This window comes from Emys orbicularis, chromosome 2 (genome assembly GCF_028017835.1).
Source record: "Emys orbicularis isolate rEmyOrb1 chromosome 2, rEmyOrb1.hap1, whole genome shotgun sequence".
Classification (NCBI taxonomy): domain Eukaryota; kingdom Metazoa; phylum Chordata; order Testudines; family Emydidae; genus Emys; species Emys orbicularis.
In genome coordinates this window covers 298,977,324-299,047,026 of record NC_088684.1, presented here as the reverse complement: position 1 = coordinate 299,047,026, position 69,703 = coordinate 298,977,324, and the positions used below count along the sequence as shown (strand labels likewise).

Below are 69,703 nucleotides of genomic sequence, written 5' to 3'. Positions count from 1 at the left end.
GAGCAGGAACAAAGCCGCAGCCGCGAGCCGCGCTCCAGCTCCCGGCTCCGGAGCGTCCCTGGGGCCGGTACCCCGCGCACTGGCTCCCAGGGGCCCAGCCCGTCTGCCGAGCCGACCGCTTCCCTTCCCGCCCGGAGCGGGGACCGGACCCCGGCCCGGCCCCTGCGCCCTCCCGTGCGCCCAGGGCGCGCCGCGCTGGTCCTGCGCAGCCATTGGGGGCGCGTCGCGGCCGGAGGCAGCGGGCGGGCCATGCCGGCGCAGGTAGGGCTGGGCCGGGGGCGTGGGGCTGGAGGGAGCCGAGCCCGGGCTGCGGGGAGCGGGGGAGCCCGGCGCTCTGTGCGCGCTCGGCCCCCAGCCCTGCCCGTGGATGGTCCCTGCCGTGGCAGGCGGCCCCGGCACCTCTCGCCCGGCCTCGGCTTGTCAGTCTCCAGCCCCGGGCGGTCACGCCGAGGCCGGGCGAGAATCGGGCCCCGGGCCTGACCTGACTGTTTTGCTTGTGCTGCCCGGGAGCAGCTGCAGGTTTGTTATTGTAGGGTAGCCTGGAAGCGCTGGGGCTGTGGGAGCCGCAGCAGCTGTGACTATCGGCCCCACCCTTGTCTTTAGGGTGAGGGTCTCCCCTGCCAGCCCAGCCTGACGGGGTCTCCCTGGGAGTGGAGTGAGGAGCCGCCTGAGAAAGTCTCACAGCCAGGGGCCTTCTGGCAACCACAAGGCAAAACACAAAGGGCAGAGGCTGGTGCCAGGGGGTGGGACCCCACCGCACAACTCAGGGCAGCCCCAGAACTGCTGGGCTGCATCTGGGATCCTGCATGGCCAGACACACAGAGGGAGGGGAGCGGAGCCCGGAAAGGGAGCCAGACCCGCTAACAGATGAGCAGGATCTCCGGAGATACACACCTGCGCCCCTTGGGGGGTGTCTGCAGCAGCAGTAACACGTGTTTTGTCTGGAAGGAGCCCTGAGGTGCTCCTCGTGCATCAGTGTGAATCCAGGGGACCCACATCCTGTCCCCCCCCCCGGGTCGGCCCCAGCCCCTGGGAATTCCATCCATTGGGGCACGGAGCCAGGACTAGGGGCTCATTAGCCGGACAAGCCTTGTGTGAAAGAGGCTAATATAATGCGCCCTCCCCCCCCCAGCTCTGACGTCCCTGGGAGCTTGGCCTGACTCGGGCACCAAGCTGGGATAATGGTTCTTCTAGTACAAGCTGTAAGTCGTGAGAGGTTAGAGAACCGCCTGGGGAGCCTGTGTGTGTCTAACCCCTGCCTCTGCCTGGCTGGACTGGAGCCGACGGTGCTGAGTGGGCCACGGTTGCTTTTCAGGCCCCAGTGACGTTCGAGGACGTGGCGGTCTATTTCTCCCCGGCGGAGTGGGCGGCGTTAGCGGAATGGCAGAGGGAGCTGTACCGGGACGTGATGATGGAGAATTACGCGCTGGTGGCATCTTTGGGTGAGGATCCCTTTATTAGCAGGAGCAGCAGCGTCTTGGACACGCCAAGGCTGGCTTTAGGGGGATCTCACGTTCCCATGGGACTCTGGCACTGACGTATGTGTAGAATGCCTGGTGCGTGGCTGAACATCGGAGACGTCCCACCTGACGAGGGCGCTGCAGTGCTGTACTCCGTGGCGGGACGTGTTCTGGGCCCAGTGCGCTGGTGTGCCTGGGCAGTTGTTCCATCACTTTCAGCCCCCCGTTTGTTGGTGCCATCCCATCAGGGTATGCTGATAGCCAGGGGGTGCCTCCTAATGGAGGGCATGTCCCCCCACCCTCTGCCATTAGAGTGCATAGCCTGGCTGTCGGTGCTTAATGTGTAATGAAAGACCGGTTGGAGCTGAGCCCCAGCACAAATTAAGCACTGGCGGGCGGCCGGAGAGTGGCCGGGCGACTGGGGGGTGGCTGCTGGCCAAATGCCCAGCTCTGAAGGCAGCGCTGCCGCCAGCAGCAGCGCAGAAGGAAAGATGGTATGGTGTGCGATATTGCTACCCTTACTTCTGCGCTGCTGCTGGCAGCGGCGCTGCCTTCAGAGCTGGGCGTTCGGAGAGAGATGGCTGCTGCCCGGGAGCCCAAAGGTGCCAGGGCTATGAACTGCCAAGCCTGGAGGTGCTGGGCTGTCCCGTTGGACCCAGCTCCTGGACTCTCGGGATTAGCTTGTGAGAACTGTTCACAGTGATCCAGGTCCCTGTGACCTCTCCGCTGGGTTACTGCCAAGCTGCCTTCACGCAGTTCCCAGGGGCTTGAGCTGGTGAAGGATGCCTTAGCAGCAGCCGTGGGCACGTACCCTGTGCCCTGCACCATCTGCCTGTTCACTCCCAAGTGCAATCCAAGGGGCTGGGTGCTGTCTGTGGGCGCTAGATGGCCCGGGACCCAGCTGTCTGAAAGGCAGCCAGTATCCTATCACGGGAACTACCAGCTGGGGGCTGCGCGCAAGAGAAATTCCCGTTGCAGACAATGGCTGGCGCGGTGCGTGTTGGCAAGGCCCTTGGAACTGCAGGACACAGCATGTGTTCTCTTGCCCATGAACAGGCTCCGTGGGCCCCAAGCCCAAGGCATCGGCTAGAAAAGCAAAGCGAGAGAAGGCGCCGTATGTCTGGGACCATCAGTACTCGAGAGCGAAAGTCCTGATGCTTCCAGCACAGGGGAACGACACCCCAAACGAGGTGAGACCCGCTCCGGTAAGGAGCGCGAAGTGCTGGACACTCAGAGGCTCTGGGCAAGAGGGGACCAAGGGAAAGGCCCCAGGGCTGGCCAAGGGGTGGGGCACCAGCACAGTGCTAGCTAGGTTTTAGGCCTCTGGGTAGCAGAAAACCTTTTTTAACAGCAGCCGGCAGCCTAACAAGGAGCAATGGTCTCAAGTTGCAGTGGGGGAGGTCTAGGTTGGATATTAGGAAACACTATTTCACTAGGAGGGTGGTGAAGCACTGGAATGGGTTACCTAGGGAGGTGGTGGAGTCTCCTTCCTTGGAGGTTTTTAAGGCCCGGCTTGACAAAGCCCTGGCTGGGATGATTTAGTTGGGAACTGGCCCTGCTTTGAGCAGGGGGTTGGACTAGATGACCTCCTGAGGTCCCTTCCAACCCTGATATTCTATGATTCTATGATTCTAATGCACCTGTCAGTGCCTGGGGCTTCCTGGCTCTGAGGGGCTTCCCTGATTTCTGCTTTAGGAGCATCGTTAATTGCTGGTTCATAAGCACGTAAGCCGGCTCAGGGCCTTTCCCTTCCAGGCGGCCGGCTGCCGTGCCAGGGGGGTGAGGGCAGAGGGTCACTGGGGAGTGGCTCAGCAGGGCTGTTCTGTTGCAGGAGCCGGTGACCTTCGAGGAGGTGGCGGTCTATCTCACCACCGAGGAGTGGAAGGAGCTGAAGGACTGGCAGCGGGAGCTGTATCAGGACGTGATGAAGGAGAATTACGAGCTGGTCACCTCTGTGGGTAAAGAGCCCTTTATTGGGGCAGTGGCGCTGTCTGCTACCCAGGGCTGGCTTCGTAGCCTGCTCTCCTGGAACGTGGGCAGAACGTGCCCCGATTAGTCTTAATTTCGCAGTGAGACTTGGTGGCTTCCTAAGGCAGGTGTGTCATAAATACACCAGCCCCGACAGAAGCCAGCCAGCGTGTGCGTTCGACTCCCATCGGGGCGCTGGCTAGCTAAGCCATTTGACAGGCACGTAACAAACCTTGTCTTCCATCGAACAGGAGACACCGTGGAGAAACCGGAGATTGTCTCTAGGCTGGAGCGCGGGGAAGAGCCGTACGACCCCGGAGAGACACGTGTTCCTGGTCCCCACGGCGTGGGTGAGTGGGGCCAGCAAAGCTCCTAGAGTCGGGGTCCCTGTGCCAGCTCCTGGCACACGGCACTTTGTTGTGCTGGCCACAGTGGTGCCCAGTTCAGGAACGTTTCCAGCCCTGCGAGTGCGGTGCCTGGCGCTGAGGAGGGCACGGGCCTGAGCTCCAAGCAGCGGGTCAGTCAGTGCGTTTGTCATTGCCGGGGCAGAGCCCACGGGGTCCCTGCGCCCCCTCCCGCCAGGGCCAGCAGGGGGGACCGTTCCTGTGGGATGTGCAGACAGAATCGGGAGGAGTTTCCCTCTCCCCTCCGACAGCGTCACGGCAAGGCGGGCAGAGGCTGGAGCTAGTCTGGCTAGCAGCGACCCAACAGGACCTTCCCTTGGTAAAGAGCGGGTGTGGGTGAGACACGCCTGAGGGCAGGGACGTCACATGCAGGGAGGACCCGGGGGCAGGCTCTGAGCTGGCAGAGCTGTAAAGAGGGACTGGTCCCGGGGGAGTTTCCACCTGTGTTTGCCCCACAGAGAGTCCCCGGGGCCCGTAGCTGTGCCCCCAGGACCCCCGACTCCCCAGCACACGGAATAACGCCTGGACGCTCCTCTCCCGGCAGGTGGTGGGACCCGGGGGGCTGATGAGGAGGGGACGCGTCACGAGGAAGAGCCGGCAGGACTGGACCCAAGCGAGATGCTAACGGGGAGAGACGCAGCGAGAGTTTCCCTGGGCTCGGCCAGGACCAGAGCCAGCGCCAGTCGGAGTCAGCGCAAAGGGCGCCCGGGCCAGGGGAGGCCTGTGGGGAATGGACACGATGAACCCCTGCGGGGCGAGAGGCGGGTCAGGGACTCCCCAGCCAGCGCTGAGCTCCAGAGCAACGGGGCCCCAGAGAGACCCTGCCCAGCGCCTGAGAACCAGGGGGGCAGCGTGGGGACGGGAGTTGTGCCTGTAACCGCCATTGCAGAGGGGCCGTGTGGGGGGAGCATTGGGCAGGGCGGGAAGCCAACAGAGGAGCACGCTGCCCCTGGGGGCGGGGGGCCCTACAAGTGTGGGGAGTGTGGGCAGGGCTTTGGCAGCCAGGCCTCCCTGGCCAAGCACCGGCGGCAGCACGCCGGGGTGGGCGCCTTTCCCTGCAGCCAGTGTGGCAAAGCCTTCAGCAACAAGGGCAACCTCCTGCGGCACCTGAAGCTACACAGCGGGGAGAAGCCGCACGGCTGCGCGGAGTGCGGGCGGCGCTTCCGCACCAAGCAGACCTTCCTGTCGCACCAGCGCGTGCACACTGGGGAGAAGCCCTTCGCCTGCCGCCAGTGCGGGCGGAGCTTCACGCGCAAGGAGAACCTCGTGCGCCACCAGGAGACCCACGTGCACAAAGAGCCCCACACTTGTCCCGAGTGCGGCAAGAGCTTCCTGCACGAGGGCTCGCTGCTCCTGCACCGCCGCGCCCACTCCGGGGCCCGGCCCTTCCCCTGCGCCCACTGTGGCAAGAGCTTCAACTGGAAGACGAACCTGACCACCCACCTGCGCAGCCACGCTGGGGAGCAGCCCTCCGCCTGCCACCAGTGCGGCCAGCGGTTCGGCGACCGCGGAGACCTGCTGCGGCACCAGAGGGCCCACGCGGGCGGCGGGCTGCCGACAGGCTACGGCAACGGGGAGACCTTCAGCGAGTTCCTCCAGATCCACGAGATGCTGATCTCCCGCACGCACGCCCGCAAGCCCCTGGGTGCCCTCACCAAGTACAAATGAAAGCTGTCTGCAGGGCTGGGGCGGCTCTGGCAGCGCGGGAGCAGGGGAGGACGCCCAGCCCTGTCTCCCAGCACGTGGCAGGATAGATGACTCTGGCAATGCAGGTACGCCAGCGGGGCTACAGCCCGGCCGGGGAGCACGACCCTGGTGGGGGGAGCGCTCTGGAGCTCCTCGGTGCAAGCTCCTCCCCCAGGATTTTTCCTTTGGCTGTTTATTGGTTCCTGTCCAGCTAGTTCCAGCTGCTGCTGCCAGATGGAGGGTGACAGCTGCCCCCTGGGGTGCACTGGTCCCATTGTGTAGGCCGCTGACTCCTAGTGATGTTCCCAGAGTAGCAAGCAGCCAGTGCTGCTCTCTGAGCTCTCATGTCGCCGACCCTTGCAGGAGGGGCTGCTGGACATGCCCCGATAGCCAGTACCTAGCAGAGAAGAGCGGGCCTAGGAGAAATCTTCCGGCTGAGCCCCAGGTAGCACGCAGGCTCCGGTGCTCCAGCCAAGGGGTCCCGAGAGGCAGATCTCGCTGCAGCAAGGCCCACGTCAGGGAGAGAAGGCAGATGGCAGCTTGCTGTACTCCAGCCCACGACTGCTGACTCTAGGCTGGGGTTTCAGGGGAGTGCATGGTGACAGCAGGCTGGGTTAGCCTGGGGCTGGAGAGCCAGAGAGAACCACAGGGTCTGTCCAGCAGCCCCAGTCCGGAGTCGCAGTACATGGGCTGCCCAGAGCAGCCTGGCTCGCTGGTAAAGGGCCTGTAGCTGCACTGGCGAAAGCCTGGCTAGAGGCACCATTGACCAGTCTCGGTTCTCAGGTCTCGTTAACCAGCCAGGACCGACTCGCCGGTGGGTGCTTGTGAATCCCAGCTGCCCGCCAGCATGTCCTAGCCGCAGTGCCAGCCTTGCCCGTCCAGCCTCCGGTCACACCCTTCTGACGACCCTCGTGCCTTGTAAGAACCATAGAAATGCTGGGCTGGAAAGGACCTCGGGAGGTCACCCAGTCCAGAGCCCGGCTGAGGCAGGACCAAGAAAGCCCAGCCCAGCCCTGACAGGTGTTCATCCAGCGGGTTCTTGAAAACCTCCAGTGACGGGGCCTCCATGACCTCCCTTGGGGCCTGTCCCAGAGCTTCGCTGCCCGGAGAGTTTCTGCTACTATCGAACCGAAATCGCCCTCGTCCCCCACTTCAGTTTGAAGCTGGCTTTAGCTGCAGCTCTCAGCCTGGCCAGAGCCTGAGCCCGTGCTGGGTCCCCTCTGAAATCTGGGAACGCCTCGTTTCGCAGGGTCGAGCCGTGTCCCCCCGGGCTGCTTTGGCGGCGCCAATGATGCTGCAGTTTGAGTGGGCGAGGAGGGACAGGCGAGGCGTGTTAGCAGCACCAGCGGGGTCCTGCTTAAAGAACATTTTCTTTACTAAGACTGTAACTCACCAGCTCAGGTGAGAAATGTGCCACCTTCATGCAGGAAGGGAAGGGCTGGCTGACGAAGCAGTGTATGCACTGAAACTGGGCGCGGTACATAAATACACTCTCCCGCTGGCAGACCCAGTGTCCAATAAACCCGTCCAGTTCTCGCTGGCTGGGCTCCGGCGCAGCATGTTTGTGTAATTGCGGAGTCCCCCGGGGGCGTAGGAGAACCTGGTGCAGCATCGGCTTTTCTGGGTTCTTCACCTCCCATGCATGTGCCGGGGCCCAAGTGTCAATCAGATTTTCTCCCTCATTCGTGCTGTATTTCTGTAGGGCCGTGCCCCACCCAGCTCCACCCTTCCACTCCTGAGCCCTACCCAGGCCTCTGCATGCATCCCGTGCGTGACCCACTCCTTGGGGAGCTCTGCATTCCTCCGCTGTCCTGGGGTAATGGTACAGAATCACTGAAAGCGGCTTTCCGCCAGCGCTGAGCAGGGAACTCAGGGACTCGGCCTTCGAAGGAAGTGAAGCAAGGAATGCAGATGTGCGCTGCCTGCTCAGTAACCCAGGCTCCCCGGCTGCCCAAGCCTTTATTCCCCAGCCCCGTTACACCGGCAGGGCTGGGCGAGAGAGAGCCGGGGTCTGTCCCTGTGAGCCCTGCAGGGCCAGTGGTGCCTGGGTGTAGGGGCGGGTCTGTCCCCGGGGAGCCCTGGGGGACTGGGCCAGCTAAGGGAGGGGATCCCGGGCAGCCCTGCGGGGCCAACCTGGCTAAAGGAGGGGCCCCCCAGGAGCCCTGGGGGGTCAGGCTGGCTAAGGGAGGGGGCCCTGGGGAGCCCTGTGGGACTGGGTCAGCTAAGGGAGGGGGCCCTGGGGAGCCCCGTCGGCGTCGGGCCGAGCTGGCTAAGGGAGGGGAGCCCTGCGGGGCCAGCTCGGCTAAGGGAAGGGGAGCTGAGGTCTGTTCTGGGCAGCCCTGCGGGGCCGACCTGGCTAAGGGAGCGGGAGCCGGGGTCTGTTCCGGGGAGCCCTGCGGGGCCAGGCTGGCTAAGGGAGGGGGGCCCTGGGGAGCCCTGTGGGACTGGGTCAGCTAAGGGAAGAGGAGCCGAGGTCTGTTCCGGGCAGCCCTGCGGGGCCAGGCTGGCTAAGGGAGGGGGCCCCCAGGAGCCCTGCGGGGCCAGGCTGGCTAAGGGAGGGGGGCCCTGGGGAGCCCTGTGGGACTGGGTCAGCTAAGGGAAGAGGAGCCGAGGTCTGTTCCGGGCAGCCCTGCGGGGCCGACCTGGCTAAAGGAGGGGGCCCCCAGGAGCCCTGCGGGGCCAGGCTGGCTAAGGGAGGGGGCCCCCAGGAGCCCTGCGGGGGCAGGCTGGCTAAGGGAGGGGGGCCCTGGGGAGCCCTGTGGGACTGGGTCAGGTAAGGGAAGGGGAGCCGAGGTCTGTTCCGGGGAGCCCTGCAGGGCCGGCCTGGCTAAGGGAGGGGGAGCCCCGTGGGACCGGACCGGCTAAGGGAGGGACCCCGGGGTCTGCGCCCCCGCAGCAGGTTCGGTGCCCGAGGTCCCGGCGGTTACGGCTTGTGCCCGAAGCCCCCGGCCCGGGCCGAGTTTGGGGACCTTGGGCCGGGCCGGGGCAGAGCCGAGCCCCGCTGCAGCCTGGGGCCGGGTGGAGGGAACCGGCTCGTGGGTAGCGAGCCCCGGGCTGCTCCTCCCCGGCGCTGGGCCGGGCTGTGTGAGCGGCTCCTCCCCCGTCCCCGCCCGCCTCCTTCCGGCCCCGGCCCAGCCCGGCGGAGGAAGCGCAGCGGCGCCGGGAGGCTCCGCGGGAGCCGAGCAGCGCCGAGCCCCGGGCCGCGCAGGGGGCATGGCCGCTGGGAGCGCTGTGCAGGTAGGGGCGGGCGGCGCGGCGCGGCTCGGGGCGCCTGCAGGCGGGGGGCTGCCCTGGCACCTTCCCCTCCCCGCCCGGCTGCGGGGGCCAGGGCTGGGGCCAGGGGCCGTTAGATCATCTAGTCTGAGCTCGGTGCATCCCCTAGAAACATCCCGGCGCAGCCGGTGCCCCCGGGGGCCAGGGCCGGGCTCCTGCCCTGTGCATGGGGCTGCCCTCAGCATCCTTTTCCAGTGCCTGGGGCAGGGGCCGGTCCCTGGGAGCCGGGCAGCCCTGCTCTCTGCCGGGTGGGCTCAGCGGGACTCCCGGAAATCACCCCTCCCGCCCGCTGCCAGCCCCACGCAGGCTGGGCCAGGCCCGGGAGCTGCTGGAGGGGCAGGAAACGGTGCTGCAGACACGGCCCTGGCGCAGCGCGGTCACGGAGCTCTGCCAGCGTAGCCCCAGTGCCTGGGCTGCAGCCGCAGAAGGGGCTGGACCATCAGGGCAGGAACGTGCCCAGCCCCAGCGCTGGACGCAGTCTTCCGTCCCCCGGGGGCAGGATGCTGGGCACAGCTGGGGCGCGGGGGTGGCTTTTTCACACCCTGACCGAGGTAGCCATGTCAACCTGCCTTTTAAGGGTAGACCAGGCCTGTGGGTGCCCAGGTGCTGGAGTCCCCCCGCCTCCAGGGTCGGGAAGCTCTCTGACATCCAGCCCTGCTCCCAGAACTCCTTGGACCTGGGGGCTGATGGTGCATCGTGAAAAGCTCGGCACATTGTGCTAAACGAATCGTAACGAATAACGAAGTGATCCCACTGGCCGAGTTCGAAACGTCCTGAGTTCTGGGGGCTCTGCCTCTTCCCAGGGACCTGCGAATGTTTTAAAAACCGGTTTGTTGTGGCCTCTGCGTCTTTATGATGCCCAAAGGAGATTTGTACGTTATCGTTCTGCTTGTTTTTCTATTGGAACGAGGGGCTGGTCTCTCTGGGGGTCTCTGGCTGACCGGAGAGCGCCCAGACTGACTGCCCGAGTGGGGAGCGCTGAGCCTTGGGGTGAGCGTAGGGTAATAAACCAGACCGACCTGCTAGATCAGGCATTAGAGGTGCCCTGCGAGCGAAGCCCGGCTAAGAAGGGGGCAGTGGCTATTTAAAACGCGGTGGAGTCTGTTTGTTTGTGGTGTCGGCACCTGTTTAACTCCAATGCCCAAGGAAGTCTTGCGAGAAAAGCTCTCTGAGCTAAAGTTTGGCTCAGTGCCACCTGCCCTTCCAGGAGAGGCTGAGAAGCTCACGCCACGTTTCTCAGTCCGCCCAAAGATCAGGGAAGAGGAGACTTGATATTCCTGACATAGCTGTAAGGTAAAAAACAAGCAGACCCCTGCCCCCTTCCTGTTCTGTTCTAGTCTCTCTGCCCTTTATGCATCATGAGAAAGGGCAGAAGTCCAATTTTTTCCGCTTTGCAGATCACCTTTAAGTTTAGCCCGAGTGAGCCTGCTGCGAACTCTCTCCCCTGGGATCTCTCCCTCCCCTGCAGCTGCATGTTCTCATCTAGACACCGGCCGGGCGGGTCTGCGTGCCGGCCGGGCGGGTCTGCGTGCCGGCCGGGAGGGTCTGCGTGCCCGCTGTGTAGGTCTGAGTGCTGGCTGTGTGGGTCTGAGTGCCGGCCAGGCGGGTCTGAGTGCCGACTGGGTTGATCAGGGGCTACTCTCAGCCAGGCACAGACCAGGGCTGGATGCGGTAATTGGCAGTATTACGGTGACGCTCTAATGGCCCTAGATCAGGGTCCCATTGTGGTGGGCTCTGGATATACCCAGAGTCAGAGACAGGCCCTGCCCCCAGGTGCTTATAGGCAAATCTAAATAACCCAGACAAAGGTAGGGAGGAGGTAAGTGTTAACCTCCCATCTGGCCACTGGGGATACTAAGTGACACACCCAGGGTCACACAGGGAGTCTGTGGCAGAACCAGGAACTGCCCCAGGTCCCCTGAGCGCCAGCCCACCGCCGTGCCCACCAGGCCAGGCTTCCTGAGCAGTTGCCCCACTCTCATAGGACAAGCTCAGGACACCCCCAGGCTTGAAGCCACATGGGGCTGGTCCGCAGAAGATCAGAGACAGAACCTGTCTCGGGGAAGGTAAAGGGAGGTGACTCAACCGGCCGTGGGGCCCTAGGCTGGGGGGTGAGTGGGGCAGCTTGGAGGACGTGACCATGTATGGTGTCCACAGACTCCCCTCCCGCCTGCCCCCATTGAGGATGGTGGATAAAGATGCCACTGAATCAGTAGGTCCCGAATGGGGACCCTTCTTGTGTTTCAGGCCCTGGTGTCGTTCGAGGACGTGGCGGTCTATTTCTCCCCGGAGGAGTGGGCGGCGTTAGCCGAATGGCAGCGGGAGCTGTACCGGGACGTGATGATGGAGAATTACGAGCTCATTGCCTCGCTGGGTGAGGATCAGGCCCTGTTAGAGTCTGTGAAAGGCCCTGGCCGGTGGCAAGGTGGGATGAAATCCACCCCGAGGGAGACCCTCTAGCCCACAGGAGCCAGCCGCAGCCCACGCCTCTTGGGCAGCGAGTGAGCTCTGTGCATGGTCCAGGCACGGCCCAGCCCCACGCCAGCCCTTTTCAAGGGAACGTTGAAATCCCGCAGGGCACCCACATGTCCCTTCAGACGTACCTGGGAAATGGGCTGAACCGCTCTGTCCCGTCCACAGGGCCCAGGGGCTGCAGGTACCTCCCATCCCTCGGCAGCTGCCTCTCCCAGCGGGGATGAGGAATTCAAACCCGCTCCAGGTCCCATGGGCTGCACCTCGCAGGGCGGCTCCGGTTCACACACTGCTGTTACGTGCGGACACAGCACTGCGGGAGCTGGGCACATCCCAGTCAGTAGCCCCCCCGTGTGTCCCTGCCCCAAGGGGTTTGCAGTCGGAATGAAGAGCCCCCGTGACAGCATCTCCCACTCACATCCGACGCGTTTGCAAATCGCCTCTTCCTGCGGCGGACACAGGAAACCCAGACTGTGGGTCTCCCCCCATGCCCAGGTTCTGCAGGCCCCAAACCGGAAATGATCTGTAAAATGGAGCGAGGGGAAGAGCCACACACCACCGCTCCCCAGGGCGAGAGGGACAGAGGAATCCTGGACGCCCCCAGCACAGGTGAGCGGCACCGATTCCCCCTCCCTGCAAACTGCTCAGAGACAAAAGAGCAGAAACGTTGTGCAACGTTCAGTCCCTGTCCCGGGGGGCAGATGAGCAGAGGGGGACTCAGGCCTGCGCTGGCCGATCAGTATCCCCAAGAGACATTCATGCAGCAGTGGCCTGGGCCAGGCCCCTCTGCTAGGGCTAAAAGGGGGGCTGGGGGTAGAAGTGCCTGTGCCAGCTCTCTGCCGCTCACGGCGGCTGTCTGCCTGCTCTGTGCTGCTGGGCAGAGCAGGGCAGCGAGGGTGGCCCCCGATCACCCTGGGCTCCTTGCTCTGTAATGAGATCTGCGGCAAGGCCGTTCCTGCAGGGAGGTCGGGCACACGGTCAGGGAGCTCATTGATCTACCATTCGTTACCCCCGCCCTGTGTGCCAGTCCAGGTCGTATCCCTGAGGGGGAGCGTGCCGTGACCACACACACCACAGCCTGTGCCCAGAATCTCTGCCCTGCGTTTGCCGCACAGCGGGCACCGGCAGAGACTGCCCTGCCTCTAAAGCCCAGCCCCCCCCCAACTCACTCCACAGTGCGGCGCGGGGGCAGAGGTGTGGCTCTGGGCGCTGTGTGAGCCCAGGGCCGGTGGGAATCGGCAAAGGCGTGTGATGTTAACGCTCGTTGGCACCAGTGGAGCATCCGGCCTCCCCCAGCCCCTTCCCAGGGTGTAACTGCTTGGCTTGGTCTGTCCAACAGCTGGCTGGGGAAGGCGTGTCAAGGAGGAGCTGTCTGTGGAGGGCTACAACGACCAGTGGGTGCCACACACGTCGCTGGCCGGGGGAGCCGAGGGGTTTGTGCTGGAATATCCTGCCCTGTGGTGCGAGGTGAAGCAGAGGGACCTGGCGGGAGACGCCCCCCAGCAATCCCAGGAGTGGGAGGGGAGGGACGGTGCGTTCCTGGGCGGCACACTGGCCATGATTCACCCGGGGAGCGAGGGCCCCCTCATCTGCTGCGAGTGCGGGAAGAGCTTTGATGACGAGGCCTCACTGAGCGCCCACCAGCGCCTGCACCCGGGCGCCGGGCCCCACGAGTGCCGGGCCTGCGGGAAGAGCTTCCGCCACCGCCGCAACCTCTTGACCCACAAGAAGCGGCGGGGGAAGAGCCGGCACGCCTGCACCGAGTGCGGGAAAAGCTTCTGCCTCAAGGGCGACCTGCTGCGGCACCGGGCGGGGCACGCGGGCGAGGGCGGCCACGCCTGCAGCCTGTGCGGGGAGAGCTTCCGCCACAAGAGGAACCTGCTGGCCCACAGGAAGGAGCACGTCGGGGACACGCCCCACCGGTGCCCCGAGTGCGGGCAGAGCTGCGGCGACCCGGCCAGCCTGGCCCAGCACGAGGCGGCGCACCGCGAGGAGAGGCCCTTCGCCTGCGCCCGCTGCGACCGCAGCTTCAGCTGGAAGGAGAGCCTGATTATCCACCAGCGCAGCCACCCGCAGGAGCGCTCCCACAAGTGCGCCGACTGCGGCCGCAGCTTCAGCCGCAGCGGGAACCTCCTCATGCACCAGCGGGTGCACACCGGGGAGCGGCCCTACGCCTGCCCCGAGTGCGACCGCACCTTCTGCAACAAGGCCAACCTCATGGCCCACCGGAAGCTGCACCGGCGCTTCAAGCCCTACACCTGCGCCCAGTGCGGGAGGAGCTTCAGCTTCAAGACCAAGCTGCTCCTCCATCAGAGGGCCCACGGGGACGAGCAGTAGCCCCCAGCCGCTCTGTCTCCTGCAGGCTGCGGCCGGGCCTGGCAGGCTGCGCGGGCTCTGCCGTTGCTAAGGCCCGGGGGCGAAACTCGCCCCTGGGCAGAGGGCTGGGGCGAGGCCTAGGCGTTGTCTCAGCCTGGGGGTCCCGTGGGCCATGGAGCAAGACCCCAGCCTTTGAGGGGAAGCTCTGCTGTCTTGCAGAGCCCTGGGTGAGTCATTCTGGGGGGATTCTGCCGTTGCTAAGGATGGGGGTGAAATTCACCCCAGGGCTGAGGGCTGGCGCGCATGCAGGACTCAAGCGGTGCCGAGGCCTTGCCAGCCAGCCCTCTCCCGGGGTGAATTTCACTGCTCGCCAGTATATTGCAGTGCGTCCTCATTGTAAGGCACCAGACTCGCCCTGGGCCTGGCCGCTCTGAGAGCTACATCCCCCTCCTCAAATGGCAGTCCCACGGCGCGCCAGTGGGCGTCCTGAGCCCCCCCACAGTTACCCAACCCACCGTAGGCGGTGATGGGCTTAGAGAGTCGTAGCAGCGAAGGCCAGAAGAGATTGTTCTGACCATCCGGTCTGGCCTCCTGCTTCACCCAGGGCAGAGAATCTCACCTGGGGTTCCTGCAGCCCCCTCACAAGGACCATTGGGCAGTTTCTGAGAGAGGTCAGGGCACTAGCCAAAGCCTTGGGTTCATGTCCCTGCTCTGCTACAGATTTCTGGGTGACCTTGGGCATGTCCCTTAGCCTCTCAAGGCCTCGCTGCCCCAGCTGTGCAATGGGGATACCAGCCTGCCCTGCCCAGGGGGGGTGGGGTGGGGATAAATACAGTAATGGGGCGCCCAGATATCCTGGTGACGGTGGCCAGATAAATGGATGGATTGTCTGGTTTGCCCCGGCTTACCCCGGGCTGTAGAAGTTCACCCCCTATTCCCACGGTTGCGCGTGAGGTTCCGCTAGCTGCTGTTCCCGGTGTGGCTGGTTCTCCCCATAGAACCGGTCCTGGGGGCACGTCACAGCGCGCTGGCTGCACTGGGCGGGGCGCCCGCCCTGGTGGGTTCACCACAGCCCTGTACCCGGGTCCGCTCACGTTATAACTGTGCAGGGATTGGAAATGCTCTGCAGCTCCAGAACAGTTCAGGGCTGCCCCGTCGCAGCAGAGGGGTGTGGGGGGAGGGTTCCCCACCGGTTCTGGGGGTGGGGAAGACAGTGAACTCTGTGCAGAGTTCAGGGCAGATATAACCCCTCCAGGCCAGGCTGCAGTAGTGGAGCGAGGTGACCTATGTTCATAGTGGCCACCCTCCTTCAGGGAGAAACTGCACAGTGTTGTGTGTCCTGGCTCCACACACCCTGAACGTGCAGAGGTTTCCTGAGGCCCTGTGGAGCAGAAGTGGCCATCTGCCTTCCAGAATTCCCCCCGATGGGGGCCAGCGCTGCAAGTCGGGTTGAAATTGCTAGGACAGTTCCCGTTCTGCGTGGAACCCATTCCTGGCAGGCCACCTCCATGGTGCTGGGGACACAAATTCCTGTTTGTTTCAACGGACAGAACGTCTTGGGCACCTCGTGTAAATCTGGCTGCAAACAGACCATTACCTGGGGATTTGCAGGTCCTGCCATAGATAGAGTTATTGCTTGCTTGGGGCTCTCCACAGAACGCTATGTGCAAACCGTTCCCGCCGGCTTCCCCACTCTGGTCTCCTATCATGTCAAGCTAAGGAGGTACTCCCCACAACGCACAGTCAACCTGTGGAACTCCTTGCCAGGGGATGTTGTGAAGGCCAAAACTATAACGGTTCAGAAAAGAACTAGACCAGTTCCTGGAGGATCGGTCCATCAGTGGCTATCAGCCGAGATGGTCAGGGACACCACACCATGATCTGAGTGTCCCTAAATCTCCAACTGCCAGCAGCTGGGAGTGGACGCCAAGGGATGGATCACTCAATACACTGCCCTCTCCTGTTCATTCCCTCTGGGGCACCTGGCACTGGCCACTGTCAGAAGACAGGATCCTGGGCTAGATGGACCATTGGTCTGACCCGGCCTGGCCGTTTTGATGCCATCCCCTACCCCTTCTGCCCCACCGATGATGCCAGCTTTGACTGCCTACTTGTCTGCTTCTCAGCCGTTCTCTCCTTGACCTCCTACACGATTGCAACCCCCTCCCTGGACTGATCTCTGAGGCCATCCCTCCCCCGCCCCCCCGCATGTCTCTCCTCCAGGCCGGGTCATGCCTCCAGGACCTTGGCCAGCTAACAGCGGTGAGGGGGCGGGGGCAGTTGGGTGTAGTCCATGTGTATTTATTCAGTTCCCCACCCTTTGTATGTTTACGTGAGGCCCCGAGCTGTCAGCTCCTTGGAGCTGGGCCTGCGTCTCCCTGGCCATGCAGGTGATGCCTTGCAGGCTGTGGGCCCTGCAGTAACCCAGATACTGCATTATAACAACTCCAGGGGCTCTGGCCACGTGTCCTGGGCAGAGCTGAGCCGCCGGGCTGGTGTCAGGTGGGGCATCGCCGCGGTAGCTATTTCCTGTTACTGGGTAACCTCAGGGTAATGAATAAACATGTTGTGAGTCGGAGTCAGTGATATCGGCTCCTTGAGTTCAAGGCCGAACTCCCTCTGTGCAGTTGAATCATCAGTTCTGGGTTTCTAGAGCTCAAGTCAAACCATCAGTGAGGAACTTTTCCTGTGAGACTCACGCAGCACCTTCCTTCCACCTGCCCTTGGACACGCTCAGCCTCTTCTTCCCGGGGAGGTTTCATTCATTGGGAACTGGTCCCTCCGCTCCGCAGCTTAACTGCAACCCTCTCCGGTGCTAGAACTCCTTCCGGGAGCCCCCGAGTCCTGCCTGAGACTAGGGTGGCCACACTTCCCTCTGCTGAATACCGGACACCCGGGGAAATGACTCGTATTCAAGCAAGTTCAATGGCGATCGATCAGACTCTGCAGGACAAACATTCACATTAAGTATCAGAGGGGAGCCGTGTTAGTCGGGATCTGTAAAAAGCAACAAAGAATCCTGTGGCACCTTATAGACTAACAGATGTATTGGAGCATGAGCTTTCGTGGGTGAATACCCGCTTCGTCAGACGCATGTAATGGAAATTTCCAGAGGCAGGCAAGTTTCTTCATGAGGTTGATAGATTTCCATTCCATACGGCTAAATGCAGTGCCTTGCATGGTGTCAAGTATCAGAGGGGTAGCTGTGTTAGTCGGGATCTGTAAAAAGCAACAGAGGGTCCTGTGGCACCTTATAGACTAACAGACGTATTGGAGCATAAGCTTTCGTGGGTGAATACCCACTTCGTCAGACGCATGTAATGGAAATTTCCACCACATGCATCTGACGAAGTGGGTATTCACCCACGAAAGCTTATGCTCCAATACTTCTGTTATTCACATTAACATCAAGCTGACTGAGCCCGTTAAAAAGAAATACTGCGGAGTTGGAGTCTTTTTATTTACCTTCTTCTCTTTAAGGTTTCAGGGTTCACACAGGAGGGGTGCCACCCCCCGACACCCCCACCCACACACAGAGGGAGAGGTGCCACACACACACCCCACCCCGCCACCCACACACAGAGGGAGAGGTGACACACACACTCGCATACTTGATAGCTGCTTTCAACTACCCGAAAGGGGGTTCCAAAGAGGATGGATCTAGACTGTTCTCAGTGGTGGCAGATGACAGAACAAGGAGCAATGGTCTCAAGTTGCAGTGGAGGAGGTTCAGGTTGGATATTAGGAAACACTATTTCACTAGGAGGGTGGTGAAGCACTGGAATGGGTTACCTAGGGAGGTGATGAAATCTCCTTCCTTAGAGGTTTTTAAGGCCCAGCTTGACAAAGCCCTGGCTGGGATGATTTAGTTGGGGATTGGTCCTGCTCTGAGCAGGGGGTTGGACTAGATGCCTCCTGAGGTCCCTTCCAACCCTGATATTCTATGATACACCTCTCACGTGGGGCGGGAGGGGGAGATGTGTGACCGACCAATCCAACCATCCCTGCCTGGTGCTCTCTGCCCTCCATGCCTGCCCGCCTCTCCTGGTTCCTGGCGCCATATCTTCCCAAGGCAACGTGTGTGTGTGTGTGGGGGGGGGAAGGATGAACCCACACACACACTTGCCCCCCCCCCCCCGACTTCTGCCAGGGTTCACACCAGAATGTGGCCAGCAGCAGCCCTTCGGCCCTGTGCAAGAGGGAAGGGAAGGGAGCTGCTTCCAGCCGCAGGGGCCGGGGGGGAGAGGGGGGAAGGATGAGCTGGCCTGTGTCTTTGCAGAGCTCATCTCTTCTGCCCCCGCTCCCCTGTGGCTGGAAGCAGCTTGGCCCTTCCTGCCCACACAGTGTGGAAAGGCAGCTAACACCCCCAGGCTGCTGCTGGCCATGGACGTAACCCAGCGCCTCCTGTCCCCTGGCTACAGCATGGGCAGGAAGGGGTTAAGCCCTAGGGATGCATTGTGCACCAGGGCCCCTGGCTGCAGGGGTGTCAGCAAACCGGCCAGAGGGGTGGCTCAGCAGGGGAGGGTGCCTAGGGGACGGAGCAGCCCCGTGCTCCCCGGGGGCAGGACCCAGGGTGGGGGCCTAGGGGGTGAAGAGGGGGCTAAGCCCCTCCCCAGGGGGCTACTGTGGAGCCAGCAAGTTCAGGGTGTGAACAGGCTGGAAATCGCTGCCCCCCCTCCCCCGAGCTTCGCTGAGGGACGGAGAGGCCGCCCCATGCCAGCGCTGTGCAGGGCTTTGGCACATGCAGGGCTCGGCTCCTCCTGGGCAGTGCCCTGGGCTGGAGAGACTTGGGCTTTCCCAGGCGCTGGCCCAGCCAGAGGCAGTGGGGGAAGGAAGGAACCTGCCGGCCAGGCTGTTGGTGAGCTGAGCGCTCTGACCAGGGGCTGGTTCTCTGCACGCGCTGGGAGCAGGACGCGTCCTGCCGGGGGGATATGGAGGAGCAGCAGGGCTGGGGGGGGTGAAGGGGCGAAGCAGGGCGAGGGCAGCGAGAGGGAAGCACATAAAGGGCCGATGGGTCGGCAGCAGAGGCGACACATGGCCGGCCTCTGCCTGGCGCCTGCCAGCGCTCACCAGCCACTGCAGCTCGCAGCCAGCACTGGTCGGAAACGGGCCGGGGGGCGGGGCCCTGCTGGCCAAGAGCCGGCCCACAGCAGGGGCTGACGGACCGGCAGGGGGAGGGGCCGGCCCCTCTTGCTGCAGCTTCGTCCCACCTTGCACACCCACCAGCCTTGCACACCCACCCCCATCGTCAGCCACCGGACCCCCCACTCACTGCTGGTGGGCGGGCAGCTGGCGAGCAGGGACCCGGCCTGCACCAATGGGGGGAGACAGAAAATACGGGACAATTTTCCCGTTTATAAGAAAGTGAGGACCCCAGCAGGCGGCTGAAAGACGGGACTGTCCCTTTATAAACAGGACGTCTGGTCACCCTACTGACACGTGCTGCTGGGCCGACTCCTCTCTGGCTCCCTGAGGAGCCTGGACCGGTGCGGGGCTGACGGCGTCTTGCTGCTGGGAGCCCAGCTGCCCTGCCACCTCCTGGCATGGCTGGATTCCCTCCAGGGTCCTGCCGCGGAGCTGGCTTCTCCCCAGCCCTGGCGTTCCTGGCAGGACAGGCCCCCTTGGGCCAGAGGAATCTCGGGGCCGCTCAGATTCCCTGGGAAGCGGAGCCAGCGGCCGGCTGGAGGCGCCTTTCTAACGCTGCCCTTCCTGAGGACCCAGCAGGTTACAAAGAGGCAGAAGAGATGAGCTTAGGCCGCCTGGCTGCTGAGCTGGGTCCCCTGGGGACTCTCTCCCCAGAGCCACGTAGCGCCGATCGGTGGGTGTTCGAGCGATTTCGTCTCTGCACGCCGCAGGGCTCTGCGCAGAGACTTGGAGTAAGAGCCGGAAAACCGGATCTCCACCCCGGCCAGAACACAAGTGCTAATAGTCAGTGCCAACCCCCCTGGCATCAACGCAACGGTGAGACGGGCCCGACGGGCTCACGCAGGGAATTTCAGAGGCGAAGGCTGAACACGCCGCCCTTAGCATACGGCTCAGACGTCTGCCGTGTGTTTGTGGCTGTGCAGGTTAGGTGGATCCTAGCTTGCAGGACGGGGAAGGAGCAGGGGGCAGCCGGCTGAGCCCAGAGCAGATCAGCAGGAAGGCTGCAGACGGCCTGCGAGGCAGGGACAGGAAGCTTGTGTCTGATTCCTGAAGGGACCATTGTGAATGATCGTGGGATCTGCACAGCACAGACCAGCACAGACCCTCACCCAGCAACACCCGGGCATTGAGGGCAGCAACTCGGGGTTGAGCTAGTGGTTAGAAAGCGAGTCAGGCTTTGCCTACACTACATGGTGTTTAGTGACGCAGCCAGGCAGAGTAAATGCTGTTTGTCGGCAATACTTCCACCCCCTACGAGCGGGTTCGTGTTGTCAAATGGCAGTGGAGACAAAGCGTAAGTCTCTACTGAAAGGCTCCAAGGGATGGAGACTCCAGCACACCCCTGCCCAATGGCTAGCTGCCCTGGCTGTGAAACATTTGCCTCTCATTGCCTGTGTGAATTGCGTGATTCCAGCGGAGGGACGCAGAGAGGGCGTGATACGGGGAGAGCCGCTGGCCAGGGGGATGAGCTCGCTGCAGTGTGTTGGTGCTTGCCAGCCCAGCGCTGTCAGAGCCAACCGCCAAGTGGAAACGTTCACAGCCCCAGGAGGGCCCCGTGCTGTGGACCAGTGGTCTGATGATCCATTTCTCAACTGTCAGTTCTTCTTCCACCACCAATGGCTAGCAGCTAAGGAAACAGGCAGTTCTGCTGGGCGGCTGGCCAGGTGTGAATCAGTTGGCACATAACCCTCCAGAGACTAATGCTAAGCTAGTGATTTCCTGTTCTCTAGAGGGGCCGGTTGTAATCAGCTCCCACTCGCAGGTTACAGAGCTCAGGGAGGTCTCTGTAGTTAGACACGTTGGGAAATTATTCATCAGCTTTCAAATATCAGCCTCCCCAGTCAGAGTGAAACCCTAGGACGGGAGGAGAGAGCTGAGCCTTGAGCTGGCATCAGTGTCCCGGGTATCACAAACCACTGGCAGCTCTTCTTGCCATGAGCAGTGGCCCAGGCTTGCTCCCGCCCGGCAGAGTCCACGTGTCACACAATTTTCCGGGATGGTCGTCCCTGGTAAATAGTGGAGCTTTATAAAGTCGCTCTGGAAGCGACTGAAAAACACCGGGGCTTACCCTGCTGCCCCGTCACACTGTGCAGCACCCTGCAGCCTGACTAGCCCCGACACGCCAGCGACTAGTGGGAATCGGGCAACACAATGGTACGTGACCATAGTAGGACGAGCGCCTGAGACATACGCCTTTGCACCAGAGGCCTGGTCTGAGGCAGGCCCTGCTCGCAGAGTCTGGCAAGACCAGGGTGGACATTGCAGAAACACACGTTGCTAAGGAGTCACCGAGGACTGACGCAAACACATCCCGAAACAACAAACATAAAAAACCGTACAGTGCACGTAGCGGCCAGGGCAGTAACATGGCTTACACAAAAGGCCACACTCCTGGCCAGTGTATCCGGGATGTGGTCGTTGGGCGGTTCGCTCCAGGGCTGCCGTGCCAGCTGCCTAAGCAGGGCTGGGGCGGCACAGAGGGAACCCACACGCAGCCAAACATCTATCGACACCTAACCACGGGGACATGGGGCAACACCCCACTAAGCGCCCAGTGCTGGCTGGGCTTCATGTGCATCCACCGTGCCCGGCTCCGTCAGATGCCATGTGGCTGCAGAGCCAACGCCAATGAGGCGGGGGGTAAAGGTCCGCCTGATACCAGCCGGGCGCGTGGTACTTGCTGCTGCCAACAGGGAGCGGAGGGCGCTGGATGCTGATGCAGCGTGTGCTAGCCGGAGCCTTTGGTGCAGTGCGACGCTCCCGCTCACCCCTGGCTACGTAACTTAGAGCTGCCTTTGTTTCATGCTCTGCTCTGGACCCGCCGGGGAGAGCCTGCTGGCAGGCTTGGGCTCCTGTTGCCATCTTGACGTTCTCTTGCACGTGCCCAGCTGCTGTGCGGGTCCCCAGGGGCCACTTAGCTTCACTGAAACCAAATTCAGCGGAGAGACGAGGCCCACGCTGCGCCCAGGGAGGGCGAGTAACCATCAGCGCACACTGCCAAGGGACGTGGCTGCCCGTCTGGGAGGTGCCTTAGCCATCACACACGTTGCTGGGCTCAGAGCAGGTGACCCTGGCCGGTGCCGGACAGGCTGTTGGACGGGATGGTCTCGTCTGGCTTTAATCTCAATCAGTGACTGGCCACTGCTTAGTGCAAAGTATGGGGCAGTTGTGCACAGCACACCTTTCTCAGCAGCTTCGCAGCCTAGGGTGAGAGGATCCGGTTCAAAGGTTATAGACCAAATGCTGCCTCCTTCCCCCCTCCGGCTTCCCCCGCTTGTGATTTAGACGGTTTTAAGACGGTTAAAATTATTCCTGACCACCATGATTCCAATCCAAATCTGGCGGGGGGGAGAGGGTGATGTGGACTCGCTGGACAGTAGGCGAGGAGAAGGGGCCCACCTGAGACGTGGTGGTTCTCAGGGTGGCTGGAGGGTTCCTGGCCGTTCCCACTCAGCCGCCGTGCCCTGCGATCTGTGGCTGTCGGGCCCCCCCAGGGACTGGGACTCGGCGGTGCTGCTCTGCTTCCAGCTGGACAATGCTGTGATCAGGCCCGTCACAGGTAATGGCCAAGCCTGGCCCAAGCACCTCCCTCTGCTCGGCCCTGGTGGCCAATGAGCCAGGAGCGCCGAACGGGGGGGGGGGGGGGGGCGCTAGGGGGCCATAGCCCTGTGACGTTATCAGTGTAATTTAATATCTCATTGGAAGCTGACAGGGCCAGAAAGAGTTAATTAACTCACAGACTGACCTGACCCATGGCCGAACTTTAGAGACTGGTTAGGAAGATGTGTAAATGAATAGAGCTGTGAAATGCAAGTCTGCATTGTTATAGGTAGAAGGGGAGGTGTTTGCTCAGGGCTTGTGATGTAAGCAAACAAGTCTTGTCTATTGCTATAGCTTTAATTCAAAGATCAAAAAAGGAATATTAACATTTATGATGACACTTGAGTGAAATAGTATTATTGTCTCTATGTCTCTTTGAAGGTTGAGGTAACCTGTATCGGAACTGTTTAATGGATAAATTACCCTGTGCTAATTGCCAGGATGTTTGGGAGAAGGAGAGTTAAGCCTATTGTTTTCTCAGGCCAAAAGGCTGCTGGAAATGTATAAGAACCCTGGGACATGATCCTTCTGCATCTCAGATCTGCTTTGGGTTTCAAGAGGGGGAAACCTTAAGCCATAAGGATTGAGATCCCCAGTCACTGACTGGAGCCACCCTGAATATGGACATTGGACTATAACCTCTGGACTATTTCTAAAAGGACTTTTGGCAACTACAAGCTCACCTCTGCTATGTATCTGAACCTCAAGAATTGAATTCAAGTCTGTCTGTATATTGATTTTTAACCAACACTCTCTCTCTTTTCTAATAAATTTTAGTTTAGTTAATAAGAATTGACTATAGCGTGTATTTTGGGTAAGATCTAAGTTATAATTGGACCTGGGTGTGTGGCTGATCCTTTGGGGTTGGAAGAACCTTTTCTTCTATATGATGAGATAAGATTTTCAGTAATCATCATCGTATCTGACAGGTGTGTCTGGACGGAGGCCTGAGGCTGGGCACTTTAAGGGCACTGTGTTGTTTGAACTTCTGAGTAACCAGTGAGGTAATACAGAAGCTGTTTTGTGCTGGTTTGGTAAATCTAAGTATTGGAATATCCACCAGCGTTTGGGGTTTGTTTGCCCCGTTCTGTTTGCAGTTCACCCTGATTGAGTGACCTCAGCTGGTTCCCATAGGCAGCATCGTCACAGGCCCCATCACTTTCTACTGGCCGTAAGGGCAAGAGGGGGGCGGGGGCGGGGGCGGGAGGTGGTGGATCGGAGCAAGCGGGAGGCGTGGTCTCGAGTGGAAGAGGCGGCGTGGGAGCTGGGCCTTACTGGGAAGAAGCGGCGTGGGAACAGGTTATTAGGGGTAAGAGGCAGCATGGGAGCAGGGTCTCGGGGGGAAGAGGCGGCGTGGGAGCAGGGTCTCGGGGGGAATGGGTGGTGTGAGAGTGGGGGCTTGGGGGGAAGAGGCGGTGTGGGAGCAGGGCCTTAGGGGGAAGAGGTAGCATGGGAGCAGGGTCTCGGGGGAAGAGGCGGCGTGGGAGCAGGGTCTCAGGGGGGGACACGGGTGGCGTAAGGGTGAGGGCTCGGGGGGAAGAGGCGGCGTGGGAGCAGGGCCTTACGGGGAAGAAGCGGCGTGGGAGCAGGGGCTCGGGGGGGGAAGAGGCAGCATGGGAACAGGGTATTAGGGGTAAGAGGCGGCGTGGGAGCAGGGTCTCGGGGGGGAAGAGGCAGCGTGGGAACAGGGTATTAGGGGTAAGAGGCGGCGTGGGAGCAGAGTCTCGGGGGAAGAGGCAGCGTGGGAACAGGGTCTCGAGGGGAATGGGTGGTGTGAGAGTGGGGGCTCGGGGGGAAGAGGCGGTGTGGGAGCAGGGCCTTAGGGGGAAGAGGTAGCATGGGAGCAGGGTCTCGGGGGAAGAGGCGGCATGGGAGCAGGGTCTCGGGGGAAGAGGCGGCGTGGGAGCAGGGTCTCAGGGGGGGACACGGGTGGCGTAAGGGTGAGGGCTCGGGGGGAAGAGGCGGCGTGGGAGCAGGGCCTTACGGGGAAGAAGCGACGTGGGAGCAGGGGCTCGGGGGGGGGGAAGAGGTAGCGTGGGAACAGGATATTAGGGGTAAGAGGCGGCGTGGGAACAGGGTCTCGGGGGGAATGGGTGGCGTGAGGGTGGGGGCTCGGGGAGAAGGTGGCATGGGGCGGGGCCTCAGGGGCCATGGGCAGCACAGGGGCGGGGCCTCGGGGGTAATGGGCAGTATGGGGGCGGGGTCTTGGGGGGAGGGGTGGGGCAGGGGCAGGGCCACGATTCGGGCGCCGGTGGTCCCCCCCCTTTTAGGGGGCTTCCTCCACTCCTGCCCCGAGCCCCGCCCTTGTTCCCAGGCAGGGGGTGCCTGTGAGGCGCACCAGGGTGCTGGGTGTGCGACTGAGGAAGGGCTGCCAGGTGATGAGCTCAAGGCACTCGGCGGGCTACCCTGGCGGAGGGGGTCGGCAGGGGCTGGCTGTGTACCTGCCTGGCCCAGGTCCCTGCTGAGGCGAGGGCCACGCATGCCCCATGGTGCCCCTCTCCCCGACGGACCCGTGTTAATAGTTGGCCTCAGTGCCTATTGCAGCTGCACCGGGGGGCCTCAGGGAAAAAAGTTTGGGACCCCCTGGTCTAATTAACAGACCCCGTGCGCATCCGGGCTCCCCAGCCGGGGCGAGAGAGGGCAGGACAGCCACGGCCCTGCACTGCGCGCTGCCGGGACTTGCGCTAGTCCCTACAATAACAATGGACGCTGTGCACAGCACTGATGTGGGCCCCCAGCACGCATGCCGGGCGGGAGGGCCATGTCTAGCGCCCCCTGCAGCACCGCGGGGGTCAGCGCCAGAGCCCTTGGAGCGTTTCGTTTGGGAGGACGTTCCACTGGCACATTTACACGGGCTGGGCGGGGGCTGGCCAGGCCGGCCCCGGTCTGCTGGGTGCTGTGCTAGGAAATGCAGGTGCTTCCCACAGAGCTGATCTCTAAGAGCAGGTGTTGCAGGGGGATGAGACACTTGTTACATCCCACCCCAGGTTTACATGGACAAGTGGCACTGCTCTGGAGTGAGGCTGAAGGGGGAAGCTGGTGTAGAGAGCTGGGGCTGGCAGCACCCGGCCGGGCCTGGGGTTTGCAGAGGGGCTCGCTGGCGTAACGGGACTGTAACACCTCGAACACACCGCAGAGTGGCTGGTCCCCAGCTGCGCCCACGGAGAGACCGTCAGCCACTCCATCCCGATCCCCGAGGGGCTGAGCTCCCCCCTTGCCCAAGTACAGATCAAACCACGGCGCTGACATGGAGGGCACCCTCCACAGGAGCAAGAAGGACCGACACTTCCCAGCCCGGACACAAGCGGCAAAGGCACCCACTAGCTCAGGGGTAGGCAACCTATGGCACACGTGCCGAAGGTGGGACAGGAGCTGATTTTCAGTGGCACTCACACTGCCCGGGTCCTGGCCACCGGTCCAGGGGGCTCTGCATTTTAATTTAATTTTAAATGAAGCTTCTTAAACATTTAAAAACCTTATTTACTTTACATACAACAATAGTTTAGTTATATATTATAGACTTATAGAAAGAGACCTTCTAAAAACGTTAAAAGGTATTACTGGCACGCAAAACCTTAAATTAGAGTGAAAAAATGAAGACTCGGCACATCACTTCTGAAAGGTTGCCGACCCCTGCACTAGCCCATTGAAATTCAGACGTGGGAAAAGCGACGTGCGTGCCCCAGGGATGGCCACAGCGTAACTCCAGTCTGTAGCCGGACGCCAACGTGTGCCCAGACAAGGAGCAGTTGTTTAAAGCTGGAGCGTCGGCCACGCAGGTTCCTTCATATGGTTTTTGGGCTCACACGCAGCTGACTGAGGTGATGACGCTGAGTCCGACAGGCCCTGTCCCAGGCGCTTTGTGGACTGTGGGCAGACGGGGCAGAGCGAGGGGAAAGTGGGACCGCAGAGCAATGCACTGTGCAGCCTGAGGGGAGCGGCCCCTAATGGCTCACATCAGACAGACCAGAGCCCGGCAGAGCGCGAACGCCCCTTAGCGCCAACTCCCAGCTTGGGGAGCCGTCACACACACACACACACACACTCTCTCTCTCTCTCTCTCTAATGCCTGAGACGGTGACTTTTAAACTGAATTTTGCTTCAAATGCAATGAGGAGTCGGCCAGGCTCCGGAGTGATGGCTCGTCCAGGCACACCCGATTTTATACGAACAGTCCCGATATTCATGACTTTGTCTTATATAGGTGCCTATTACCCACCACCCCGTCCCGATTTTTCACACTTCCTGTCTGGTGACCCTAGCCAGGTTGTACGACGTGTGTGACATAGAGAGGCTCCCGGAGTCCCGTAGCATATGCGGAAGTTCGTTGCCTATCTGGCCATGTAAGTTCAGCATTATTTGGATTTCACAGGTGATGCCACTGGCTGACCTAACAAACAGTTTTCGTGCTGGCAACAGAGTAAAATCCCCCAACAGGCGTAAGTGAACATGCGACAATTCCAGAGGGTGGCGCGTGTGATCGTGTTGCCATCTGGTGGCTGGCCGGAGCCGACCTTCCAACAGTCCCAGGTTTCTCTGAACTGTCCCGCTTTGACCCTCAACCCCCCGCCCCCATTAAGGGGCAGTTAGCTCCCGCCCCCTCCACTCCTCCCGATTGAGAACCCCCCCAAACTGAGGGTTGTTGCAACCCGGTGCAGGAGGTTGCTGGATTTGGCCCAGATGTTCCTCCATCTCCGGAGGGGTGGACGGGCCAAACCCGAGTGGCGCTGCATCCCCTGGCCACTTTACGCGGTGGGAGGGATGCTGTAGCTGAGAGGGGAAAAGCCTATTACTGAGGGTTACCAGAGGTTCGTCCCACCCGCTGGGGGCCAGGAGCACGTTGTGAAGTGGCTCCGTTCCTGGGGGGATTGTGATTTATCGGCGGCTCACAGCACTTGCTGTAACTCTTGCTGCTGGAGTCGGCGTGTCCTGACCCCGTCGTGTGACGTGGGGATGTGCGGACGTGCCCCTGCCCGGTGTCAGCACTGGCGCACCACACCCTTGTGACACTGGATGTCCCCGTCCCCTCTCACACACGCTGCGGATTGCTTTGCTTTCGCTCAGCCCCGCACGCACTGGGGCCTCTCCGGCTGGACGGATTTTCCATTGGACATGGCGGGATGCTAGCTCTCTTCCCAGGCAGCCCCCAGGCCCCCACTGCTGCCTCCAGAGACTGTGCCTGCTGCTCCCACCCAGCAGGACATGCAGCGCCTGACGCGGCTGGGCCGGGCCTGTGCCACTTCCCCAGCTCTCCCCTGGGTGTCACGGCACAGCACGGCTCACAGCAGCGCCGGGTGCTTAGCCCACCTGGCTCTCAGCCTTTTCCCTGCTGGGGGCTCTGGTTCTGGCCTGCTCTCTGGATCCTTGGCCTCCGTTGGGCTCTCTGGTGCGAGGCCTGCTCTGGCTCCCTGGTCAGGCTCCTGGGGGTCCCGCTTTGGCCAGCTGCTGGGTGAGGCAGGGCTGGGCACTGAGTCTCCCCTTTCCCTGCCAGCCAGTTTGTGTCCCTGACCCCTCGACGCCTCCTCTCACAGGAACAAAGGACTGAAAGGGCCCCCTGCCTCGGGAGGCCACCGCAGCATCTCCACCTGTTCAGGGGCCCTCTTGCAGCCAGCTAGGTTTCTTGCCCCCGCTACTCCTGGGGGTGGGGGGGGCGGCTGTTCCAGAGCCTCACTCCTCTGACTGACGGTTAGAAACCTTCTTCTCATTTCCAGCCTGAATTCACCCCCATTTGTTTTGGTGCTAGCCTCGTCTTTGAGAGTCAACAGCTTTTCTCCAAGCCAAGCTCCCAGTCTCCTCTCAGAAGACAGGCTCTCCACGCCTCCAGCCCGTCTCTGCAGCTGTCCCCGTTTCGATTCCTCTTTCCTGAACACGGGTGACGAGAACTGCACGCAGCGCTCCAGCGGAGGTCTCACCTGTGCCTTGTACAACGGCACTAACACGTCTCCATCGCTACGGGAACTGCCAGGCCCGATGCAGCCTAGGATCGCCTTTGTCTTATGCACAGCCACATCACAGGTGCCTCAGAGTCATCCTGGGATGGACTGATAGACAGAGCCATAGATTCACAGATCACAAGGCCAGACGGACCCATTGTGATCATCTCGTCTGGCTTCCTGTGTAGCTCAGGCCAGAGAGCTACTCAAAGTAATTCCTAGAGCAGAGCTTTTAGGAAAACATCCCATCTTGATTTAAAAACGGTCAGTGACGGAGAATCCACCAGCACCCTTGGTAAATTGTTCCTGTGGTTAATTACCCTCATTGCTAAACCCAGGGTTGTGAGTTCAATCCTTGAGGGGGCCATTTAGGGATCGGGGGGGGGGGGGAAATCTGTCAGGGACAGTACTTGGTCCTGCTGTGAAGGCAGGGGGCTGGATTCAATGACCTTTCAAGGTCCCTTCCAGCTCTATGAGATAGGTATATCTCCATATTATATATATGTATTATATATCCAGTGAGGATGGGGCCCCGCGCTAGCTGCTGTGCTAAGAGACGGCCCTAAAGGGCTGGCACTCGAAGGCAAGATGAACCAGAGGGCGTAACAAGCAAAGCGGGAAGAGGAGAAACGCCAGCGGTTACACAGCCCAGGTAGGTGCAGAACTGGATTTGACAGAATTACGTAATATACGCAGGATACCGACGCGCTCGGTAACGTCACCAATCCAAATCCCGGAGCAGCCTCCAGCAGCTCCCATGGAGAATGGGCTTCACCACGCACGAGTCACGCAACCATTGCAAACAAACGCCAATCAAACCTTTATCCCGCCCCGTGCAGCCCCGATACACAGACGTGCCCTGCTGCAGAGGAACGTTTGCACGCACTGTACGGCACATGGATTGCACCCGCCTTTCTGAACATGGGGCCCCGAAAGGTTCAAGCCGCCAGACTCTGCCCCCGGGCCGGGCGGCAGGAGTCCCTGCCTCACCTACATCTAAACTTTCCAAACCAGTCACAGCATGAGAGCAGGGCGGTGAGATACTGGTCTAACCGGTAGGATTGAGAATCCTGCGATAGCTTCCTTAAAGACAGCTGGCACCCGGCCCCTGAAAGCCCCAGCCAGTGGCAGAAGCAGTTCTTTCCCTCTGGCTGCCACCAGCCAGGACAGCACGCAGGTTTGAGCCCAGAGACCCAGCACCTCTGGAGCCTTCGTGCCAGTGACCAAACCGCCGGCTGAGACTTGGGGTTTGCGCCCTGGCCCCATCCCAGGGCAGGCTGTGTGTTTCTGCACATGCTCTAAGACAGGGGTTCTCGACCCACTTGGAATGTTTATGGCCCATCGTGACCCAGGAAATAGTCTGGGGGTGGAGGCCCCGGGCCAGAGACATAACTAGGCATTTTAGTGCTCAGGCTGGGGGAGCAGATTTGCACCCCCTACCAGAGGAGACATGCGGGGGTCACTTGCCCCCCCCCCCCCGATTTTTTGGTTGCATTTCCCCCAACCCAGACAGGCTGGGTGGCCTGGTGAGGTGAGTCGGGGGGTGGAGGTGATGTTCCCTCCCCGTGTGGGGCTGGCCTGAGCCACCTGGTGTCACCAGCTGAGCCACCCCTGCGGCTCTGCGCCGTGGGCAGCTGCCCTGCTCGCCCCGCCCGGTAACAGCCCTACCCTAGGGTGGTTTTGGTCACATCCAGCCCCCGCAGGGGTTGGGTCCTGCCCAGCACTCACCCCACAGTGCCGGCTCCTGCAGCCCCCGTGCTGTGGGGCTGGGCTCTCCGCTGCGGGCGTTCCAAACTCGGGGGCTGCAGCATCACTTAGGTCTGGCCCCGCCCCCATGACTGGACCAAAGCTGGGCGAGTGGAGCTGTGACCTGGCTCGGGGGGTTGTGGGGCTACTCGCTCACATTTGGCCTACCTGGACCCCGGTCATATTGACGCCTGGGCCAGACCCGAGTGGCGCTGGGACCCCGGAGGCTGCCGTGCCTGGAGCAGGGAGGCGAGCCCAGCCAGCGCCGTGGGTCAGGAGCTGCCACACGACCCTTGGAAACATTCTGGCGGTGAGTGACCCAATGTTGGGTCCGGGACTCAGGCTTGCACTAAGCAGAACCCAGCTCCACGCAGCCCGCCCAGCACATGGGGTCAGTGTTACAGCCCCTGGCTGGAAGGGTCTTTCTGTCATTGGGATCCAATAGCTAAAGGTGACTGGATACCTCTTCCTTTCCTCTCCCCGGCCCTCCCGCCTGTCTGCATCATGCCTCCCTGGCCTCTGCTCATCACCCAGACTTGCAAGTGCTCTAGGCTAGGGCAAGGCCTGTTTCCTTGCTCCTGTCTGTACAGCCCCTAGCACCAGGACCCGCACGTGGGACTGGGGCCGGAATAGGACAAATTCGAAGCACTGCTGACACTGATTGTTCTGTGCCCCGGGAAGGGGACCCTAAGCCACGCATGTCTCTGCAAAGCAGCATGAAAACCCAGCCAGCCCCAGCAGCAGGAGACTGAGCGGGCCGGACCATGGGCGCAGCGACCCTGCCCTGCCTTCCACCCTGCACCGCCTGCGAGAGGCCGGGTCTATGCACACCGGGTTATTTCTAATCCGGTTTGGAGACTCTGGGCTCAGTCCGGCTCCGCTGCTTCTCGGTCCCGCAGCGCAGGCCGGACACAGGAGGTCCCGGCGCTGGGGCAGCGGGGAGGGAGCGGGGCGCAGACTCCGGTGCCAAACCGGAGCCGGAGGCTCGGCCCCGCCCGCGGCTGCTGGGAGCTGTAGTTTTCCTCCCGGCCCCAGCCCGGGGGAATCCGAGTCCCCCGCGGCCGGGCTCCCAGCGCCCCCGGCCCGGCGCTGCGCGGGGAACCCTGCGCCCTGGCCCCGCGTCCCGGCGAGGTGCGCGCGTCCTGCGCCCCTATTGCGCCCCGGCGCAGCTCGTGTCCACGCGCGGACTACGGCTCCCAGGATGCAGCGGGCGCGGAGCCCTTTGTCTCTGCCCCTGCCGCGGCCGATCGGGCTGGAGAAGTTCCCGAGTCGGCGGCCATAGGGGAGCCGGGCGCAGGCAGCCAGCGCCCCTCGCCAGCCGGGGCGCAGCGCAGCGGGTGAGTGCCCGGGCTCCGGCTCCCTGCGCGGGGCGCGCCCTGGGGAGCCCCCGGCTGGGCTGTGCGCACGGAGCCGCTCTCCCGGCGGGGCTGCCGGGGATCTGTGGGGCGGAGCCGCTCCCCCCCCCCCCGCAAATGGGCCCCTCGCCTGCTCCCCCCGGGGCTTGCAAGTGCCGTGGGCTCTGCCGGGGGGGGGACCTGAATCTTCGCCGCCCGCGCCCCACCCCGGCCGCAGAGCCCTTCCCGGGGGGGCACGTTTGGCCCGACTCGCCCCTGGCCGCACGGGGGGTGCACGGGCTGGGCCGGGGGGCAGGACAAGGCACCGCCCGGAGCACAATGGCTGGGCCGCAGCGCTGCACGCGGGGGTCCCCGGGCTCCCCTGCCATCCGCCAGCTGCTACCAGCGCTTCCCATGTTCCCCATCCCCTCGCCGGCCCGTCCGCATCCCCCGGGCACCGCCGGCTCCTCGGCTGGGTCCCCCCAGGAGGGGATTTTTGGAGAGGGGGAAATGGTGATTTGTGTTTAACTGTAGTTGAGACTGGGGGCAAAAGGGGATGGGCCAGAAACCCTCCGCTGGTGGAAATCGGACCAGCTCCATCCATGGCAGCCAAGCTCCCTGGATCGACACCAGCTGGGGATCTGGCCCTGGTCCTGCAATTGGATCTGCCGGCGGGGATCCAATTGCCGGATCGGGGCCTTATTTTCCGTCCCTGAACTCCCTTGTCGCCTCCGGGCACCCTAGCCTGGCAAGTGCTTGGAGCAGGGGGTGGGACTAGATAGCCCCTGAGGACCCTCCCAACCCTGATATCGTGGAGAGGGTAGAAGAGGAGGTAGCAAGAGGTGCATGTGACAGTAATGGTCTCTCTTCCTCTGGAAATCCTCCCCTATCTGCTTCCCTGCCCTGCGGGGCTGCGTCCTGGCGCAGGCAGGGTCCAGGCCTGGCCAGTCACCGTGGGAGGGCGATAAAGAAGGTTTGGGTCTAGATTTGACATAACACCGAGAGGGATGATGATAAACGGAGGGGGGAGGCCATACTGCCAGCAGCCTCATGTGATCAAAAATCATGAGTCAGGCTGCAAAGCATCATGGGATTGGCTTAACCGCGGAGAGGCTTTTAAACCTTGGGTTTGTTTGATTTGCTTCCTACCCTTTACGGTGTCTTTGCTTCACATTGTCAAGCTTCTCTCCACAATTCGTAAAAGCGGAGAGTCTCTTGACTCCGGCGGCTGGGGCTTTAAACAAACACGGTGATAGACTCACGAGAGGTGGCAGCCCTGGGGAGAGAGGCCATGGGATGGCTGGGCAGGTGGCGAGCTGTGTGTGTGTTTACACTGGGGATTACAGCCATCTGCAGCTGGCAGCAGGGTAAACGCCCTCCACTGCTGTTAGCACCAGTGCCGTTTGCCCGACTTTGGCCATCAAGGGGTTGTCTCACACGAGGGTTTAAACAAGGCCAGAGACTATCGCCGAGTGTGCAAAAGGTTCCCGTTTCAGTGCTGCCGTGTCCTCTTGCTCCCCTGCTCCTGCTCGTCTGTTTCAGCCCCTTGCTGTCTCTGGTCCTGCACTTCGGCCCTGCTCCCACAACTTGCTGTGAAGCAGCTGCCTTGCGTGGGGCTCCGTGCGGGCCCAGAGGTCAGCCGCTCCCAACGGGCTGCAGGGACTGAGCCATCTGGCGCGGGGACCGTGTTCTTGTTTCGCAGAGCGCCCTGCACCAGACACTGCAAAGAGAATAACAATGTACTAATGGCCTGTGATAACCGGTACAGACACAGCTTGACAATTCCCCCTTTTCTTTATGTTGGTTTTTTAAAATGACGCTGTTAAAATGTGGGGCGTGCCCAGGATAAAGGCAGAGGTGGAGAGCAGCCCTAGACCTTTCGGAGTCACAGAATCATAGAGTTTAAGGCCGGAAGAGACAACGCGATCAGCTGGTCTGATCTTGTGTGCCGCACAGGCCAGCAGCGCCCCCCAGCACCCGCGCACTGACCCCAACGGCGAGATCAGACCACAGCATCGCAGCCCACAGGAGACTAGAGCATTGGAGGGTCCCCCGTGCCTGTGTGCACCGCAGTGTCAGGGAAATGCTGATGTGAGACACCCCAATAATCCTGACAAGCCACAGGCTGCAGAGAAAGGCAATGCGCCCCCTCCCCCGACGTGACTGGCAATCCGAGTTGGGGGGGGGGGAATTCTTCCCCACCCCACACATGGCGATGAGTTAAACCCCGAACATGTGGGCACGAACCAGCCAGCCCAGCAAGAGCGAGAACGCTCGGTGCCCCCTCAGCGCCCCGGCCCACCCCCAACGTCCCGTCTCTAGCCGTGGCCACCCCGATGCTTCAGAGGAAGGAGATTTACAAAAAAATGGAGGGGGCGGAACAACAACCGGCAAACCCCGAATCCATAGATGCGCATCTCTCCCCGTGCAAACGACACTGCGTGGGGAGGGAGGCGAGCAGAATCCAGCCCTTACGTTGCAAGCTCCCAGGGGCAGGGACAGTCACTGGATCGATGTGTCTGGAAAGCTCCTCGCTCCCGCCTCTGGCGCCGTGTAAACACTCATCGTAAATGAGCAAAAGATGGAGCTTTCCTTGCGCTGCAACAGCGACCTCTCGGGGCCGGCGCTGTTCCCGGTGGGGAGCAGGGAGCGGGGTGCAGCTACGTCTGAGAATGTCACTGTCTGTTTTTCCCTAGAGGAGTGGGCACAGTTAGCAGAATGGCAGCCAGAGCTTTACCGGGCAGGAGGCAGGAGAGAGACAAGCTCGTGGTTTCACTGGGTAAAGATAAGAATAGCTGGAATCTGTGAAATGCTCCACTTGGCTTCAGATCAGGACTAATTTTAACCCCCCAGTTAGAGTGTGTGTCCCTCACCTGCTGCATTTACCAGCTGGAGGCCTAGTCCTGCCTTCCAGGATTGCACAGACAATCCAGGAAGTTTTGGGAAAGTGTAGGGGACAATTTCCTGGTACAAGTGCTGGAGGAACCAACTAGGGGCAGAGCTCTTCTTGACCTGCTGCTCACAAACAGGGAAGAATTAGTAGGGGAAGCAAAAGTGGATGGGAACCTGGGAGGCAGTGACCATGAGATGGTCGAGTTCAGGATCCTGACACAAGGAAGAAAGGAGAGCAGCAGAATACAGACCCTGGACTTCAGAAAAGCAGACTTTGACTCCCTCAGGGAACTGATGGGCAGGATCCCCTGGGAGAATAACATGAAGGGCAAAGGGGTCCAGGAGAGCTGGCTGTATTTTAAAGAATCCTTATTGAGGTTGCAGGAACAAAGCATCCCGATGTGTAGAAAGAATAGTAAATATGGCAGACGACCAGCTTGGCTTAACAGTGAAATCCTTGCTGACCTTAAACACAAAAAAGAAGCTTACAAGAAGTGGAAGATTGGACAAATGACCAGGGAGGAGTATAAAAATATTGCTCAGGCATGCAGGAGTGAAATCAGGAAGGCCAAATCACTCTTGGAGTTGCAGCTAGCAAGAGATGTTAAGAGTAACAAGAAGGGTTTCTTCAGGTATGTTAGCAACAAGAAGAAAGTCAAGGAAAGTGTGGGCCCCTTACTGAATGAGGGAGGCAACCTAGTGACAGAGAATGTGGAAAAAGCTAATGTACTCAATGCTTTTTTTGCCTCTGTCTTCACGAACAAGGTGATCTCCCAGACTGCTACACTGGGCAGCACAGTATGGGGAGAAAGTGACCAGCCCTCCGTGGAGAAAGAAGTGGTTCGGGACTATTTAGAAAAACTGGACGTGCACAAGTCCATGGGGCCGGATGCACTGCATCCAAGGGTGCTAAAGGAGTTGGCGGATGAGATTGCAGAGCCATTGGCCATTATCTTTGAAAACTCATGGCGATCGGGGGAGGTCCCGGATGACTGGAAAAAGGCTAATGTAGTGCCCATCTTTAAAAAAGGGAAGGAGGAGGATCTGGGGAACTACAGGCCAGTCAGCCTCACCTCAGTCCCTGGAAAAATCATGGTGCAGGTCCTCAAGGAATCAATTCTGAAGCACTTAGAGGAGAGGAAAGTGATCAGGAACAGTCAGCATGGATTCACCAAGGGCAAGTCGTGCCTGACTAACCTAATTGCCTTCTATGATGAGATAACTGGCTCTGTGGATTAGGGAAAAGCAGTGGATGTGTTATTCCTTGACTTTAGCAAAGCTTTTGATACGGTCTCCCACAGTATTCTTGCCGGTAAGTTAAAGAAGTATGGTCTGGATGAATGGACTGTAAGGTGGATAGAAAGCTGGCTAGATCGTCGGGCTCAACGGGTAGTGATCAATGGCTCCATGTCTAGTTGGCTCCCGGTGCAGCCGGGCGGGCGTGTCGGTCTCCGAGCTCTAGCCCCTGTTCTCTTGGCTGCTCTACCGGACACCCGTGTTCTTCTCATGTTCCTTCTGCTTTGCGTCACTGGCTGGCGCGAAGCAGAGCTCGCTGGTGACTCTGGCACAGACCAGCACACAGGGTGGCAGCTAATTGGCAATAGTTCTGGCTTAGGCTGGCGGCGGGACCGTAAGCGAAGGACAAGGGAGGCAGTAACCTCCCCGCTGGAGTGCTCTGCTGGGGGTGCCTCTGAGATGGACGGGGTGCCTGGATTTATTTAATGGCTTTGTGAGTGACGTGGGAGGAGGGTGAACGCGGCGTGGGCTACATTCGCTGCTGCTGAACTGGGAGGGGTTGGAAAACCAGCGAGAAATGACACAAAGGGGCCTTTGAGATGCAAGTGTGGGAAGGGACCAGCAGAGCGTGAGTCCCGGTCTCTGCCGGCGGCTGGTATGTCAGCATCCCGGGCCCTGAGTAGCCAGTCTCCTCTGGAGGGATGACGCGGTGAGGAGTGGCTCCCAAGGGCGTGGCAGGAGACGGGGAAATGCCCCAGGGAGTTCATCACTAACAAAGAGCTCGGGTGTTTCTGGTTTGTCTCCTTGCTCTCGTGCTGAATTCCCGTGTGGCTGCCCGGTGCCCCAGGGAGCTCGGCGATGGCTGCGTGCCGTGCGTTCGGGGAGGGGCAGGGACTGTAGTGCTGGGTCTGTCTGTGGCCAGTTGTTTCAAAGGAAGGGGCAAGAACTCCACTGGGAGCAGCGATGGGATAACCTGCCCTTGGGCAGTTCCCTCTGCCTCCATTAGCTGGAGGCTGGCTCCTACAGCCCACTGCAAACCCCTGCCCACTTCTGGTATAACTGGCTCTTCCTGACCCCCTGTCAGTGGCCAGTCCCGGGGAAGGGGGGGACAGGGGAAGGGGGTGCTGGGATTTGCAGAGGGAGATTGTGTGGTGCCGGGGAAGGGTGGCAGGGGAAGGAACAGGGTGGGGAGCGGGAAGGTAGGAACTAGAGAGGGTTGAGCATAGCACAGGTTGTGGGCGTGGGCAGGGGAGACACTGGGGAGCACACGGCCCTGGGTTACTGGGACCCCAATGTGTTGGGAGTTCAAATCCTCATGCTGCAAACATGCTCCACGTCCTCACTACCTGGCCTGAGCGCCGTGGAGGAAACGTGTCTCTGGTTAAAGGCAGATGCTGCCTGGGCCTTGGGTTATGGATCATTCCTGCCACGCCCTGGGTGACCCGGGGAGGCCCAGAGCGTGACTCGTCTCTCCCTTGGGCAGGCTCCGGTGGCCTGGACGCGGAAAGCCCGTCTCCGATGGAGCGAGGGGACAAGCTGCGTGTGGGCGAGCGCAGGGAGAGGAGAGAGAGGGGAATGCCGGACGCCTGCGGCACAGGTGAGTGGTGCTTTGAGCCCCCCCAGAGTGCTCAGCAGGAAACCGGCCGCTCTCGCTTTACCGACTCCACGCCAGGGAGAGTCCACCCCACCCCCGGGTAGGCGGTGCCAACGACCGGTCCATCCCCCGCCCCGCAGCACTCACACGAATGTTTCTAACTTCAGCTTCCAGCCCCCGTGTGCTGTTCTGCCGTGGCTTGAATGGCTCCCTCGGGACAGAGGTACTTCGAGAGCACGGTGGAGTCACCTCTGAACCTGCTCTTGGATGAGCTAAATAGGTTGAAAAGTATCTGCCAGTGTCAGTGCCCCGGGAACCAGACTGTGACTCTCGGTCCTTGCAGGTTCTGCTGACATCAGACCCAAAGTGTTTATTAAAACGGAGCAGGAAGAGGAGCCATGCACGGGGGTGCCCCCAGAGCAGAGAGAGGGGGGAATTCTGCGTGCCCCCAGCACAGGTGAGTGCTGCTAAACTCCGCCTGGAGTTGATCAGGCAAAGGAGGCCAGGCAGAGCCAGGATCTTGGGGGAACCCGTATAAACTGCTACAGTCGGGCTGCCCACGTCCTGCCAGCTGTTTCTGAGCATGGAATGGCCCCAGAGCGACCGAGCTGCACCGGAAGTTGATCAAAGCCGGGTGTGCTTGGAGCTGCAGGGTCACTACCAGCGCTGGAGCCTTTGCCACAGAAGGGAAGCTGGGACTGACGGGGAGCTAGACGAGTTGACCAGACCTAGGGGCTCCTCAAGCAGCAGCGCGGCCCCTGTGCTCGTGCAGCCAGGACCCATCTTCCCAGAGCAAGGCGTGACCCCTCCTTGAGGAGCGCGGCCGTGGGACGTGGGCCTGTCCCCAGGGAGTGGGTCTGAGCCCCGGCACAGGGACGCCTCGTGCGGCGGGTCTGGCTTTCCTGAGCCAAAGGGCCCCGGTGTTCTCTCTGGTGAACTAAGCGTTATTTGTCTGCCCTGGGCGGGGCACAAAATATTTCACACGCAAGAACCCCAAAGTCCCAGTCCAGGTTCCCCAGCCGGGGCTGTTCAGCCCAGAGTCTCCGAGGGTTAGTCCAGCCCAGGACTGTCCCAGCATTAGTGGCAGCTTGTCCCACAGACCCGAGGGGACCTGGGACGTGATTCCTTCTCCCCTTCTCTCTCTCTTCCCCTCCCAGGCGCAGGCTGGCCTGACGTGAAGCATGAGATTGTGGTGAAAGTGGAGCCAGACGACGAGTCATATGTGGGGTATCCCCAGGGTTTGGGGGACCGAGACCTCCCCGGCTACCCCAGCACTGGTGAGTGATGCTAACCGCCCCCAGGCCAGCTCAGGGAAGGGGGCTGGGGTGAGCCGGAAACCCAGCAGGGACCTGTGTGAACCCCTGGAGTCGGGCTCCTGGGGCAGGAGCCTTGGCTGGCCCTGGGCACAGTGGATCCCGAAGCCGCGTGAGTCCCCCTGGCCTTGTGAGCGTGGCTTCCCCTGCAGCAGGGGAGGGACAGACCCCACCGCTGAGCGGCTGGGTCCGGCCGGGTGTCAGCTGGGTGGGGGCATGCCCCCCCCCCCCAGAACTCCCCCTGCCGAGCCTCCTCCGCAGCCCCCCACGCGAGCTCCCACGCCATCTTCCTGTGGAGATGGGCGGCCGCAGGGACGGCTGTGCGTGGGTGTCTCCTTCCGGCTCCTGGCGGAGGTGTGCCCAGAGCCTCACGCACAGGAGTGTGCGGGGCTGGGTGTGCGCCACAGCCGAGGGGCCCCATGCATGGGGAGCAATGGGTGCACGGAGCTGGGGGGGACTGGCCGTGGGGGGCAGCGTGATCGGACCCAGCGAGTGGCTGTGCCCAGGGCCCTGCAGAACGTGTGACCAGGGCCCTGCAGAACGTGTGACCAGCCCCGCTCAGGGTTCTGCTGCCCCACAGCCCAGGGCTCCGTATCAACTGTCCCCGCGGCCGCCGTACGCGGCGAATAGCCGGGAGAGGCAAGCGGAGCTCCGGAGCCCTGTATGAGAGACCTCTGTGGGACCCAGAGCAGGGCCCTTAACTACTCGCTGGTCCTGCCCCAGACTCCGGGGGACGTCCAGCCCCTGGAGGGCAGCCTCCCCACACGGGATGGTTGCGGCCCCAGTGGCCAGAGGCCAATGAAGACGACCACCAAGAGCAGCGTTTTATTGTCCTTACGCTGGAGATTGTCTGCTCCGTCCTCCAGGGCTGTCTCTCCGGCTAAACGCTGGCCAGGGCTGGCTGCGCCCGGCCCCCCTACGCCCCCCTGGAAAAGGAGGCGCAGACACTTCCCAGCCGGGCAAGGCCAGGCCCTGCCCTCCAGCGCTCCCAGTCTAGGTGCAGGGAAGAGCCGAGGAGGCCGGCTGGGGGAGGGGGAAGGACTGGGGGTGGGGAGGGGATCAGGCGGTTAGCAGTTGGGCAATGTCTGCAGAGAAGGGTTAGAACCACAGGCACGTCCTGCCCTCGCACTGCGGGTGAGCCAGCTCTGCCCGGGAGCACAGCGCGCCCCGTCCCACTGGCCGTACCCCGCCCCAGGGCATGCAGGGCGGCCCCACTGAGCCGGCTGGGCTATGGGGTCGGCCTGCCCCTCTGCCCAGTGCTGGGGGCGGCTCTAGCTGCAGCTGGTCCGGCTCCCTGCCCAGCAGCAATGGGGCAGCCCGAATCGGTGCCGCCGGGCGTCTCTGCCCTCGTGCTGGGAGGATGCAGAGGAGTCTCCGTGTGTCTCCACGGCGCAAGCGCGCTGGCCGGGCCTTGGGACTGGGGCTGGCTCCCCCAGCGCAGCAGCAAACCGACGAGTTCTGCATGGACGCTGTGGGGCAGCAGGTCCCTCGGCGCCATGAGCGCTGGCTGAATCCCTGCCAGGAAGTGACACGATGAACAGGGGGCTGCGTTTCCCTCAGTGCCCTGCACGTCCCCGAGTGTAACTGGGACAGGCCGGGTGGCCGGGGCGTTAGGGGATCTGGGTACTGGCTGGGGACAGGTCTCTTGGTGCTTCAGCTCCCTGACGGTAACCGGGGATAAGACCTCCCTGGCGTGCCCGAGGGATGAACGCGCTGCGGGGAAGAGATCCCTAGAAACGAACGCCGCTGACCGCGGGAGAGCAGCTCCAACGCTGCGCTGGAGCTAGTCTGTCCCTCGCAGCCGTGCCGTGGGCGCAGGGAACGTGCAACGTGCTCGGCTTTCCACAGGTATCAAAGCGGAGATCGTGGTCAAAACGGAGCCCGAGGACGACTCCTACGGCGAGTGTGCCCAGCATTACGGTGAAGGAGACGGTCCCGACGACCCCTTCTGTGAGTGGTGCTGGGATCCATCTGGATGGTCTCCGGGGGCAGGTGCGAGGGGAAGAACTCAGGGACCTGCCTGTAGATTCCTCACGGTGGCCCCTGCTGTAGCCAGCTCCTGGCACACACCGCTCCAGTGTCTGGCGTCGCCAGAAGCCGGGGCACCCTGCCGCCGGGGGATGGGGGGGGGGGCGGATTTGGGGCAGACTGTAGTAAGTGGGAGGAGGACAGGATGGGGCCCTGGGGATATATTCACAGGCAGGGACAGGAGATCCAAGGTCTCTTGCTGTGTCTGCCACACACACTGCAGAATGACACACAGACAGACACACCCCAGCCCGTGTTCCCAGGGGCAATCAAAATCCAATTTAAAGCTATTTCACAAGTTCTCCCTCCCCAGCCCCAGTGACCACAGGAAACAGCAGGTCAGGCTTTTTCTTTCCTGTGAACAGGTGACGCCAACCCGGAGATTATCGTGAAAGTGGAGCCGGACGATGAGTCGGCCATTGGCTATCCCCGGGGCCTGAGCGAAGGCGGAATTCCCGGCTACCCCAGCCCAGGTGAGCCGTGCGGATCCCGGAGCAGCTCCAGGGACGGGAAGAGCTGGGAACTCAGGGGGGCCTGGATGAAATCACTGTGTTGTGCTGGCTCCTGGGTAGCCACTGGGTGCAGTGGAGCCCAGAACTGCAAATCTCCCTACCCTCGCGAGCGAGAGACCGTCCCGCTGCAGGGGGGCCGGAGGCTAAGCCCCGGTTACCGGGGGGCACTCGCATTAAGAGATTGTCCACTGCAGTGCTGTCCGGAGGCCTGAACGGCCCCCTCAAGACAGGAGGCAGGTCTCCCCCTGGCCGTCTGCAGCTGGGAGGGATGCACCCGGGCCCGGGACTGGTCTGTGCCTGCTGAGAGCTCTCTGACTCGTGACGAGAGAGACCTGCTGAAAATTACCCGAGGGCCTCTGGCTGTGTGCATCTCTTCCGCTGCGACGCTGACCCAGCGGGGTGGGGGAGCCGGCCTTGGCGGTGACCCCACGAGAAGCCAAGAGAAATTCCTCCAATGCCTTGTGCGAGTGCGATGGCCCGGCCTCTGGCGGGGTTCCCGGGTCTGACGGTGACAGGGCTGCCCTCCGCCGGCTCCCTGGCCTCCTTCCCACGCACGTCTGTACCCGCGAGCTCCCACCCGGGGGCGTCACGCGGCCCCGCGAGCTCCCCCCCCCCGTCGCTGTGGAGCGGCCCCGCGAGCTCACCCCCCGTGGGCGTCGTCTGTCCCCCGAGCTCAGCCCCCCTCCCCCCGTGGGTGTCGTGCGGCCCCCCGAGCACGCTCACAGTTGTATCGGTGCTGCTGTAAGCGGGTAAGCGCAGACATGGCCTAAGACTAATAAGAAAATTGCCCGTCGCCGCCTCTGTCCCATGGCGTTCTCATGGCTGGGGGAGTTGATGCCGTGTGGCTGTGACCCAACCCAGCACGGGCCAAAGGTTGATTTTCCAAGGTACAAATGGGAGCGAGGTGCCCACCTGCCATTGACAGTCAGTGCCGCTCGCTGGACGTTCCCGCTAGTGGGAACGCTGCCCAGCCCCCATGGGCCCTTCCGCCGGTAAGCAGTGCCTGGGAGCAGCTGCTTTCTCGGTCAGCGAGCTCCGAGGGTGCAGGGCATTAGAGCCTGCGTCTCGGTACAAACGGGGGTGTGCCATCGAGCGTCTCGGCTCCTGGCACTTAGCTGGATTCTGCGGTGAACCCTGGAATTCCCCCATCCCCGGCACACGGAATAACCTCTGGCCTCTCTCTTTTCCCCAGCAGGCGATGGGAGCAGAGGTGCCGGTGAGCGGGAGCAGCCCGGGGAAGAGCCAGAGGATGTGAAACCGAATAGGGCTTTGCTGATGAGAGGCTTAGAGGCTGCTTCCTCGGGCTTGCTCAGGACAGAACCCAGCATCAATCACTGGAAAGTGCAACACGCCCAGGGAAACATCGCGGCGCTCCAGAGAAACGCGGTGGCTCCGGAGGGGCCGCAGACAACCCCCGAGCCCAAGGGAAAGGGGCCAACGGCCCCGACAAGCAACCCCAGCCAGAAATCCCTTTCGGCCTCTGACTGCGGGGGGGCCGTGGCCGCTAGCACCGAGCCGGCGAAACGCCCGCGAGCCCACGCTGCCGAGCGGCCGTTCACGTGCACAGAGTGCGGGAAGAGCTTCCAGCACCGGGGAAACCTCATCACTCACCTGCGGGTGCACACGGGCGAGAAGCCCTTCACCTGCACCGAGTGCGGCAAGAGCTTCAGCCAGAAGGGCGACCTGATGCGGCACCAGCGCATTCACACGGGCGAGAAGCCCTTCGAATGCAACGTGTGCGGGAAGAGCTTCTGCTCCAAGCAGACCTTCATCCTGCACCAGCGCATCCACACCGGCGAGAAGCCCTTCTCCTGCACCGAGTGCGGCAAGTGCTTCAACCGCAAGGCCAACTTCATCACCCACCAGAAGATCCACCGCGGGGAGCGCCCCTTCGTCTGCGCCGAGTGCGGCAAGGGCTTCTGCGCCAAGAAGACCTTCATCCTGCACCAGAAGATCCACATCGGGGACCGGCCCTTCGGCTGCTCCGAGTGCGGCAAGAGCTTCAGCCGCAACGGGGATCTGACCCGGCACCAGCGCATCCACACCGGGGAGCGGCCCTTCGCCTGCGCCGACTGCGGCAAGTGCTTCAGCCACAACGGGGAGCTGATCAAGCACCAGCGCATCCACACCGGCGAGAAGCCCTTCACCTGCACCGAGTGCGGCAAGAGCTTCAACCGCAAGGGCACCCTCATCACCCACCAGCGCATCCACACCGGGGAGCGCCCCTTCGTCTGCGCCGAGTGCGGCAAGACCTTCAACCTGAAGACCACGCTGATGAAGCACAAGCGGATCCACACGGGGGAGCGGCCCTTCACCTGTGTGGAGTGCGGCAAGAGCTTCAAGTACAAGGGCAACCTGCGGACACACCACCTCACCCACACGGTGGAGCGGGTCTACCCCTGCACCGAGTGCGGAAAGATCTTCAGCCACAAGAAGGAGCTGACGGTGCACCAGGCCGTCCACACGGAGGAGAGACTCTTGTCCTGCTATGGAGACGGGGAGTCGTTCAACCCCTTCCTCCAGATGCACCCGCTCCTACTGTCTGTGCCCCAAGCCAAGTGCCTCTGGAAGCCGTAACACCCTGTACCTAAGGCGGGAGTTACAGAAATGCTACGTCCCCTGAGCAGGAGCAGAGGAGGAACAATGCTGTAATTTAGGATTTGGACATGCCGTGGTGCTGTACAGTGTGCTGATGAAATAACCGGCTCCCTGCCACAGGGAGCAACCAGGCTGACGGCCTGGGCTGACGAACCAACCGTGCATCCCTAAGGAAAACCCAACTGCACATTCCCTACACAACGCAGCTCCAATTCAAATGCAAACGCAGGCTCGAGTCTTGCCCTGAAGGATGCCAAAGCTGTTGTACTAATTCCATTTGCTGGGTGGGAAATACCCCCAGAGGTGCTAGAGAGAACGTCTGACACGGGGGACGGGAGATTTCTGGGAAGGGACCTGTGGTTTATGGAGCAGCGCTTGGAAATGACACGGCCTGGGTTAACCGATGTGGGATCTTCATCTTACTACTGAGAGGAGAGGTCAGTGCTGGCAGGACTCTCCAGCCCGGTTCCTGTGTGGAGCAAACATAGCAGCGTTGTTCTGGCGAAGGCCAGTGGTTTCTCAGGGTGGGGGGTGCTGTGCTGTGTGGTGGTGTTAGGTCAGGCCCAGTGGGTACTTGGGGGGTGGGCGAGGCTTTGCTACTGCGCTGTAGTTATGGCTTATGGCAGCAGCTCCTCAGTGGAACTACTGGAGAGACCTGACGGACGGCGCCTGTTCCAGCCAGGCCGGTGACAGTCTGGGAAATGAAAGAAAATCTCAATTGAGTGTGGACTTGAGAACTCCAGGTGCAAGGCCCCTGGAGCAATAATTACTGTAGTGCTGTTTACTCTCTCTTCTCTTACTGACTCTATTTACCCACCAGGAGTGTGCCCTGGGCTTCGCAACCGAGTATGGCCTGATCCCTGACCTGAGAGGTGACCATCTCACGGAGACCACCTAGCGATCTTATAGCGAATCACAGAGTCGTAGGGTGGGAGGGACCTCGAGAGGTCATCTAGTCCAGTCCCCTGCACTCACGGCAGGACTAAGTATTATCTAGACCATCCCTGACAGGGGTTTGTCCAACCTGTGCTTAAAACCCTCCAGTGCCAGAGAATAGTTACAGCTGGAAAAGACCTATTGGTCATTTTGCCCATTCCTAGCCAATGCAGGGTCGGTCTCTACTCTATATGTTCTAGGAATATGTCCAGCCTACTGTTAAACGTCTCCAGCGATGGGTCTTCCCTCGCTCCCTTGTGAGGTCTGTGCACGCTCCAATAGACACTAACTACTTCTCATCTTGTATAAAAGGACTTGGGTTTAGTTGCTAGTTTGTAGTTAGGAAAAGGGTCATTTTAAAGTTAAAATTTGTCGTTCTCCGTGTGGCTATCCTAGAATCCTAGTCGTTAGATTTGGAAAAGAACTAATAAGTCTTCTAATAAAATCTAGTACTTCTCCCCGCCAGTGCACGCCTGTTCCCTCCAGTGCTCTGTCCGTGTCCCAAACTCTGGGGTGTCACCGCTCTGGGGAGATGGTTCCACAGCCTGAAACATCTCTCGGTTGGGAAGTTTTTTCTGACATTCAGCTTTAAGCCTTGATTTCGTCCAGTTATCCCCACCTTGCACTACTGTAAAACTCTCTCTCCCGTGGGCCCCCCCATGTTTCCCCTGGATTGTTATCGGGTCCCGTCAGGTCACTGCTCAGCGAAGCTGGACGTACTTGTCTCTTTTGCTTATTCCTCACCAATCAGTCCCTCGTGCCCCCAGATCACTTTGTGGCTCTTCTCTGAACAGGCATCGGTATTTTTCCAGCTCTCCTGGGGGGTCCCGAACAGCCCGCCGTCTCCAGTGGGTTATCCCAAGGCAGAGAGCTGGGTGCTGTCACCCCTTTGCCCGTTGCACAAAGCCTCTGTGTCTTGGCCTTTTTAGCTGCCATGTTGGACTGGAAGCTCCTGTCTAATATGCTGCTGTTCACGGTCTTCCCCCAGGTCCCTATCAGTGTTTCCTGCTTCCTGGATTCTTTCCTTCCCACTGACTCTCTGCAGGGCAGATGCTGCTTCCCTAATAACAGGCTCTTACTGCCTCTGCTAGGTGGTTCGTGAAGAAATGGCGTAAATCTGGAGCTCCCAGTAACACAGACTTGGCACCCGCTGAGCACTTGCTCCCAGCTCTGTACTTTGGCCTGTTGTTATAACTCTTGGCGAACACTTCTTCAGCCAGCGTTCAGGCCGTGGGATGGTCTCTGCTGACGCTGGGTTGGCCGGGACAATACGTTTTGATGAGATGCTCTGTCAAGTGCTTTACTCACAACCAAGTGTGTCTTCTCTAGCGCTTTTCCTCCACCTGCTGATTTTGTCAGAAAAAGCGATCCGGGCACTGTCTGCTGCTGCCGCCTCCCCGCCCCAGACGCCTTCTGGGGGCGGGAACTAAGACACCCTGGCTCTCCCTGCTCCAGCCTGTGCTGCTCTCTTCCCACCGTGGCGGAGACGTGCTCTGGGCTGGGGTGCTTGAGAAAATGGACCGTCCGTAGGGTTGGTCAACCAGAGGTTACGGATGAATAACTGACAGAGAACCACAACAAGTAGGAGGGGATGGGATGTGGAGAGAGTCCCATGTTGGGTCTACTCTTCCCCCACCCCCAAATCCCTCTGTTAAAGGAGCCCAGGGGGCAGGCGTTACGTGAATCATAGAATATCAGGGTTGGAAGGGACCTCAGGAGGTATCTAGTCCAACCCCCTGCTCAAAGCAGGACCAATTCCCAACTAAATCATCCCAGCCAGGGCTTTGTCAAGCCGGGCCTTAAAAACCTCCAAGGAAGGAGACTCCACCACCTCCCTAGGGAACCCATTCCAGTGCTTCACCACCCTCCTATTGAAAAAGTTTTTCCTAATATCCAACCTAAACCTCCCCCACTGCAACTTGAGACCATTACTCCTTGTTCTGTCATCTGTTACCACTGAGAACAGTCTAGATCCATCCTCTTTGTAACCCCCTTTCAGGTAGTTGAAAGCAGCTATCAAATCCCCCCTCATTCTTCTCTTCTGCAGACTAAACAATCCCAGTTCCCTCAGCCTCTCCTCATAAGTCATGTGCTCCAGCCCCCTAATCATTTTTGTTGCCCTCCGCTGGACTCTTTCCAATTTTTCCACAAAACTTTTCATGAACTTTTCATGATCCAGCCATTTCACGTCAACTTTTGACTTACAGACACTGCATGAAGGGTGTTGGTTTGGGCCAAGTAAGCGACTGAAGGGAAAATGCAACAGAGAGTCCTGTGGCACCTTTAAGACTAACAGACGTATTGGAGCATAAGCTTTCGTGGGTGAATGAAAGCTTATGCTCCAATACATCTGTTAGTCTTAAAGGTGCCACAGGACTCTCTGTTGCTTTTTACAGATCCAGACTAACACGGCTACCCCTCTGATACCTGTGGGGGAAATGGCAGCCAAAGGGACTGGCCGGAGCGAGGGTGAAACGATTGGTGCGTTGGTCCAGGAGACCAAAATCCCACATGGGGGAAAGGAGAACAAGGGGGATTTCTATAGGGCTTAAGTGGTGTCTAGGCCTTGTCTGGCTCTGTAACGGGTTGTGCTCACCACCGTGGTGCCTCCTGCTGGTTGCTCCGGGAATTCGCTCTGTCCATCAGCAGGGCGCCCTCCTCTTGTGGCATCTCACTCTCTGTCGCTGCTTCTCCACCGTCTCTGCTATCTGTGGGGACCCGCGTCGCTCCCGGACTGCGGCGACCTCTTCAGGGCACGGCCCTCCGGCTGCGCCCCAACTCCGTTGTCTTCCCCCTTCCGGGTGAACTGCAGCCCCTAGTCCAGCCCCTCGCTCAGGGGCAAACTGCAGTCCTTTGGCTGTCCACATCCCTCGGTGGCCAGTGGGGCAAAGGGGGGGTGCCAATCCAGGGACCCTATAACTGGCAGCCGCTCACAGCCTCTCCTTCCCCTCTGCCGCTACCTGCTTTCCCTGGGCCACTTCCCCATAGCCCCAGCACCGCCTCGGCCCCTGTATCAAGGCCTCAGTCCGGGAGCCAGCCAGGCTGGAGCTCCACTTGCTCCCCTGACCCTGCCCAGCACTGCTCTGTCCCAGGTACTTCTCTCTATGGGGCAGCCAGGCCTTCTCCCTCAAGCTCCAGGGAGAGTCAGAGCCCCTTGCTGCCCTGCAGCCCTTCTTATAGGACCCAGCCTGGCCCTGATTGGCTGCTTCTAAGCCTTCCTCTGGTTGGCTGGGTTCTGCACAGCCACTCCAAGGGCTGCTATTAACCCTTTGCCAGCCAGTGAGAGGCAGCTGCCCTATCACAGGCTCCTTTGCACAGGGTGAATTTCACCCCTCACTAAATCATATTTTCAGGACCCTTCTTTTCTAGCTGGTGCTGAGAGACAGGGTCCAATAGTTAAAGTCTCTGAGATAATTTGCTAGGAAGCAGCTTGTTCCCATCTCCCTTGGGAAAGGAATTTCCTCTGATCCCAGCTCAGGATACCCCACAAATGCCTTCAAAGTTATTAACCCAGCTCAACTGAGGATGAGTCAGCAAGGGGTGAAGCTCCTCTTGGCAGATACTGCCCCCGCTAAAGGAGTTTTGGCTGCTAGAATCTCATCTGTGACTCGGGGATGGCGATAAAGCAGGCAGGAGCTGTTCGTCTGGACCTGCCAGATTTATAAAGGGGGTGGCTAGTTCTTTACTTTTATTGTTATTTTGTTGCCTATTGACTCATTTATTTGTAACTTCCTTTTGGGCTGTTTGGACAGAATTCTTCACTGACCTCTTCTGCATGACGGTCCTAGCGATAGATAGCCAATGAATCAGTGTGTGTGGTGGACATTTTGCAAATGTATTTTCATGTAAAATTACTCGTTTCTCCTTGGTTATTGGGCTCCAATCCTGGGCTTTCTGATGTCAAATGGGAAAATTCCCCTTGGCTCCAGCGCGGGTCAGGACAGGGCCCACTGATGGTATTTACAATTCTTATGCAAAAATCTTCCCCTCTGACTATTCTTATTGTGATCATAGGGTCATTGTGCTGAAAGGTTGTGTAGCCTAGAGCAGTTGTTCTCAAACATATTTGATTGGGCCCCCCCTTCTTTGTGTCTGTGGTTGTTTGTGCCTTCCCCTTGCCCCTCCCCCCAAGTACATATATCGCTACCCAGCTCTGACGGCGGAGCGGAGGGCAGCGGGTGCTGGCCGGGCGCCCGGCTCTGACGGCGGTGCCGAGGGCAGCGGGTGCGGGCCGGGCGCCCGGCTCTGACGGCGGAGCGGAGGGCAGCGGGTGCTGGCCGGGCGCCCGGCTCTGACGGCGGAGCGGAGGGCAGCGGGTGCTGGCCGGGCGCCCGGCTCTGAAGGCAGCACAGCGTCAGCAGCAGCACAGAAGTAAGGGTGTCAATGTGAAAAGTGACTTTTCACAGCAGACTTTGCGCCCCATTAGCACCCTTACTTCTGTGCTGCTGCCGCCGCCCTGGGGCTGACAGACGAGCCCCACCACCTCCAGGTGAGGGATGGGGGTGGGGGGCAAGGAGAACCCAAGTCCGGGCTGCTTCCTGGGGAGGGATTGGGGAGGGGGGAGAGCCCAAGCCTGGGTGGCCCCCCCACCTCCCGGGTATTCACGGCCCTTCTGCACAAGCCCCAGCCACCGGGCGCTGTCAGCCCCAGCTCACAGCTTGCACCTCCCTTGGGCGGCCCGCCCCATAACGTGAGAACAGCTGCCTAGCCTTTGGGAACGCCTGGAATCCAGGGCTCCTGGGCGCTAATCCTGGCTCTGACACTGGCCATGGGCCAGTGACTTAATCTCTCAGCCTCAGTTCCTCCATCTGTTAAATGGGGATAATAATACTTCCTGCACCTACCTCACAGGGGTGTTGTGAGGGTCGCTAATCACCGGCTGTTTGAACAGTGCTGGGAAGACGCTGTCGAGCGTGTGGCAGGAAGATTAAGTATTATTGTTACCGTGGCCTAGGGACTGCTCTTCACTGGGCCTGGATGTGTAAGCATTTCTCCAGAGACGCCCTTCGATTGCCGTAGAGCAAGGTCCACATGTATTTATATTTTCATTCTTTTTTCTAATCTAGAAACTAATAAAAGGTTAGAAACGAAACAAGCCCCCTCTGGTTTGGCACCGTTTGTCCTGGGCCCATTGCTGCTCATTGCTCGTGTTTCCAGTACTGGAGCGGGATCTCCCCCACACACTCGTTCTGTTGTGTTACTAGGTACAGAGGAACAGTGACAAGGCAGGAATTGTCGGCTCCCTCTTCTTTCCTCTTTGGCCAATTAGTGCTTCATTTGCATTATTTCACCACCAAAGCAACTCTCCTGGCCCCTGCCTCGGCTCCTATTAACTCCCCTAGCGCCAGGTAGCCCTTTTATAGAAGCTTTGTTCCCAGCATGCCTTTCTGGAGCTGGTGGTTCAAACTCACCTGAGCCGTAACGTGTCCTTTTTCCAGCTAGCAGCTGCCGGCTCCGTCTGTCTCTCTCCCGGCTGGTAAAGAAGTACCTGTTGTGTTCGCCCTTCCTTGGGGTTGGGTTTTTCACATGCTCACCACCCGTCACTGGGGTCAGATTTCCAAAAGCACTCGGCACCTAAACAAGGGGACACATTTTCCAGAGTGCCCCCTACCCCGTTTCTGAGCTGTTCTGAAAATCCCGACCTCCCTGCTCTGGGATGGTGCATGCTCACATCCAGTCTTAAGATCTCTCCTGTTAATGATTTTTCAAAACCACGGGATTGCCTCTGCTGCAGTGATTCGTTTGCTGTGGTGCTGGGTTGTATATTACTTAGATTTGCTTTAGACCAGCGGTTCTCAACCCGTGGGCTGCTTGTGGCCCAATCACACACAGCTACAGCCCATGTGCCATCCTCAGGGCCAGACAGGTGGTACGTATATTGTGTGGATGTGGCCCACATAACCCGCAGAGAGAGCTGCATGTGTGGCCCACAATGGTAAATAGGTTGAGAACCGCTGCTTTAGGCCAGTGGCTCTCAACCGTTCCAGACGACTGCCCCCCTTTCAGGAGTCTGGTTTGTCTTGTGCACCCCCAAGTTTCACCTCACTTAAAAATTACCTGCTTACAAAATCAGATATAAATATCCAAGTGTCACAGCCACACTGTTACTGAAACATTGCTGACTTTCTCATTTTTACCATATAATTATAAATCAATTGGAATATGAATATTGTACTTGCAATTCAGTGTATAGTATATAGAGCAGTATAAACAAGTCATTGTATGAAATTTAGTTTGTACTGACTTCACTAGTGCTTTTTACGTAGCCTGTTGTAAAACTAGGCAAATCTCTAGCTGAGCTGACGTACCCCCGGAAGATGTCCGCATACCCCCAGAGGGTACATGTCCCCCTGGTTGAGAACCACTGCTTTAGACCATAGAGAAAGCAGTTAAATATTTCATATGGATCCCATATCAGCTGTTTTTACAGGGTTGTCCTCCCTGCCCAAACGTTTTGCGTATCTTGTCTTTTCAAAGCAGCACTGCAGGGAAGAAGTGAAGGCAGTGTCTCCGGAAGTAGCCATCATTAATTTCAACCTAGGTTCTCATCTAGCGCCCCTCCGTGGGGCAGCTGGAGCCCTTGGTCACTGTGTGTAGGACCTTACTCCCCGGTCAGTCCCAGCAGGTCACTTGAAGCGTAAGGTGCAATTCAGTGTGTGGGTGGGCAGGCCTGGGACCCAGGCACAGCTGCGGGAGGTAAGGCCCTGGGGTATTTCAGTCCTGCCTGTTTCTTTTCCCCTATACGGGAAAATATTTATTTGATGAATGGCTACGTTCTGTATGTGCCAGAAGCACCCAAAAACAGTTCTGATTGCAGACCAGCTATGTTCAAGTCTGAAAATTAATAGACTCTTTAGATTTCAGGCTGAATATTTTTTCTCTTAAATAAAGATCAGTTGTATCGAATTCAACGCAGGGTAAAATTCCCACCTTCACCCAGGACTCATACAAGGCTTATGTGCTCCTTAAGTAGCACCTGCTTCAATGCTCCATTGACCTAGTCTGGGTCACAGTGATGATTTCCCCCGAGGCAGCAAGGGTAACGCATGCTAGAGACGAAACGGGAGCTCGAGGGGAGAAACACCAAATAGTGAAGGGCTGTTTCTTGTGTGAATTACTGTAACTTTAATAAAGAACCCAATATACACCTACAAATCACTTCCTTTGCTCAAAATGCAACCTCATCCGTGCTCCATTCCAGTTGAAATGATCTGTATCTGAGTCCGTATTATTCTTTGCTGTGTCCTCAGGACTTACGTATAAGTGCCAGGTGCACTTATAAGAACAGGTATAGCGTGGAAATAGTACTTGTGTATGTATAAGTAAAAGTACAAGTGCAATGCAAGTACTTTTAATTTCCGTATTCACTGCAATTGTCTGTTCAATATATGGACATTAACCAAAATAATATAAGCTCATAGTGGAAGAGAAAGAAAAAGGGCAACAACTGAAATTTTATTCATAAGAACGGCCATACTGGGTCAGCCCAAGGGTCCATCCAGTCCAGTGTCCTGTCTGCCGACAGTGGCCGGGGCAAGGCCCCAGAGGGAATGAACAGAACAGGCAAATCACCAAGTGATCCATCCCACTCCTGCCCCAGAGGCAGCCGCACAAACCCTTGTCCCCCCGCCCCCAGCTCAGCAGAGGCAGGGAACACGGGCAGGGGGATGGGGCACCCTGACATCAGGAGGCTCCCGGGAGCAGCTTGGCTGGGGGACTCCGGGGGGAGAAGGGACAGGAACAGGGGCAGTTGTAGACGGCTGCCGAGCAGTGGGGGGTGGGGGGGAGGGACAGGACACCCTTGCTCCGGAAGTGCCCCCTCGGCAAGGTGCGCCCTGGGTGGTCGCCCAGCCCGCCCACCCCTAAGGCCAACCCGGCTTCAGCCCAAGGAGCTGGGTGAGGGCAGGTGCCTTTGGCCCCGAGCCCTAGCAATCGGGTCAGGATGTTGGGGGGGGGGGGGGGTAAATGAAGCGGGTGAGGCCTGGAGGCCACGGAAGGGGAAAGGCGGGTGCCCGGAGTGTGCGGGGAACAGTCCCAGGAGACCAGCACGCTACGGCCTGAGATTTACCATCCGCCCAAGGAGCAGGAAGGAGCTAAGGTGGGTCCCAGAGTCACTCGGGCAGGGGGAACAATCAGGCTTCACACCCTTGGGGTTGGAGGCTCCTGGAGAGGCCTGAAGTACTGAGGTGTCACATCGCCTCCGCGGGGAGTCTGAGGGTGGGGGAAGGGCACGCGGGGCCGGGGGACTCTCGGGGGAGGGGGTGTGCGTGGGGGTTGGGACGGCAGGCGGAGCCAGCGGAGAGACCCAGCCCCAAACATTGGGGGAGCCGGGCCCCCCCAGGCCCTGAATTTGCTGGAGCCCGGGCACCAGGGGCCCATACAACTCGCCCCCCTGAGTAACCATGAACAGAGCTGCGTTTGCCAGGTTGTCTCCTGGGGTCTCGTTTTCTGAGAACTGATCTGAGAAAACAAGTCTGGTAAATCAGCTCCAAGCTGTTTTCCTGGCAATGGAGTCCACTGACCAAGTAACGCCTCCTACAGCCCGTGGGCGTGACCCCATATAGAAAGTGAAAGGGAAACGGTTTAACTGTGTCAGATCGAATCTGAACCCATGTAAACGCTTGACGTTTCTGTGAAAGCCCCACTGCTCCGGTGGACGGCGTACAGGCTGCAGGGACCAGCGGACTCTGAAGGAAGAATACACGTTGGGTCTCCGAGCTGAATTAGCAGCCCCAAGGTACAGTGCTCTCTGTGGGTTTGAAACTTGGCTACATTTGACAGGACTTGTGACAGCAGTGACTGCATTGCAAATTCTCATCGGTTGTTTGTTAATAGCAATTGGTGTTTTTACAGCCCCAAAGTTCTGGGCACTTCACACTATGGCCAAGATTGTCAAAAGTGACTCGTGGGGCCGGGGCCCAGCTTGACCCAGCTCAGAGGAGCCTGACTCCCAGAATGTGCTGAGCCCCCACCCCTGGAAATCAGGCCCCTTTAAGTGTCTCCAGTTGGGCACCTGAAAACTGAGGCACCCGCAGTCACTAGCCACTTCTGAACATCGTGGGCTACAAATAGAAGAACTCGGTCCCCACCCCAGATGGATCCAGTCTGAGTTTAGAACGATGTGACCAATCCGGGGACCCAACCGTAGGGAGGGAGGGGGCACGGCGGGAGGAAGGTCACAGCCATACAGACACCTGCACGTCCTGGGGACTTAAAGAATAACAAGAGAACGCAGCGAGCCAGAGCCACAGAGCGAGCGCGAGAGGTGAACCCAAGGACGCCGGTTACAGGGGGACAATACCTAGAACCCGCGGGTTTCACTCAGCGCCATAACAAGGGCGAGGCTAGTGAGGCACTTGCCTCGTGCACACAAAGCGGGGGGGGGGAGGGCGCAGAAAGTGGTGGAGAGAGGGAAAAAAAGCTGCTGGCACGGAGATATTTATAACCCAGGTGATCCCCCCCCCGCCCCACCTGCCGCCCCCCCGCACCTCCGCCAGTGTCCCCCGGCCCCGACTTGCTCCCCCCCCTTCCCCAGCCCCGGAGGAGCAGAGAGTCCCTGTCTTTCCCCTGCAGCAACTGCTGCCGCAGGGTCCTAGTGCCCCCATCCAGACTGACTCTGAGCCTGCCCTTCCCCCTCCGACCCTTCCCTTTTCCGGCGGGACCCAGGGGCAACAGCAGGGGAGGAGGCGCACGCAGCGCCCCCCGGCACTAGGGTGACCAGATGTCCCGATTTTATAGGGACTGTCCCAATTTTTGGAGCTTCTTACATAGGCACCTATTACCCCCCACCCCCTGTCCCGATTTTTCACACTTGCTGTCTGGTCACCCTACCCGGCACCCACCATGGGGGAGACGAGGGAGATTCCTGGATCTGAGAGGGGCCCTAGGAGCACATGCAGTGACAGTGGTGGGGGTGAGTGTGCTGCTGGGGGGGCAGGAAAGGGGGGCTCCTCCCTCAGAACTTGCTGCTGCCGGCAGGGAAAGGGATGGGGGGAGTCCTCCTTTCTGGCCTCTGTCCCGGAGCAGCCTGCTTGTACCCCAAACTCATCTCCTGCCCTGCCCCACCCCAGAGCCCACACCCCAGTCAGAGCTTTCACCCCCCCACTGCACCCTCAACCCTCTGCCCGAGCCCTGAGCCCCTCCAGCACCCCAAACCTCCCATTCCCAGCCCCAGCCAGAACCTTCATCCCCCCACACCCTGACCCTCTGCCCGAGCCCTGAGCCCCTCCCACACCCCAAACACCTTATCCCCAGTTCCAGCCAGAGCCCCCATCCCCCCACATCCCAAACCTCTGCCCGAGCCCTGAGCCCCTCCAGCACCCCAAACCTCCCATTCCCAGCCCCAGCCAGAACCTTCATCCCCCCACACCCTGACCCTCTGCCCCAGCCCTGAGCCCCTCCCACACCCCAAACACCTCATCCCCAGTCCCAGCCAGAGCCCTCATCCCCCCACATCCCAAACCTCTGCCCCAGCCCTGAGCCCCTCCAGCACCCCAAACCTCCCATTCCCAGCCCCAGCCAGAGCCCTCATCCCCCACACCCTGACCCTCTGCCCCAGCCCTGAGCCTCTCCAGCACCCCAAACCTCCCATTCCCAGCCCCAGCCAGAGCCCTCACCCCCCCACACCCCTACTCTCGCCCTGAGCCTCTCCCACACCCCAAACCTCCCATTCCCAGCCCCAGCCAGAACCCTCATCCCCCACACCCTGACCCTCTGCCCCAGCCCTGAGCCCCTCCAGCACCCCAAACACCTCATCCCCAGTCCCAGCCAGAGCCCTCATCCCCCCACATCCTGACCCTCTGCCCCAGCCCTGAGCCTCTCCCACACCCCAAACCTCCCATTCCCAGCCCCAGCCAGAGCCCTCATCCCCCCACACCCTGACCCTCTGCCCCAGCCCTGAGCCCTTCCCACACCCCAAACCTCCCATTCCCAGTCCCAGCCAGAGCCCTCATCCCCCCACATCCCAAATCTCTGCCCCAGCCCTGAGCCCCTCCAGCACCCCAAACCTCCCATTCCCAGCCCCAGCCAGAGCCCTCACCCCCCCACACGCTGACCCTCTGCCCCAGCCCTGAGCCCCTCCAGCACCCCAAACCTCCCATTCCCAGCCCCAGCCAGAGCCCTCATCCCTCACCCCCCACACCCCAACTCTCTGCCCAAGCCCTGAGCCCCTCCCACACCCCAAACCTCCCATTTCCAGACCCAGACAGAGCCCTCACCCCTACTCTCGCCCTGAGCCCCCCACACTCCAAACCCCTCATCTGCAGCCACAACCCAGAGCCCTCACCCCTGCACCGCCTCCCTCTGCACCCCTCCCATCCCCAAACTCCCTCCCAGAGCCTGCACCCCAATCCCCTGCCGCAGCCTAGGGCCTGCACCCCAGTCAGAGCCCTTCCCTTTACAGAAACCATGTTGACTATTGCTCAACAGTTTATGTTTTTCTATGTGTCTGACAATTTTATTTTTAACTATTGTTTCGATTAATTTGCCCGGTACCAACGTTAGACTTACCAGTCTGTAATTGCCGGGATCACCTGTAGAGCCCTTTTTAAATATCCGCGTTACATTAGCTAACTTCCAGTCATTGGGTACCGAAGCCGATTGGGTTGGGTTACCAACCTTAGTTAATAGTTCCGCAACTTCACATTTTAGTTCTTTCAGAACTCTTGGGTGAATGCCATCTGGTCCCGGTGACTTGTTACTGTTAAGTTTATCAATTAATTCCAAAACCTCCTCTAGTGACACTTTAATCTGTGAGAGTTCCTCAGATTTGTCACCTACAAAAGCCGGCTCAGGTTTGGGAATCTCCCTAAGATCCTCAGCTGTGAAGACTGAAGCAAAGAATCCATTTAGTTTCTCTGCAATGACTTTATCGTCTTTAAGTGCTCCTTTTGTATCTCGATCATCCAGGGGCCCCACTGGTTGTTTAGCAGGCTTCCTGCTTCTGATGTACTTAAAAAACATTTTGTTATTACCTTTGGAGTTTTTGGCTAGCCGTTCTTCACACTCCTCTTTGGCTTTTCTTATTACATTCTTGCACTTAATTTGGCAGCGTTTATGCTCCTTTCTATTTGCCTCACTAGGACTTGACTTCCACTTTTTAAAGGAAGTCTTTTTATCTCTCACTGCTTCTTTTACATGGTTGTTAAGCCACGGTGGTTCTTTTTTAGTTCTTTTACTGTGTTTCTTAATTTGGGGTATACATTGAAGTTGGGCCTCCATTATGGTGTCTTTAAAAAGCGCCCATGCAGCTTGCAGGGATTTCACTTTAGTCACTGTACCTTTTAACTTCTGTTTAACTAACCCCCTCATTTTTGCATAGTTCCCCCTTTTGAAATTAAATGCCACAGTGTTGGGCTGTTGAGATGTTCTTCCCACCACAGGGATGTTGAACGCTATTGTATTATGGTCACTATTTCCAAGCGGTCCTGTTATAGTTACCTCTTGGACCAGCTCCTGCGCTCCACTCAGGACTAAATCTAGTTGCCTCTCCCCTTGTGGGTTCCCGTACCAGCTGCTCCATGAAGCAGTCATTTAAAGTATTAAGAAATTTTATCTCTGCATTTCGTCCTGAAGTGAAATGTTCCCAGTCAATATGGGGATAACTGAAATCCCCCACTATTATTGGGTTCTTAATTTTGATAGCCTCTGTAATTTCCCTTAGCATTTCGTCATCACTATCACCGTCCTGGTCAGGGGGTCGATAATAGATCCCTAATGTTATATTCTTATTAGAGCATGAAATTACTATCCATAGAGATTCTATGGAACATGTGGATTCACTTAAGATTTTTACTTCATTTGATTCTACATTTTCTTTCACATATAGTGCCACCCGCCGCACGACCTGTTCTGTCCTTCCGATATATTTTGTACCCCAGAATGATTGTTTCCCATTGATTGCTCTCAGTCCACCAGGTTTCTGTGATGCCTATTATATCAATATCCTCCTTTATCACAAGGCACTCTAGTTCACCCATCTTGTTATTTAGACTTCTAGCATTTGTGTACAAGCACTTTAAAAACGTGTCACTGTTTATTTGTCTGCCCTTTTCTGATGTGTCCGATTCTTTTTTATGTGAATGTTTCTCGTCTGATCTGGCCCTTACATTATCCTCTTCCATCCTCTGCTCCTGACTATAACCTGGAGATTCTCTATCATTAGACTCTCCCCTAAGAGAAGTCTCTGTCCGATCCATGTGCTCCTCTGCAGCAGTCGGCTTTCCCCCATCTCCTAGTTTAAAAACTGCTCTACACCCTTTTTAATGTTTAGTGCCAGCAGTCTGGTTCCACTTTGGTTTAGGTGCAGTCCATCCTTCCTGTATAGGCTCCTCCCATCCCAGAAGTTTCCCCAGTTCCTAATGAACGTGAACCCCTCCTCTCTACACCATCCTCTCATCCACGCATTGAGACTCTGAAGCTCTGCCTGCCTACCTGGCCCTGCGCGTGGAACTGGGAGCATTTCTGAAAATGCCACCATAGAGGTCCTGGATTTCAGTCTCTTCCCTAGCAGCCTAAATTTGGCCTCCAGGACGTCTCTCCTACCCTTCCCTATGTCATTGGTACCTACATGTACCACGACCACCGGCTCCTCCCCAGCACTACACATAAATCTGTCTAGATGCCTCGAGAGAGCCGCAACCTTCGCACCAGGCAGGCAAGTCACCGTGCGGTTCTCCCGGTCATCACAAACCCAGCTATCTACATTTCTAATAATCGAATCTCCCATTACTAACACCTGCCTTTTCCTAGAAACTGGAGTTCCCTCCCCCGGAGAGGTAACCTCAGTGCGAGAGGCAACCCCAGCACCATCTGGAAGGAGGGTCCCAACTATGGGAAGGTTTCCCTCTGCTCCCGTAGACTGCTGTGCATCCCTGGGCCTTTCATCCTCCTCAACAGCGCAGGGGCTATCTGACCGGAGGTGGGACAATTCTACAGTGTCCCGGAAATTCTCATCTATGTACCTCTCTGCCTCCCTTAGCTCCTCCAGTTCCGCCACCCTGGCCTCCAGAGTCCATACGTGGTCTCTGAGGGCCAGGAGCTCCTTGCACCGAATGCACACATTCGCCACCCGCCCACAGGGCAGGTAATCATACATGCTGCACTCAGTGCAATAAACTGGATAATCCCCACTCTGCAGCTGGGCTTCTGCCTGCATTGTATCCGAGTTAATGAAAAGGTTGTTTAAAGCAAGAAGACTCGAATGTAGTTTGGTTTATAGGTTTTAAGGGGAATAAAGGGAAACAGAACCGGCAAGGGACCCTCGCTCCCTTCCCAGTCCCCTTCCAAACTCCCTTGCGAAACTCCCTGTTAGCAGCCCCGTTCACAAAAGCTGAGAGAAAAAGCCCAGAGAGCCTCTGAGCCCCCTTTCCAAGAGCCCAGCACAGGGGGGTATCAGGGGTGTTCTGGGGTGCGCCAGGGGTTGGAGGAGACATGACAGGGGCGTTCTTACATCTCTGCAATGGCCCAAAGGAACCACTGAAGCAGGGCACAAGTTAAGGCAGCCCTGAGGGTACGAGCCACCCCCCTGCACCAGCTGCAATGCCAGTGCTGGGATGAATCCCGCCACGGGCTGTAGCTGACAGGGTGGCAGAGAGAGGGTTAATTTGTACTGATGTTATACAGGGAATAGTGACAAGACGCAGCACGAGCCTGGATATGAAGCACTCTGATACCGCGGTGACACGTTCTGGGGATCCCCAGAGCAGTCAGGGGGTCTGTCACCACCTGCCCTGTGACCGTGGGGGCCTTAATGCTGTGCGGCTCTGGCTCGGAGCCCTGGCACCAGTAGCCACCCACAGGCATAAAGGTCTGATCCTGGCTTCCAGCAGCCTCGTTATCCCTGCAGGGTGACCCCACCAGCCCTTCCAGTCCCAAGCGTCCCCAAATCCGCCTACCCCGAGTTCTTCACTACCAGACCTGGGGACTTTTCCCCTCTGGTTCCTCACCCCAAAGGCCTGAAACCAGCCCCCAGTTCTCAGGTCACTTTGGGACGCACCCCACACCGTTTGCACACTAGAGACCGATCATTTGTCTCTCCTGGGGTTGTACAATGCGAGGTGCTGGGTCAGTCTTGTCTGGCTGGGGAGGCAGCTGCTCCCTGCCTGGCTGGCCACACCCTGCTGGGAGGGGGAGGTGAAGCTTTAGGAACCAGCTCTCTGCAAACACGATACATAAATCCCTAACCACAGTCTGGATCCATCTCGCACAGTGATCAGTAAGTTTAGAACACCACCGGCTTTCAGAAAAGACCTCACTCAACACAATAGCATTGTGCACAATCATTTGATTCCATTGCTTATTCTTTGGGGTTCAGACCTCCCCTGTTCTGCCCTTGGGGGTGTCTGGACCCTGTGACACATGGTAAAGGGGCCAGCAGATGAACCTAGATTTTAGTGGGGCAGTAGCTGCACAATAGTTAAGGTTAAACCTCTCTTACTGTTTAACAGCTGATTTAAAATCCCCATGGACACTCCATTGCCTTGAAAATTCCTGTGATACCCAAATGTTTTTGCACATAGTTGGGGGGGGGGGTGCTTAGCCTCATCACTCTCAACTGATGACACCTGTCAGGATAGAACTCAACCAGAGGAGCATCCCTGAGGGAACCAGGCCCCAAACTCAAACAGAGATTTATTTGTCAAAATCAACACTATGAAGGGCCCCCCGAAATGAAGTGCAAGCTGGTGCAGAGTACAGAGCACCGGTGTCACATGACATGTGTGAGACACCCCCCCCCCCACCGAGAAAGTTAGTAACCGCATCCTGCCCCAGGTGACGTGTCTGAGGGGCCTGCAAGTATCGCACATGCAGCTTAAGGGCCCAGTAACAATTCAGCCTGGAGATGAGCAGAGTCCTTAATAATCAAGGACACGCACACCCTGTTCCCACACCCCACTGTGTGGTTAACTGTTTGGAACAGCTCAGGCTATCTTCTCTCTCCGGTGTTGTACCTGTATGTTGCTGTGAAAACAAATACCTGTAGAACTCACTCCAAATAGGTTTCCTGTCAGAATTTGCTGACCGGGCACCTTTCCTCCCCCCACCTCAAACACTGGCACACACAGAAACTAAAAATAACAGGAGTACTTGTGGCACCTTAGAGACTAACAAATTTATTAGAGCATAAGCTTTCGTGGGCTACAACCCACTTCTTCGGATGCATATGCATATGCATATGCATCCGAAGAAGTGGGTTGTAGCCCACGAAAGCTTATGCTCACATAAATTTGTTAGTCTCTAAGGTGCCACAAGTACTCCTGTTATTTTTGCGGATACAGACTAACACGGCTGCTACTCTGAAACAGAAACTAAAATCTGCTTCCAGCTGGTAGATGCCCTAATCTGATGTAGAAGAACCACATAAACCCAGAGCTGTTCTGAGAAATCCCCAGCAGCCTGAGAGACAGCACAGAAGTCAGAGCGAGCTGCAGGCTCGGAGAGAAGACCAGAGAACCGTTCTCCCAGCGGAGCTGGCACTGGGTACACTGGTCTGTGTGCGTGGGCTGTAGATAGCACAGGCAGGGGAAGGCTGTGCCTCCCCAAACAGCCCCACATGGCCAGGCCCACGCTCCACTCCGAGGCCCCCTCCTGCCTGCCTGTAACGATGCTGGTTCTGGCGGGACCCAACTGAGAGTGCCAATTCAGGACAAATTGCTTAAACAGGGCAGTTACAGCCCTAGGCTGGGGTTTTTCCACCTCTAAAGCAAACCAAACCAGCCAGACTAGGAGGACTTCGGTCTCACCCCGCTGGCTAACCGCAAGTCTCACAAGCAATCTCCTTAGACACTCCAGTTTCCCAGTATTACCACCAGTGCCACTCGTTATGGGGACAAATGGTTATGAAAACCAAGACCCCAGTAAAAGAAAAAGGTTCTCCTGATCCCAAAGGACCAAGCCCCAGACCCAGGTCAATATACAAATCAGATCTTACCCACAAATCACGCTGTTGCCAATCCTTTAGAATCTAAAATCGAAAGGTTTATTCATAAAAGGAAGAAGATAGAGATGAGAGCTAGAATTGGTTAAATGGAATCAATTACATACAGTAATGGCAAAGTTCTTGGGTCAAGATGGTAGCAGTGATAGAATAAACTGCAGGTTCAAATCAAGTCTCTGGAACATCCCCAGCTGGGATGGGTCCTCAGTCCTTTGTTCAGAGCTTCAGTTTGTAGCAAAGTCCCTCCAGAGGTAAGGAGCAGGACTGAAGACAAGATGGAGATGAGGCATCAGCCTTATATAGTCTTTTCCAGGTGTAAGAACACCTCTTTGTCCTTACTGTGGAAAATCACAGCAAAATAGAGTCTGGAGTCACATGGGCCAGTCCCTGCATACTTTGCTGAGTTACAAGGCGTATTTGCCTTCTCTCAATGGGTCAATTGTATAGCTGATGGGCCTTAATGGGCCATCAAGCAGGCTAGGCAGAGCTAACACCAACTTGTCTGGGATGTCTCCCAGAAGCATAGCATAAGTTTGAAATACAGACAGTATAGAGCCAATATTCATAACTTCAACTACAAAATTGATACAGACATACATACAGCATAATCATAACCAGCAAACGATCACCTTGTCTTAGACACCTCATTTGACCCCCTTTATACAAGATTTGGTGCCACTATGGGACTTTGGTTGCAACCATGTTCTATATGGTCCCAGATTATGTCAATAACGTCACACTGCCACTAGTTGGCCCCAGTCCAGGCAGGCTGCTCCTCTTCCGGGAAGCCGGCTGGGGCAAGGGTGGGTGGGACGTGGGGTGGCTCGTGCTGCCCAGCGCTGGGGGAACCCCCCGTTGGGGCAGTGCTATGGGGGAGAGGAGGACCGTGCGCTGCCCGCCCGTGCTCCGGGGTTGGGGGGCTGTGCAGGGCTTCAGGTGGAAGGGGTGGGCCGGGGGCAGCCTCCCTGAGCCTGTGGTTCACCCACCGCCCATGTGTGTGTGTGTCTCTGAAGTCTGGCTACGGTGTTTGATCAAAGAATTCGTGCTATTGACAATTGTCATTGGAAGTTTAACTTGCTGTACAGAGTAAATGCACATAACAGGCTAATGTCTCCCCAGCAGTGTCTGTCGGGATAAAACGCCCGCTGGCCTTGCTTCCAGCCAGGAGCCACAGAGTACCTGATGGTTAAGGGTAACTAGAGGTTCTGTGTTTATTTTTAAATACAATGATGTTGTTTTGTTAGCTTCACACTGAATTTAGTTCCTGTAGTCACACGTTACACAGCGTGAACCTGGCTGAGAGCAGTTGGAGGAAAGGCAGAGCAGTGTCAGGGGCTTTTAGGAGTCACTTTACCCTTAAGGGCTACTAATCCTCAAGAGGGGCCCTTACCCGGTGTCGCTCGGCTTGGCTGAAGTGGGTTCAACAGCCTCGGCTCTTAGCTATTCCCTGGGCCTAGATCAGGCGTCTCAGGCCTGCAGGTGCCTGAGTGTGGGGAGGTGCCGAGGGGCTGATTCATCCAGGGGCCAGTCTCCCTGCGGCAGCAATAGGCCTCACGCCAGTGGGAAAAGTCCCCATGGTGCAGGGGCCTCCTGGGTGCGTCAGGGACCAGTTGTTCTCCCCCAAACCCTTTCAGGGCAAAATCGGCACCAGCCCAAGTTTGGGGAGACAGTGGGGGTGGGAGGGAAAAATTGCCCACACTCCCTGGAGAGATGTTTGTGCAAGATTATAACTTAGAGAGACTCCCTCAGAAGGGACAGTGTTAGGAATCTAGGAATTTGGAGAGGTGCCTGGAAGCAGGGGTGGAGAAAACGTGTAGCTGGTTGCAGCAGTTCACCACCCGGGCTCTCTAGGTTATTAAAAAAGTTTTATTCCTTTCTCAGTCCCTGGTTTGTTGTTTAATGAACCCCAAGATCATCACACTCCTCTGGGGCCGGGGGGAGACAGTCAGGGGGTCGCCTGTGCTCCCCTCTGGTGGGGGGGGGGTAGAGAAGACAGGGAGGAGGGGTCAGCCTGCGCTCCCCACATGCAGAGCTGTCATCCCCACTCCGATTGGCTTAGTCGGCCCTCCATCCCCAGGGTTCACCCAATCACACGGCTCACACTCCCCGGTGAGGTGAGCATGTTACCCAGGCTTCCATTGAACCTGAAGCTCTCAGGATCTTTACTCTTTGCGAGTGGATATCAGGACAGACCAAGGGAGACGCAGCACCTCTGTCTGCTCTATGGCTGGCAGTGGCACAAACAAATCAAAGCCACGTGCTTTCACTGAAAAGCCAGTACTTTATTACAGGTTTCAGAGTAGCAGCCGTGTTAGTCTGTATCAGCAAAAAGAACAGGAGTACTTGTGGCACCTTATAGACTAACAAATTTATTTGGGCATAAGCTTTCATGGGCTAAAGCCCATGTCATTAGTTTCCCGCACTTCCAATGGAATGCCTCTACTTAGAGTCACGGCTTTATCTAGTCTCAAGCTCATACAAAGACAATACTGTAGGTTATAGAGCACCCCAAACTGCAAGATACCCTTCAGGATTACCTCTCAGGAGTCTGGAGTGGTGATCTTCTCAATGTGTCCACAAAGCGACTCGCCTGACCCAGACCCACAGTTCTTCTTTTATACCCCAAAGTTACAAAGACATGTCCATCAAAGGTGTCACATAGCTGATCAGATGGAATCAATTGCTGGTTACAAAGAACGTCAAAACTGGATGCGGTTTTGTGGTTTCCAGCCATTAGTCTGGCAAGTGTAGGCCTGTTTTTCACAGATGCTCACCCCTGTCCATCAAGAAAAGGACACAGAGAGTCAGGTTCATCCCTTCTCCCTTCTGGCTTTGCCGTCACTAAGCTAAGTTACTACAAAGATCTACTAAATAACTATTCCTGGCAATAAGCAAAATCATTGATAGTCCATCCCAATAGTTGGCAGTGGCTTAGGCAGCTAGTTGTTTGCTAAAATACCCCTCTACAAGCACCTGCAGCCTTCCCCATCTCTCATCTGCCTGGCAACAAGTTTGGCTCCCTTGTTCCTCAGACCCATTAACCCGGATTACAGGAGGATGTGGGAACTCCTCACACTGGCATGTCCTTTGGAAATGCTGCCCATTCTTTTCCTACTATGCTCAGCTCATGTAGCCTAAAACAGACCTCAGACTTCTGCCTGAAGCGCTACATCTCCGTGATGTAAGGGGGCTGTGAACTGGAGAGGTGTGTGTGGAGAGAACTATTTAATGTTTTTAGGGAAGTAAATACTAATAGGAACTGTGTAATCATGGGAGACTTTAACTTCCCGGATATAGATTGGGGAACAAATGCTAGTAACAATAATAGGGCTCAGATTTTCCTAGACGTGCTAGCTGATGAATTCCTTCATCAAGTAGTTGCTGAACCAACAAGGGGGGATGCCATTTTAGATTTGGTTTTGGTGAGTAGTGAGGACCTTGTTGAGGAAATGGTTGTAGGGGACAACCTTGGCTCGAGTGATCATGAGCTAATTCGGTTTAAACTAAATGGAAGGATTAACAGAATTAAATCAGAGACTAGGGTTTACGGTTTCAAAAGGGCTAACTTTAATAAATTAAGGTGACTAGTTGGGGAAGTGGATTGGACTAACATATTTACGGATCTAAAGGCAGAAGGCGCCTGGGGTTATTTCAAGTTGAAGTTGCAGGAGCTGTCGGAGGCCTGTATCCCGAGAAAGGGAAAACGGTTCGTAGGCAGGAGATTTAGACGGAGCTGGATGAGCGAGCGTCTCAGAGGGGTGATTAAGAAAAAACAGAAGGCGTACAAAGAGTGGAAGAGGGGAGGGATCAGCAAAGAAACCTACCTTATTGAGGTCAGAGCATGTAGAGATGGAGTGAGAAAGGCCAAAAGCCGTGTAGAGTTGGACCTTGCGAGGGGAATTAAAACCAATAGTAAGAGGTTTTATAGCCATATAAATAAGAAGAAAACAAAGAAAGAAGAAGTGGGACCGCTGAAGACTGTAGATGGAGTGGAGATTAAGGATAATCTAGGCATGGCACAATGTCTAAACGAATATTTTGCATCGGTCTTTAATGAGGCTAATGAAGGGCTTAGGAATAGAGGCAGTGTGACAGAGGGGAATAAAGGAGGGGGGATTGACATTACCGTATCCGAGGTAGAAGCCAAACTCGAACAGCTTAACGGGACTAAATCGGGCGGACCGGATGATATTCATCCGAGAATATTAAAGGTACTGGCGCGAGAAATTGCAAGCCCGTTAGCGATAATTTTTAATGAATCTGTAAACTCGGGGGTGGTACCGTTGGACTGGAGAATAGCTAATGTGGTTCCTATTTTCAAGAAGGGGAAAAAAAGTGACCCAGGTAACTACAGGCCTGTTAGTTTAACATCTGTAATATGCAAGGTCTTGGAAAAAATTTTGAAGGAGAAAGTAGTTAAGGACCTTGAGGTCAATGGCAATTGGGACAAATTACAACATGGTTTTACGAAAGGCAGATCGTGCCAAACCAACCTGATCTCCTTCTTTGAGAAAGTAACAGATTTTTTAGATAAAGGAAATGCGGTGGATCTAATATACCTCGATTTCAGTAAAGCGTTTGATACGGTACCTCATGAGGAATTATTGGTTAAATTGGAAAAGATGGGGATCGATATGAAAATCCAGAGGTGGATAAAGAACTGGTTAAAGGGGAGACTGCAGCGGGTCGTACTGAAAGGTGTACTGTCAGGTTGGAGGGAGGTGACCATTGGAGTTCCTCAAGGTTCGGTTTTGGGTCCGATTTTATTTAATCTATTTATTACTGACCTCGGAACCGAATGTAGAAGTGGGCTGATAAAGTTTGCGGATGACACAAAGTTGGGAGGTATTGCCAATTCGGAGAAGGATCGGGATATCCTGCAGGGAGACTTGGATGACCTTGTAAACTGGAGTAATAGTAATAGGATGAAATTTAATAGTGAGAAGTGTAAGGTGATGCATTTAGTGATGACTAACAAGAATTTTAGTTATAAGCTGGGGACGCATCGGTTGGAAGTAATGGAGGAGGAGAAGGACCTCGGAGTCCTGGTTGATCGCAGGATGACTATGAGTCGGCAATGTGACGTGGCCATGAAAAAAGCTAATGCGGTCTTGGGATGCATTAGGCGAGGTATTTCTATTAGGGATAAGGAGGTGCTGCTTCCGTTATACAAGGCACTGGTGAGACCTCATTTGGAGTACTGTGTGCAGTTCTGGTCTCCCATGTTTAAAAAGGATGAACTCAAACTGGAACGGGTACAGAGAAGGGCCACTAGGATGATCCGAGGATGGAAAACCTGTCGTATGAAAGGAGACTCGAGGAGCTCGGTTTGTTTACCCTAACCAAAAGAAGGCTGAGAGGGGATATGATTGCTCTCTTTAAATATATCAGAGGGATAAATACCAGGGAGGGAGAGGAATTATTTCAGCTCAGTACTAATGTGGACACGAGAACAAATGGATATCAACTGGCCGTCGGGAAGTTTAGGCTTGAAATTAGACGAAGGTTTCTAACCGTCAGAGGGGTGAAGTTCTGGAACAGCCTTCCGAGGGAAACAGTGGGGGCGAAAGACCTCTCTGGCTTTAAGATTAAGCTTGATAAGTTTATGGAGGGGATGGTTTGATGGGATAACGTGATTTTAGTCAATAGGTCAATAACGTGCCATCGCAGGTAATTAGTATCAATGGTCAATGCGGGTCTGGCTGGAGAAATCTTGCCCGCATGCTCGGGGTTCTGCTGATCGCCATATTTGGGGTCGGGAAGGAATTTTCCTCCAGGGTAGATTGGCAAAGGCCCTGGAGGTTTTTCGCCTTCCTCCGCAGCATGGGGCAGGGGTCACTTGCTGGAGGATTCTCTGCGACTTGAAGTCTTTAAATCATGATTTGGGGACTTCAACAGCTGAGTCAAGGGAGAGAATTATTCCAGGAGTGGGTGGGTCAGCTTTTGTGGCCTGCATCATGCGGGAGGTCAGACTAGATGATCATAATGGTCCCTTCTGACCTTAAAGTCTATAAGTCTATAAGTCTATGAGATAGAGCTGTGTTGTGTCTAGGGGCTGGCTGTGTAAGCTGAGAGTGGGGTCTCCGTCAGGGCTTCTGCCAGGCAGGGAGAGAGAAGGGGGATCCAGCGCTCCCCGTCTTCTGGGCTGGGAGGTGCAGCTGTGGTGTCTCCATAGGGCCATGGATGCAGCCCTGACTCCCTCTGCTGGACAAAGCGCTGCAGCTGCCCGAGTCCAGGATTTTATGCAGGAAAGTCACCAAACCTAGGCCTGGCCTGAGAGGTTAAACGGCTGTGAAATGTAGCAGCAATAGTTAAACAGCAACGACGGCAGTTGGACATTTTTAAAATCAGCAACTTCGGATAATGAGCATCCAGGAGTTTCAAGAGAGCTGGCTGAGGAGCTCACCGGGCTCTTACTGTTGATCTCCAATAACTCTTACAGCATGGGGGAAGTTCCAGAAGATGGAAAGAATCCTAATGTTGTGTCATTGTATAAAAAGGGTAAATGGGACAACCTGGTAATTACAGGCTGACATGGGACGTGATTAATAAAGAATTAAATGAGGGTAATGTAGTTAATCCCAGTCAACGTGGGTTTTTGGAAAATAGATCCCATCCAAGTAACTGGATATCTTTTTTATGAGACGACAAGTTTGGCTGATAAAGGTAATCGTGGTGATGGAAAGACAGACTTCTGTAAGGCATTTGACTTGGTACCTCATGACATTTTGATTAAAACAAACTGGAATACAAAAATAACATGGCACACATTAAATGGATTAAAAATTGGCTAACTGAAATTGTAAATGGAGAATCATCTTTCAGCAGGTGCCCTTTAGTGGGGTCCCACAGGGATTGGTTCTTGGCCCTAAGCTACTTAAAAATTATATCGATGAACTGGAAGAAAATAAAATCACTACTGGTAAAGTTTGCAGATGACACAGATTGGGTGAGCTGTAGATAATGAAGAGGACAGGTCACAGATACAGGGCGATCGAGATTGCTTGGTAAACTCAGCACAAGCAGACAGGATGCCTTTTCATAGAGCCAAATGTAAATGTAGACATCTGGGAACAAAGACCCCAGGTCACACTTACGGGATGGGGGACTCCATCCCAGGGAGCAGTGACTCTGAAAAAGATTTGGGGTCATGGTGGACAATCAGCTGAACCTGAGCTCCCAGTGTGATGCTGTGGCCAAAAGGGCTCAGGCCATCCTGGGATGTGTAAACATGGGAAAATCAAGTAGGAGTAAGGAGGTGGCTTTACCTCTGTATTTGGCACTGGTGTGACCACTGCTGGAGTAGCGACCAGTTCTGGTGTCTACAGTTCAAGAAGGATGTTGATAAATTGGAGCGGGTTCAGAGAAGAACCACGAGAACGATTAAAGCAGTGGTTCTCACACTTTTTTTTCCCACGGAGCACTTGAAAATTGCTGAGGGTCTCGGCGGACCACGTAATGATCTTTCCAAATGTTGTTTGTACCATTAGCTAACTATTGTAAAGCGCTTTGGATAAAAGTGCTATATTAAAAAAACTTTATTATAATTAACTTTTTTTTGTTCTACAAATAAAAGCACACAACTCATATTTCTAATGCGGTGGATGTGCCCTCTCCCCCGCCGTGGCAGCCCCCGAGCTGGGGCTCAGAATGAGGGGGGTCTCTTGATCACCACTGCTGCCACAGAGCTGAGGCTGGGAATAAGGGGGGTCTCTCCCTCTCTCCCCCACCACAGCAGCCCCTGAGCTGGGGCTGGGAAGGAGGGCTGTATCTCCCCGGCAGCTGCAGCCCTGGAGCTGGGGAAAGTCACCTCTTTCTCTGGCTGCTGCAGAATTCCCCCCACCCCCTCTTCTCACCCCACTGCCCCCTCCCACCTGCCCCCTATTCCCCCCAAGGTCACCACCACACCTTACATGTGTGTCTTCTCCAGGGTCCAGGCACTTAATTAGTGGAGCCATGCCTGCGCGGTTCCACTAATTAGGTGGGTCTCCCTTCATTCTCTCGTGTGCGGCTGCCCATGTGCGCACCTTAGAGGGAACTATCCGCAGACCACCTGAATGGAGCTCGCAGACCACTGGTGGTCCGTGGGCCACAGTTTGAGAACCTCTGGATTAAAGGATTAAAAAACATGCCTCATAGAGATAGACTGGAGGAGCTCAAAGAGCAGGTTAGGGGATGACTTAATGACAGTTTATACGTACCTATGGGGAACAAATATTTGATAATGTCTCTTTATTTTAACAAAGATATAACATGCTGCAATGGCTGGAGGTTGAAGCTAGACAGATTCAGATTGGAAAGGGAATGCTGGGAAATGTAGT

At 57.9% G+C, this 69,703-nt stretch overlaps 1 protein-coding gene across 1 annotated transcript; it reads left to right on the top strand.

Annotated features, from left to right (window-relative positions):
* Window positions 1-10,809: 10,809 nt before the first annotated feature.
* Window positions 10,810-44,902, top strand: LOC135873911 (zinc finger protein 260-like). The gene is made up of 5 exons (XM_065398520.1): window positions 10,810-10,857; window positions 11,039-11,165; window positions 11,759-11,872; window positions 12,603-13,575; window positions 42,442-44,902. Exons 1-5 carry the CDS (start codon window positions 10,810-10,812, stop codon window positions 43,487-43,489), a joined length of 2,310 nt encoding a protein of 769 aa, XP_065254592.1. The 3' UTR covers window positions 43,490-44,902.
* Window positions 44,903-69,703: the final 24,801 nt, after the last annotated feature.

Bases quoted from the DNA above. Each gene is read 5' to 3' on its own strand.
- LOC135873911 (XM_065398520.1), top strand. From the start codon at position 10,810: ATGGGGCTGGTCCGCAGAAGATCAGAGACAGAACCTGTCTCGGGGAAG. The intron at 11,166-11,758 runs GTGAGGATCAGG...CCCCATGCCCAG, and splicing joins CGAGCTCATTGCCTCGCTGG to GTTCTGCAGGCCCCAAACCG. The intron at 11,873-12,602 runs GTGAGCGGCACC...TCTGTCCAACAG, and splicing joins CCTGGACGCCCCCAGCACAG to CTGGCTGGGGAAGGCGTGTC.